This window comes from Nicotiana tabacum, chromosome 8, assembly GCF_000715075.1.
Source record: "Nicotiana tabacum cultivar K326 chromosome 8, ASM71507v2, whole genome shotgun sequence".
Classification (NCBI taxonomy): Eukaryota; Viridiplantae; Streptophyta; class Magnoliopsida; order Solanales; family Solanaceae; genus Nicotiana; species Nicotiana tabacum.
In genome coordinates this window covers 45011994-45084082 of record NC_134087.1, presented here as the reverse complement: position 1 = coordinate 45084082, position 72089 = coordinate 45011994, and the positions used below count along the sequence as shown (strand labels likewise).

Sequence of the window (72089 nt, the reverse complement as noted above, 5' to 3'; positions counted from 1 at the left end):
CCAGCTAGGGGTGGAGGTCAGTCAGCTAGGGGTCTCCCCAGAGGGGGATGTCAATTAGGTGGCGGTCAGACCCATTTTTATGCTCTTCCAAGCAGACCCGATGTTATTGCTTCAGATGTTGTATTGCAGGTATTGTTTTAGTCTGCCACAGAGATGCCTCTGTATTATTTGATCTCGGTTCCACCTTTTCTTATGTGTCATCATACTTTGCTCGTTATTTGGGTATGCCCCATGAATTTCTTGCTTTACTTGTTCATGTATCTACCCCGGTGGGCGATACTGTTGTTGTAGACCGTGTGTACCGGTCGTGTGTGGTAATTATTAGGGGTCTAGAGAACCGAGTGGATCTTTTATTGTTTAGTATGGTGGATTTCGATGTCATTTTGGGAATGGATTGGCTATCTTCGTGTCGTGCTATTCTGGACTGTCATGCTAAGATAGTCACATTGGCTATACCGGGTGTGCTACGGATCGAGTGGTGAGGTATGACTGATTATGTTTCTAGTAGAGCGATCTCTTTCTTGAAGGCCCAACATATGGTTGGGAAGGGTTGTCTTTCGTATCTAGCGTTTGTGAGGGATGTCGCTGCTTAGACTCCCAATATTGATTCTGTTCCAGTTGTGAGGTATTTTCCTAATATGTTTCCTATAGACCTGTCGGGCATGCCACTGGACAGGGATATTAATTTTAGTATTGACCTAGTACTGGGCACTCAGCCTATTTCTATTCCGTCGTATCGTATGGCACCAGCGGAGTTGAAGGAGTTAAAAGAGCAGCTTCAGGAACTCCTAGATAAGGGTTTCATTTGTCCTAGTGTGTCACCTTGGGGTGCGTCGGTTCTGTTTGTGAAGAAAAAGGATGGCACAATGAGGATGTGCATTGATTATAGGCAATTTAACAAGGTAACAATTAAGAATAAGTATCCTTTGCCTCACATTGATGATTTATTCGACCAGCTTCAGAGAGCGAGAGTGTTCTCCAAGATTGATCTCCGTTCAGGTTATCACCAGTTGAAGATCAGGGATTCAGATATTCTTAAGACAACTTTCAGGACCCGACATGGTCATTATGAGTTCTTGGTGATGTCTTTTGGGCTGACCAATGCCCCAGCAGCGTTCATGCATTTGATGAACAGCGTGTTCCGGCCTTATCTCGACTTATTTATCATAGTCTTCATTGATGATATTCTGGTGTATTCGTATAGTTAGGAGGAGCACGCGGAGCATCTGAGAGTTGTGTTGCAGAGATTGAGGGAGGAGAAGCTTTATGCAAAATTCTCCAAGTGTGAGTTTTGGCTCAGTTCAGTGGCTTTCTTGGGGCACGTGGTGTCCAGCGAGGGTATTCATGTTGATCCGAAAAAGATAGAGGCGGTTCAGAGTTGGCCCAGACCGTCCTCAGCCACGGAGATTTGCAGCTTTCTTGGTTTGGTAGGCTATTATCGTCGGTTTGTTTAGGGATTCTCATATATCGCATCGCCCTTGACCAAGTTGACTCAGAAGGGTGCTTCATTTGTATGGTCGGACGAGTATGAGGAGATCTTTCAGAAACTCAAGACAGCTTTGACCACATCTTCAGTGTTGGTTTTTCCATCAGCTTCAGGTTCATATACCGTGTATTGTGATGCTTCGAGAGTTGGGATTGGTTGTGTGTTGATGTAGGAGGGTGGAGTTATTGCTTAAGCTTCTCTTCAGTTGAAGACCCATGAAAAGAACTACCCCGTTCATGATTTAGAGTTGGCTGCCATAGTTCACACATTGAAGATTTGGAGGCATTACTTGTATCGCATATCTTGTGAGGTGTTCACTGATCATCGCAGTCTTCAGCATTTGTTCAAGCAAAAGGATCTTAATTTGAGGCAGCGGAGATGGTTGGAGTTGCTTAAGGATTATGATATCACTATATTGTACCATCCGGGAAAGGCCAATGTGGTGGCCGATGTTTTGAGCCAAAATGCAGTGAGTATTGGGAATTTGGCATATATTTCAGTGGGGGAGAGATGCCTTGCGGTTGATGTTCAGGCCTTGGCCAATCAGTTTGTGAGGTTAGATATTTCGGAGCCCAGTCGGGTGTTGGCTTGTGTGGTTTCTCGGTCTTCCTTATATGATCGCATCAGAGATTGCCAGTATGATGATCCGCATTTGCTTTTTCTTAAGAATAGAGTTCAGTATGATGATGCTAGAGATGTGACCATTGGCGATGATGGGGTGTTGAGGATGCAGGACCGGATTTGTGTGCCCAATATGGATGGGCTTCGGGAGTTGATTCTGGAGGAGGCCCATAGCTCGCGGTATTCTATTCATCTAGGTGCCGCGAAGATGTATTAGGATTTAAGGCAGCACTATTGGTAGAGAAGAATGAAGAAAGACATTGTGAGATTTGTACCTCGGTATCTCAATAGTCAGCAGGTGAAATACGAGCATCAGAGACTGGGTGGCTTGCTTCAGCAGGTGAATATTCTCGAGTGGAAGTGGGAGAGGATCACTATGGACTTTGTTGTTGGACTTCCACGGACTTTGAAAAATTTTGATGCTATTTGGGTGATTGTGGATCGGCTGACCAAGTCTGCACACTTCATTCATGTGTGTACTACCTATTCTTCAGAGCGGTTGGCAGGGATCTATATCCGGGAGATTATTCGTTTGCATGGTGTCCCAGTTTCCATCATTTCAGATAGGGGCACTTAGTTTACATTGTAGTTTTGGAGGTCTGTGCAGCGAGAGTTGGGTACTCAGGTTGAGTTGAGCACAACTTTTCATCTTTAGATGGACGGGCAGTCTGAGCGCATGATTTAGATATTGGAGGACATGTTGCGTGCTTGTGCCATTGATTTCGGAGGGTCATGGGATTAGTTTCTACCGCTCACAGAGTTTTCTTATAACAACAGCTACCAGTCGAGTATTCAGATGGCTCCATATGAGGCTTTGTATGGGAGGCGGTGTAGATCCCCAATTGGTTTGTTCGAGACCGGTGAGGATAGTCTATTGGGGATAGATTTGGTACAGGATGCTTTAGAGAAGGAGAAGGTGAAGGTGATTGAGGAGAGGCTTCGTACAACGCAGTCGAGGCAAAAGAGTTATGCTGATAGGAAGGTTCGAGATGCGTCCTACATGAATGGTGAGAAGGTTCTGTTGAAGGTTTCGCCCATGAAGGGTGTTATGAGATTTGGGAAGAAAGGGAATTGAGTCCGCGGTTCATTGGACCTTTTGAGGTGCTTTAAAGGATTGGGGAGCTGGCTTATGAGCTTGCTTTGCCACCCAGCTTGTCGAGTGTGCATCCGGTATTTCATGTTTCTATGCTCTGGAAGTATATTGGGGACCCGTCTCATGTTCTGGATTTCAGCACAGTTCAATTGGATGATGATTTGACCTATAATGTGGAGCCAGTAGCTATTTTGGGTCGTCAGGTTCAGAAGTTGAGGTCAAAGGATATAACTTCAGTGAAAGTGTAGTGGAGAGGTCGGCCCGTGGAGGAGGTTACCTGGAAGACCGAGCGGGAGAGGCGGAGCAGATATCCTTACCTGTTTGAGGCTTCAGGTATTTTTCTTGACTCGTTCGAGGACTAACGTTTGTTTGAGTTGGGGAGGATGTGACGACCCGGACACTTATCTCATGAGTTACCGCTCCATTTTCCCCATTGCTTCTTCTTTATGCTTTGTTATTCATGTTTTGTGGTATCGGGTTGGTCGAATCGAATCCGGAATGATTTTATAAGGTTTGAGACAGTTATTCTCTTTTAAGGAAGCTTAAGTTGGAAAAGTCAACTGGTTGTTGACTTATGTGTTAGAGGGCTTGGATATGAGTTCCGATGGTTTGGTTAGCTTCGAGAGGTGATTTATGACTTAAGAGTGTGATTGGAATGAGTTTTGGAGGTTCGGAGTAGATTTAGGCTTGAATTGGCGAAGTTGGTGTTTTGGCGATTTCTGGTTGGTAGGCGAGATTTTTATATAGGGGTCAGAATGGAATTTCGAGAGTTGCATTAGTTCCTTTGGGTCAATTGGGATGTGTGTACAAAATTTCAGGTCATTCGGACGTGGTTTGGTTGGGTTTTTTATCAAAAGTGGAATTTCGAAGATTTTAGAAAGTTTGGATTGAATCCGATGTGTTTTGGTTGATTTGATGTTGTTTGAGGTGTTTTGAAGGTTGGTACAAGTTTGAATAAGGTATTAGGGTATGTTTGTGCTTTTGGTTGAGGTCCTGGAGGCCTCGGGGTGATTTCGGATGGTTGACGGAGAAGTTTGGACTTTGTTGCAGTTGCTGAATTTGCTGCTTCTGGTATTTCCACATCTGTGGATTGGGGACCGCAGGTGCGGCACCGCAAAAGCGGAGGATTTGATCGCAAAAACGAAAAGTGCTTGAGGAGAAGGAGCCGCAGAAGCGGCTAAGAGGACCGCATCTGCGATATTGCAGATGCGGGTAAGGGACCGCAGATGCGGACTAAGGGGAATAAGTGATTTCCGCAGAAGCGGAGGAAGAACCGCAAATGCGGTACTGCAGAAGTAGGTATTGGGCTGCAAATGCGAAAATGTCTGGGCAGAAAGTATAAATTGTGGCTTACGCGAATTTTAACTAATTTCACCATTTTTGACTTCGACTTTGGAGCTTTTTGGACGATTTGAAATAGGGATTTCAAGAGAACTTCATTAAGGTAAGGAATTTGGACTTAAAACCCATCCCTATGCTATTATTTCACGGATTGGAGCTATAATTAATGGAATTAAGAGTTAAAATTGGGGAAAACTAGGGCTTGGAAACTTAGACTTTTGATTGAGGATTTGATGGACCATTTGAGGTTGGATTTCTGAACTTTTAATATGTATAAACTCGTGGGGAGATAAGGAATCTATTGATGTAAAAATTATCGAATTTCGAGACATGGGCCCGGGGGTCGGGTTTTGGGAATTTCGGGCTTTGTGCTATATTTTGATTATATTCACTTGGGCTTCGTTCCCTTAGCATATTTTGACGTCCTGATTGTGATTTTGGATAGATTCGACGTGAGTGGAGGCCGATTCGAGGGGAAAAGGCATCGCGAGCTAGAGCTTTGACCGGTTCGAGGTGAGTAATGATTGTAAATGATGTTCTGAGGGTTTGAAACCCCGGATTGAACATCGTAGTGCTATATTGAGGTGAGGCACACACTTGACGGCGAGCGTGGGGTCGTGCACTATTGGGGATTGTGACTTGGACCGTCCCAATTGATGATTTTACCGCGTATTTGACTGAAATCTATTTGATATCATCATTATTTGGGCTAAATGCCATATTTGGGCTTCGTGCCAACTAATTGGACCCTTCGAGGGTTTTTATTGATATTTCCTCACTGTTTTGACTTTATACTTGAACTCAGTCATGTTATTTTCCCACTGTTTTCATACTCAGCCATGGTTACTCAGTTTTTAATACTTAAATGATATTTTAAATGATATTTGGGCTGAGAAACATTGTTTTACTATTGCCCAAGTGGTTTGTGAGGATTTTTGGCTGAGTAAGACCGAGGGCCTATGTTGTGAGGAGACACTGATATTGATTTGAGGCCGAGGGCCTGAGATATGTACGCCATGAGGTGGCTTGATTGATATGAGGCCGAGAGCCTAGTGATGATGCCATGAGATGGCTTGCTATTACGTTTGGGCCGTAAAGGGCCCCTCTAGGAGTCTGCATACCCCCAGTGAGCGTGGGTACCCATTGTGATGTGAGATTGAGCCCGAGGGGCTGGTACTATTCTGAGATGTTGCCTGGGGGCGGATTTGTTGACACTGTGCCCGAGGGGAGAACTTCTATGTGTTTATTTTTCCTTAATTGCCTGTTAATTACATACTTACATATTGAAAAAGGATTTTTCTTATCTTTTAACTGGTTTACTATTTTTAAATGGTTTTACTGCTTCATTATAGAATGTCTTGTGCCTTACGTGTTTTCTTGCTTTCATTCTTTATTTACATTTGTTACTAACTGAGTTGGAGTACTCACTTTACTCCCCGCACCCTGTGTGCAGATTCAAGCGTAGTTGGTCCTGCTCCCGAGTGCTGATCTTTTCCAGCTTCACGCGAATCCGAGGAGTCTTTAGGTAGTTGTTGGCGTTCGAAGCTCGGATCTCCTCCCTATCTCTTTTCCTTTATGTTCTTAGTTCTGTACTAAACTCTGTAGTTACTTTGGAGTATTCAGTGTTGTTAGATGCTCGTGACTTGTGACACCCCGGTATCGGGCTGTGTTTGGGCTGTATTCCGCACATTATACTATCTTTTGCTTAGACTTTGTTTTATTTACTCATGCTTAGACTGTTTATTACTGTTGAACTATTTAAAAAGTGAATTGGGTTTAATTGGCTGGCCTTGTCTTCACAAGAGGCGTCATCACGACCGGGTTCGGGTTTAGGGTCGTAATAGTTTTGTTTCATGTTTAAATATAATGGTAGTTTAATCATTTCTTGTTTAGACATTACGTGTTTTATTTTGATAGATGACTATACTATTAACTTTGAAGTTAGCATTTGTCATTTTTAATTCGTAACAATTTGTATGTTGTTTCATTTCAATTTAATGGAATGATGGAACAATGAATTGTTAAATGACGAAAATGAAGAAGAGGAACCTCAAGAAAATAAGGAATAGATGGCACTATGTCGAATAGCATGTAAGAGTATATTTGTAACGACCCGATCGGTCATTTTGAGCTCTAGTACGTCGTTCAGCAGTTTGAGGCCATGGAAGCTTCACTTCAGGTATTATGACTTGTACGCACCGTCGGAATTGAATTCCAGGAAGTTCGAATTGATTTGGAAAGAGAATTCTCATTTCGAAAGCTTTAAGTTAAAAGAATTGACTAAGGTTGGATTTCTGAGTAAACGACCTCGGAATAGGGATTCGAAGGTTCCAGCAGGTTCGCATGATGATTTTGGACTTGGGCGTATATCCGGATTGGGTTTTTGGAAGACCTGGGAACGTTTCGGCACCTATTGTGGAAGTTAGCATTTTTGAAGGAATTTTATAAGTTTGGGTTAAAGTGCATTTCAGTGTTATTGATGTCCGTTTGGGATTCCGAGTCTAGGAATAGCTCCATATGGTGATTCTGGTGTTGGGAGCGCGATCGGAAGTGAATTCGGAGGTCCGTGGGTCATTTTGGAGTCATTTGGCTAAAGATAGAATTTTAAGGTTTTTGAGAAGTTTGACCGAGAGTTGACTTTTTGATATCAGGGTCGGATTCCGATTCTGAAAGTTGGAATAGGTCCGTAATGTTGAATACGACTTGCGTGCAAAATTTGGGGTCAATCGGACATGATTTGATAGGTTTAAACATCTAAAGTAGAAGTTTGAAATTCTAAAGTTCATAAGGCTTGGATTGGAGGTCAATTCGTTGTTTTAGCGATGTTTGATGTGATTTGAGACCTTTATCAAGCCTGTAATGTGTTATGGGACTGGTTGGTATGATTGGACGGGGTCCCAGGGGCCTCGGGTGGATTCCGGGTGGTTAATGGAGCGAAAATGGAATTTTGGAAAGGGTTGAAGTTGCTGGTTGCTGGTGTAACCGCACCTGCGAGACTAGGGCCGCAGGTGCGGAGCCGCAGAAGTGGCCTTCATGCCGCAGAAGCGGAAATGGACGACTAGGCTGGGACCGCAGATGCGGTCGTTTTTCCGCAGATACGGGACCGCACCTGCGGAGGAGAGGGCGCAGAAGCGAAATGGGCTGGGAGCCCTGGACCGTAGAAGCGGCGTTTGGTTCGCACTTGCGAGACTGCAGATGCGGAAATGCTGGAGGCAGTGAGGCTCTTTTAAATCGGGGTTTGGGTTCATTTCAACCCTATTTCTTTCATTGGAGCCGATTTTGGAGCAACTTTGAGGTGCCATTTTCACCACCAAGCATGAGGTAAGTAATTTATGCTAGTTTTTAGTTAGATACATGATTATATACGGATTTGGACATGGAAATTGGTAGAAACTTGGGGTTTGAGGGAAGATCTAGAAAATTCGTGTTCTTGGATTTTGACCCCGATTTTGGGTATGGAATTAAGAGAAAATCATATATTTGAGTTCGTGAGTTCATGGGTAAACTTTATCTTCAAGAAATTTTGGAATCCGGGCACGTGAGCCCGAGGGTGTTTTTGTCAACTTTTCGATCGGGGTTAGGAATTGTTATAAATTAGATTATAATGAGTACCTTAGCATATATTAATGGGTTTACATAATTATTTGCTAGTTTTGGAGCATCGGTTTGAGTCGTCGGAAGGCCTTGGAAGTCGGTTTTGGAGCTTCAGAGTGAGGTGAGTCTCCTTTCTAACCTTGTAAGAGGGAATTGTCCCCATAGGTGAAATAATTGGTTATGTGCTCCTATTTGTGGGGGCTACGTACGCACGAGGTGACGAGAGTCTGTGCGTAGCTACTATTATGCTATTGTCCGGGTAGTCTAGGACCCAAAAACATGTTATACTTGGAATATCTGTAACCTTATTGACAGTTGATTGCTTAAATCCTATCGAATTGGTAAATGGATTTCTAAAAAGAATTAAACTTCATTTTTTCTAAATTGTTAAAAGAGAATTGGTTTTCTTTGGGTAATTGTTTCCTGATGACTTCTTGATTGATTGTCTGTGCGTGTTTAAATTCTGGAACGGTCCGAACGCCTCGGTAGATTAAATAGATGCATCTATGGTTCACGTCATTCGACCCTCTGGTAGTGCACAGTTTAAATATTGTTGGATCGGGCAGTACGACCTCGGCATGATTTGTGCATGCTTGTATTGCTTGCCTTGAAACTTATTGAAGTTGTTATTGCCTCTTCCCGGTTTGAGAATATTTGTATAAACGATGAAAAGGAATTTGGAAGTTTTCTATAAAAGAAGGAATTTCTTACTTGCTTCATTCCATTGAATTACAATTATGTTTATAAAAATAACCGATTTACTATATTATTGAGATAATATTATTAGGCCACTAGTAAGTGTCGAAGTCGACCTATCGTCTCTACTTCTTCGAGATTATATGGGATACTCATTGGGTACACGTTATTTTCGTACTCATACTACACTTCTGTGCATTTTTGTTACACATGTGTATGCATCTCTAGTGGCCTAGTGGGTGTAGAAGCATGGTTGATGCGGAGACTTAGGTAAGATGCACTTCTCGAGACGACCCGCAACCAGCAGAGTCTCTTTCATATCAATGTATTTATTTTCTGTCCAATATTGTATTCCGGACAGTTGTTGTATTGTATTGCTTCCTAGAAATTGCTCATGCACTTGTGACACCGGGTACTGGGATGTCTATGGATTTATCCAGAAATTTTAAAAGTTGTTAAATGTTTCATTATTTATTCAGAAGAATTTACGGTGTATTGTTTAAACGTAAAAAAAGTGATTTCGGAAATATTTTAAAATGAGAATTTAATTAAGTATTTTGGTTGACTTGCCTGACAGTGGTGTCTGGCGCCATCACGACCCTTAATGGATTTTGGGTCTGTGACGACCCGACCCGTCGTCACGTGAGTTACCACCCCGTTTCCCCTATTTTATGCTTCTTCATGTTTCGTTATCGGTATTCGGTGTGTTATAGTTAAATCGGATTGGTTTTGATAGGAAATGAGACACTTAGTCTTTTTTAAGAAGGTTTAAGTTGGAAATGTCAACTGGACGTTGACTTATATGTTATAGGGCTCGGATTTGAATTCCGATGATTCGGTTAGCTTCAGGGGATGATTTGTGACTTAGGAGTCTAATCGGAAGCAATTTTGGAGGTCCGGCGTAGAATTAGGCTTGAATTGGCGAAGTTAGTATTTTGGCGAATTCCGGTTGATAGGTGAGATTTTGATCCGAGAGTCGGAATGGAATTCCGAGAGTTGCTGTAGCTTCTTTAGGTGATTTGGGATATGTGTGCAAAATTTCAGGTCATTCGGACGTGGTTTGGTCGGGTTTTTGATCGAAAGTGTATTTCGGAAGTTTTTAGAAAATTAGGCTTGAATTCGATGAGTTTTGGGTAATTTGATATTGTTTGAGGTGTTTTGATGATTGGAAGAGGTTTGAATAATGTTATGAATTATGTTGGCATATTTAGTCGGGGTCCCATGAGGCTCGGATAAGTTTTGGAAGAGTTTTTAAAAGATTTTTACCATTTGAGCATAAGCATGTAATGATCCAAAGATCTATTTTTAGTTCTAGAGATCGAAATTTTATTTCGAGATTTCCAGAATTTAAATAATGAATTATAGGAGTGATCTGGAAAGTTTGGTCTAATTTCATCAAGTCGCGATTGGGTTTTTGACGCGAAACATGAGTTAATCGGATAACGAGCGAAATGGATATCGCACTGAGCAAACGAGCTCCGAATTGAGTTTCGATTGAAGGACTATGTTCATATCATTATTTGTGACTCATAGGAACAAGAATCATCGAATTCCGAGTTCGTATGATGGAGTTAGAGCCATTTTAGTGAAACAAAAAAGCTGCAATTTTTTTGGTTGCTGCTGTAATTTTTAGCAGCGTGAACAGTAACCGCGTGTGAATAGTAACAGTTCGTGAACAGTGACCACGCGGGTGAACAGTGACCATGCGCATGAAACGTAACCGCGCGGTGAATAGTACTTCCGAAAAATTAACATTTCATCCGCGAACCCAACCCATTTTTCCACCATTTTTGAGCAACCTCGAGAGCTTTTCGACGGGAATTGAAGGGGTTTTGATGGGAAGTGATTGGAGGTAAGTCCTATGAACTAAATACATGATTATATTGTGAAATCATCCTTGAAATTCATGAAAATATAGCCAAATTGTAAGAAAATAGGGCTTGAAATTGAAATTCTAAATTTGGGATTTGAGGGGCCATTTGTGGTCCGATTTGAGAGATTTTTGTATGTATAGACTCGTGGCGAGATAAGGAACCCGATGACGTAAAAATTTCTGAGTTTCGAGACGTGGACCCGGGGCTCGGGTTTTGTCAAATTCGTGAATTTTGATATTTTTCGAGTGTTTTTGATTGGGTATTATCTCTTTAGCATATTGCGACATATTCGTTGTGATTTTGCGCAGATTCGTCGCACGAGGAGGCTAATTTGAGAAGCAAAGGCATAGCGAGCTAGAGCTTTGCCCGGTTTGAGGTGAGTAATTGATGTAAATGATGTCCTGAGTGTTTGAAACCCCGAAATTTCACTTCATAATGCTATATTAAGGTGACTTGCACGCCGGATAACGGGCGTGGGGTAGAGCACCATTGGGGATTGTGACATGGTCCGTCCCGAGAGATGTTTTTACCGTATTTTCTACTTGAACTAAATTGAGAATCATCCTTATGTGGATTTAATTGTTACATTTGGGCTTCTTGCCAATTATTTGAATCCTTCAGGGATTGACATCACTGTTTTCGCATACATGCATATCATTTGATCTCAGTCCAAGGTTTTAAATACTATTTTGCAAACTCAGCCATCTTTCTAAGATTTGAAAATTTAAATGATATTTCTAAATGATATTTCGGGCTGAGAACTACTGTTTTACAAATGCCCAAGGGGCTTATGATTATTTCTGGACTAAGCATGGATCGGGTTGCGCGCCGCAGCAATGTTATATTGATATTGAGGCCGAGAGCCTGGTTGATTACATTGATATTGAGGCCGAGGGCCTGGTTGATTACATTGATATTGAGGCCGAGGGCCTGGTTGATTACATTGATATTGAGGCCGAGAGCCTGGGTGATTATAATAATATTGATATGAGGCCGAGGGCCTAGATTTGATGCCACGAGATGGCTTGATATTGCGCTTGGGCTGTAGGAGCCCCTTCGGAGTCTGTACACACCCCCAATGAGCGCCGTCGACGATAAATAAAATGGATGGCTCGGGCTACATGTCGCAGTGGGTACTAGAGAGTACCATCATATGCATTGCATTGCACTCATGCATAGAGTGTACCATCATATGTTATGCATTGCACTTATGCATTTGTTTTTATCTGTTATACATGTCTCAGTAATTGGTACTCTGATTTAATTGACTTGTTGCTTCACTAATTGTTGTTCTAAATTGCCAGTCATAGTTTACTTTGTATTTTTCCACGATTTTTTATTCTCAGCCTTTATTTATGTTTATTACTCACTGGGTCAGAGTACTCACATTACTCCTTGCACCTTGCGTGCAGATCCAGGTACACCACAGGCTAAGTGAGGAATTGTTTTGCTTAGCAGGCAGTATCCGGGAGTATTGAGGTAGTTGCATGGCATTCACAGCCTTGATCTCTCTCATCTATCCCTATCCTTTTATTCCGCATTTTCCTAGACAGACTTGTAATAGGTGAAATTTCTGTATTAGAGGCTCATGTTCGTGACACCAGATTCTATTGGGCTATGTTGTGGTATTCTAATTGAACTTCCGCAGATTTTGTTATTATTTATAAACTTGAAAGTAATGACTTAGTAATCCCCTGTGTTATTTATCTATAATCTGATTAAAAATTTGGGATAATGTTGTTGAATGGTCGGGCTTGCCTAGCAGTATGTTGGGCGCCATCACGACCGGTATTGGGGGTCGTGACAAGTTGGTATCAGAGCCTAGGTTAATTGGTCTCGCGAGTCATGAGCCGGTTTAGTAGAGTCTCGCGGATCGGCATGGAGACGTCTGTATTTATCCTCGAGAGGCTGCAGAACCTTTAGGAAAACTTCACATTCTTGAATTCTTATCGTGCGTCCTTGATTCATCTTGAAAATAAACTTTTGAAATTCTTTCCACGCGTTCGTATGCGTGTATGAGCGCTTAGTATCAGATGTGCCTCGATGGCTTGTGATTCCCCGATCGAGGGTCGAGGTGTTATCTTTGTGAGTTTATGGTGGGCCAGTCTGGAGGACTTGAGGTTGGATCTTTTCCTATGGCTGGAGTGTCGAGGTGCTGATTATGTGAACAAGTGTTTTTGAACTTACATGTTCGGTAGTGTCCCTGTTAGTGGAAATGATGGTTGTGGCTATGTGAAGAGTATGTTAGTACTGCGAGACATATCTATATGATTTTAAAGTGACGAGAAGGGTCTGCTGAATGATGGAAGAACTAATAGATGCTTGAAGTACATCGTGATTCAAGATATAGCCCGAGTTATGGGCGTGTGAAGAATCTTTTCATGTCTCCTAGTTGGGAGTGAAGTAAATTTCATGTTGCGGTTTGAGTACAGACTCAGGAAGATCAAGTGACTATGTAATGCTTATGGCGGTGGAAGGTATGCAGAAATGTTAGTTGGAGGCAAAGCAGGTGGGTCATCTCCTACGGGGTGTTCTAAAGTTGTGTTATCCTTATGTTATCTATTAGAAGACCTCAATTGCAAGTGAATAAAATGTGTTGAAATCTAAATTGGATCGCCTAGAGAGTGGGCTTAACTGTTGTGTGAGTGAATGCAAGATTTGCAGAAGAGTTAAAAATTCTAAATGATTTGTGTTTCCACAAGCTTATGAAGGATCGAGTTTAATCTCACTATGGTATTGAGGCAACAATGGAGTATATGCGTTATGAGTATAGTATGTTGTGATCTATGGCTTCGAGCCAAGTTGGGGAGCTTGCTATTGGTTAGCGGATTGTGCGGTTATGTACTATGTTAGTTCCGATTTGATGCATGCTGGTGAATCAGTTCTGGTTGTGGAAATTGGGCCGAGAATGGCACGAGTGAAGGAAAATTTTTGACAAGATGTCATGAGCTCGGATGAGCAGGAGATAAGTTTCAATGTTTACGGTAAGTTGGTATTGTCTTCAGCGTCACCTAAGATCGGTGTTTTGTAAAAAAAAGGGTTTTGCGTCCTGGTTAATGATTCTTGATCGCTCTTCAACGTTAGTGCGACCGGTGGTTTGGAGGTACGCTTCAGATATTGTTGTGGTAGGTTGTGGGAGTGTGTCCCACGGGAAGATTATATAAGTGTGACATGTGATCACTTGATTGATTAGATGTAAACCAAGTATAAAGTTTGCGATGGTGTCGTTAAATTGAAGATTCATGCCTTGAGGGCACTTGGAATATTAGGTTGTGAACTGGGGAGGATTACTCCGATTGTGATGGTTGTTCTTGTGTGTTATGAGAAAAATGGGAGTTATTATGGACCTTTGAAAGGTTATCAGACTAGTTCAGTGTGATCAGAATCAGCTTGAAGTCGGTGAATAGATTTAATGTGAATAATGGCTCTATATCAGGCCAGATGTGTGCATTTTAGTAACGCGGTCCTCATGGAGGAGTAGTTAGGTTGATGTTTCATTGTCAGATATTTCGCGTAGTGATGCATTGCACCGTGTGAGTTGTGAGACGGTTTGAGAAATTGCTATGTGTTGAGAATCCGCGTAGGAATGACGTTATATGAGCATCTTGGCTCTTGAAATTCAGATTGTACATCGCACCTCAGTTGTGCTTGAGTTTTGTAGCTTATAACGCTATATGTCCCTCAGAGATATTATTATGCACTTAGCATGCTTACGACCGATACTCGGTATTTTGTTGTAATGAGCAAATTTGGCTCGATGTGCATCTCCTTATGTGAGATCTATGTGTGGATCGGGTGGCACGCCGCCATGGGTATGTTATCTGGATCGGGTTGCACACCGCAACAGTGTGATGTTGAGTATAGTTTTCTATATGCTATTTTGTATGCCTTGCTTCCTATTTTCTAAGGAAAGTCCGTATTAGTGCGTGGGATTGGTAATTCCTTCCAGAGTTCATTTTCTTTTTTGTATCGCGTTTGAATTGGTAGCCTATTGGCATATTAGGGCATCATATGCGGCTTTTGATTATGTCTCGGGTGGCTTATTGCCTGAGCAGTTCATAATGGGTGAGACGAGATCATTGAATTCGAGATCAGTGCAATCTGAGTATATGAAGTAAATTAAGGGGCTAAGACCATTGTTTGGTTCATAATGAGGTGATAGTTCTTGCCAGAAGTATAGACCCAATGAATTGTTGATTCGGCGGTGTTATGAATTTATACAGATCTCATATCGTGTCGGTATTGTAAGAATTTGAACAAGACCTATGTATGTCATGCAGAGCATGGGATGTATAATGATTTTTCTTCTAGATGGGATCAATGGAAGTTCTTGACTAGTTGAGTACGTAAACGTTCATGGTTCGGAAGGGAGGTGAAGTCCTCATGTTACCTTAGGATGATATGGTATATGCGATATGTTGTGAAGGATTGACATATGCGTGTGTAAGGTTATGGTTCAGTTCTGAATGGAAACTCATAACATTCTTAGGCAGTACGGGCAGCTTTAGGTGATTAGAGAAATGAGCTTCAAATGATTAGGGTGAATGATCTTCAGATGATTAAGGAAATTGTATTTCTAATCATAGTGATTTGTAGAGGGTATATGTTTCAGAAAAAGGCCAATGTGATTAAGTTGATGGCACTTCAATAGTATTGCGGCACTTTAAGGCTGGATCGACTGCTGATATTCGAGTTACTTGTATGACACATGGAAATTTTAGAGTATTTATCGTGGGATGATTGGGTATTAAAGGTGTGCATGTATTCGCACGGTGGAAACTGGAATCAGGTATGATGATTTGTGTGCCATATGGAGTTGGAGATTGGGAGTTCTCATGTACAGGCTAGGTTGTGGTGGTGGATCGTGTGTATTCAGCACCGTTTAGCGGCAATTGGGATTTGGAGGCTCGAGTGGATCTTTGTTTGCTAGTATGTTAGATTTTGGATGTGATGTCGTAATTCAGACTGGTTGTCTTAGTGTTGAGTGATTCTGAACTATTGTGCTACGGGCAATACCGAAAATGCCACGGGTTGAGTGATGAAGTGCATTGGATTATGTTCTAGTAGAGTGGTTTATATTTCAAAGGACCAGCGGACGATTGGGAAGGATTGCTTTCTTAATTGGGCATTCGTGATGGATGTCAGTGCAAAGGTTGCTATCATTAATTCAATTCCGGTATTGGGGGACTTTTCAGATGAATTTCATATGGCTAGGCATGTCGCCGGGCGAGGTTGTTGATTTCGGTATTAATTTGGTGCCGGGCACCGGATCGTCTGGCTCCGATAGGAGTTGTAGTAGTGGAAGTCGAGCGGGATGAGTAATTGGGTGTTGCTTGGTGAATAACATACTGGTTATGTTCTATCAGGTTTGCGTGGTGTGTGTTATTTGTTTCACTATGGGTGTAATGATTTGCTTTGGCTCCAGACATCAATTGAGCATGGTTGTTGATTTCAAGCATAGTGACTTGAGGTGTTTCCTGTGGAGTAGTATTTGGATAGGAACGCGCGTTGCAGCAAAGCTGTGTGGAAACATGACATTGCGGGTCAAATTTGTGTGTCCTGTTTCTATGATGTGAGACAGGGTCTCAGCCTTGTGTTGTGGAAGTACTGGTGAGTTTGAGGTACAACTCTCTCAGTTGAGTCATTTTCATGAATTGAGTATGTTCGGACCATTTCTTATTGGTGCATGTATTATGCAAGTTGTGGCTTAGGCATGTATTGATGTGTCATGTCACCTGAGTAGTGTGTTAGGTTAGAAGAGATCATTGAAATCATTAATGAATGCGAACGGATTCGATTTCAATATGTGTGATGGGTAAATATTGAGGTTCGGTTCAAAATTTGTTATGGTAATTGCTAGAGGAGAAATGGCCTCATGAATGGTTGATCTGGGCAATAATTATGGTTTATTGCGTGTTTCAATTACCGTTGGTAGTATATGAAAGTGTTGGAATGAGACCTTGGCTAATAAGAGATTTCTATCGGTATTTGGTTGTTGTGGGCAGCTGCTATGAATGGAAGTTATCGCCGCATTTGTTCGAGTTATTGGTATATCATATAATTGCACCTAAGGTTGCAGGCATGGTCTATTACAGCTGGTTCAGACTTATTCTGAATGTAGGTGTGAGGTTCTGATCTTGTGTATGATTCCGAAAAGGTGAAATGTGGCTCTATGATTTATGGGCTAGACTAGATTGTGTGATTTTAGTTAAAACGCGTTATCGGACCCATGTGAGATAGGGTGACATGGGATCATCCCGGGGTTTATTCTTGATAAAGTCATTCAACTTTCGGTTGGCTTCTAGGACAACTCTGGGTATGCTCGAGGACGAGCGTTTGTTTAAGTTGGGGAGAATGTGACGACCCGACCCGTCGTCACGTGAGTTACTGCCCCGTTTCCCCCATTTTATGCTTCTTCATGTTTCGTTATCGGTATTCGGTGTGTTAGAGTTAAATTGGATTGGTTTTGATAGGAAATGAGACACTTAGTCTCTTTTAAGAAGGTTTAAGTTGGAAAAGTCAATCGGACGTTGACTTATGTGTTAGAGGGCTCGGATTTGAATTCTGATGATTCGGTTAGCTTCGGGGGATGATTTGTGACTTAGGAGTGTGATCGGAAGTAATTTTGGAGGTCGGGTGTAGAATTAGGCTTGAATTGGCGAAGTTAGTATTTTGGCAAATTCCGGTTGATAGATGAGATTTTGATCCGAGAGTCGGAATGGAATTCTGAGAGTTTTTGTAGCTTCGTTAGGTGATTTGGGATATGTGTGCAAAATTTCAGGTCATTTGGACATGGTTTGGTCGGGTTTTTGATCGAAAGTGTATTTCGGAAGTTTTTAGAAAATTAGGCTTGAATTCGATGAGTTTTGGGTAATTTGATGTTGTTTGAGGTGTTTTGATGATTGGAAGAGGTTTGAATAATGTTATGAATTATGTTGGCATATTTGGTCGGGGTCCCATGAGGCTCGGATAAGTTTTGGAAGAGTTTTTGGAAGATTTTTACCGTTTGAGCATAAGCATGTAATGATCCAAAGGTCTATTTTTAGTTCTAGAGATTGAAATTTTATTTCGAGATTTCCAGAATTTAAATAATGAATTATAGGAGTGATCTGGAAAGTTTGGTCTAATTTCATCAAGTCACGATTGGGTTTTTGACGCGAAACATGAGTTAATCGGATAACGAGCGAAATGGATATCGCACTAAGCAAACGAGCTCCTAATTGAGTTTTGATTGAAGGACTATGTTCTTATCATTATTTGTGACTTATAGGAACAAGAATCATCGAATTCCGAGTTCGTATGATGGAGTTAGAGCCATTTTAGTGAAACGAAAAAAAACTGCAATTTTTTTGGTTGCTGCTGTAATTTTTTAGCAGCGTGAACAGTAACCGCGTGTGAATAGTAACTGTGCGTGAACAGTGACCACGCGGGTGAACAGTGACCACGCGCGTGAACCGTAACCGCGCGGTGAACAGTACTTCCGAAAAATTAACATTTCATCCGCGAACCCAACCCATTTTTCCACCATTTTTGAGCAACCTCGAGAGCTTTTGGATGGGAATTGAAGGGGTTTTGACGGGAAGTGATTGGAGGTAAGTTCTATGAACTAAATACATGATTATATTGTGAAATCATCCTTGAAATTCATGAAAATATAGCCAAATTGTAAGAAAATAGGGCTTGAAATTGAAATTCTAAATTTGGGATTTGAGGGGCCATTTGTGGTCCGATTTGAGAGATTTTTGTATGTATAGACTCGTGGCAAGATTAGGAACCCGATGACGTAAAAAATTTTGAGTTTCGAGACGTGGGCCCGGGGCTCTGGTTTTGTAAAATTCGTGAATTTTGATATTTTTTGAGTGTTTTCGATTGGGTATTATCCCTTTAGCATAATGCAACATATTCGTTGTGATTTTGGGCAGATTCGTCACGCGAGGAGGCTAATTTGAGAAGCAAGGGCATAGCAAGCTAGAGCTTTGGCCGGTTTGAGGTGAGTAATTGATGTAAATGATGTCCTGAGGGTTTGAAACCCCGAAATTTCACTTCGTAACGCTATATTGAGGTGACTTGTACGCCGGATAACGGGCGTGGGGTAGAGCACCATTGGGGATTGTGACATGGTCCGTCCCGAGAGATGTTTTTACCGTATTTTCTACTTGAACTAAATTGAGAATCATCCTTACATGGATTTAATTATTACATTTGGGCTTCTTGCCAATTATTTGAATCCTTCAGGGATTGACATCACTGTTTTCGCATACATGCATATCATTTGATCTCAGTCCAAGGTTTTAAATACTGTTTTGCAAACTCAGCCATCTTTCTAAGATTTGAAAATTGAAATGATATTTCGGGCTGAGAACTATTGTTTTACAAATGCCCAAGGGGCTTATGATGATTTCTGGACTGAGCATGGATCGGGTTGCGCGCCGCAGCAGTGTTATATTGATATTGAGGCCGAGAGCCTGGTTGATTACATTGATATTGAGGCCGAGGGCCTGGTTGATTACATTGATATTGAGGCCGAGAGCCTGGGTGATTATACTGATATTGATATGAGGTCGAGGGCCTAGATTTGATGCCACGAGATGGCTTGATATTGCGCTTGGGCTGCAGGAGCCCCTCCGGAGTCTGTACACACCCCCAGTGAGCGCCGTCGATGATAAATAAAATGGATGGCTCGGGCTGCACGCCGCAATGGGTACTAGAGAGTACCATCATATGCATTGCATTGCACTCATGCATTTGTTTTTATCTGTTATACCTGTCTCAGTAATTGGTACTCTGATTTAATTGACTTGTTGCTTCACTAATTGTTGTTCTAAACTGCCAGTCATAGTTTACTTTGTATTTTTCCACGATTTCTTATTCTCAGCCTTTATTTATGTTTATTACTCACTGGGTCGGAGTACTCACATTACTCCCTGCACCTTGCGTGCAGATCCAGGTACACCACAGGCTAAGTGAGGAATTGTTTAGCTGAGCAGGCAGTATCCGGGAGTATTAAGGTAGTTGCATGGCGTTTGCAGCCTTGATCTCTCACATCTATCCCTATCTTTTTATTCCGCATTTTTCCTAGACAGACTTGTAATAGGTGGATTTTCTATATTAGAAGTTCATGTTCGTGACACCGGATTCTATTGGGTTATGTTGTGGTATTCTAATTGAACTTCCGCAGATTTTATTATTATTTATAAACTTGAAAGTTATGACTTAGTAATCCCCTGTGTTATTTATCTATAATCTGATTTAAAATTTGGGATAATGTTGTTGAATGGTCGGCCTTGCTTAGCAGTGTGTTGGGCGCCATCACGACCGGGTTTGGGGGTCGTGACAGGGTCGTGACAATATTGATGTATTATGAGAAATCCATTTGCAAGGAACCATGTAGTACATCTAAACGCACCGGGAATATATTTATCCAAGAGATATTACATGGAAATGAGACTTGGTGTTATGAAAATTTTCAATTGAGGAAGTCAATGTTTCTTGATTTAAGCAAAGATCTAACTGATAAATATGGTCTTAAACCCACATGTGGGATGTCTGTCTATGAGGAGTTAGGAATGTTCTTGATGATTTTTGCACATGGTGCCGAAAATTAATTGGTACACAAGATTTTCAACATTCAGGAGAAACAATTCATAGGCATTTTCATAGTGTTCTAAAGGCCATTGGTAAGCTTGCAAGAGACATAACTCAATCACATCCACGTTATAATGATGGTGCAGGATATCACAAGCCATGTAATCAACGATATCTCCCTTTCTTAAAGTAAGTGACATTACTTAATAATTACATTATTATATTTTTACATTTTAACTCAAAAAATTATCTAGTGTAAACTTATATTTAGTTTATGCATGTATATATTTTTAGGATTGTATTGGAGCACTTGATGGCACACATGTGAAAGAAAAATTGCCTAAAGGTCAAGAGATACCATATATTGGGCGTAAAGGTTATCCTACTCAAAATATTCTTGTTGTTGTCGACTTTAATATGTGTTTTACATTTGCATGGCTGGGTGGGAAGGAGCAGCTCATGATAATCGTATATTTGGTGAAACACTTCGTAGACCCGAACTGAATTTTCCACATCCATCTGGGGATAAATATTATCTTGTTGATGCAGGATATTCACACATAAAGGGATATATAGCTCCATATAAAAGGGATAATGTGAGATACCACCTTGCAGAATTTCGTCGAGGTACGACACGACAATTGCGAGCACCAAATGGACATAAAGAAATGTTCAATTATTTGTATTCTTCTTGCAGAAACATTGTAGAGCAAATTTGGGGTATGGAAAGCAAGATGGTATATTTTGCAAGATATGACTTTTTATCATATCAATACTCAAAGAGATATCGTACTGGCTACAATGGTGATTCACAATTACATTAGAAAGAAATGTAAGGTGGACAATGCATTTTAAGAAGCTGAGAATGAGAGATATATGTCACGTGTCGATCCTGATGTTGGAAGATCCACAACAGTCAATGTTGCAAATGAAGAAAATGTAAAAAATCAAGGAGATGATAATATTTGGATGGCAATTCGTGATATGATTGCTCAAGATATTTATGATAGTTGAATGTTTTAATCTTATTTATTACAAATAATACATATTAAGTGCTTGTTTCTTCTTTACAAATATTGTGTGCATTATTTAAGATTTTTTTCTTAACTTTTATTAATTTATACTCCACCCCTTCTAATTTATGATTGTATACTTATCATAACATAAATTATATTTATAAAAAAAGATATTACATAATTATTTTTATAATTAAAATAAGGGAAATTTATACAAAAATACAGTTAGAGGAAGCACTTTCACCCGCCTAACCTAGGAATACAGTTTTCATCTGATAGCCCACAAACATTTCTGAAAATAAGTCAAACTCTGCCCACCGTTTACTCATTGTGATTCCTTTTTATTTTTACCATCCGTTTCACGCCTAAATCAGATTCCACATTTTTATCTTTTCCTTTTCTCCTTTTTCTTTCTTATTTGTTTTCTTTTACTTTCCTCTTTACATATTTTTAAAAAATTAAAACTTGATAAATGAATTGTAAAATTCCTCCAACGCGTACAAGATCTTTTTCATACAGCACATACACAAAAAAGGAAGAAGAGAAGAAAGTATCAAACTTTCATAGAGGCCTTTTATACGGTGACAATATATATACATCCTTATAAACTGAAAAAATATATAGTTATACAATATTATACACAAATAAACATATTTATACACAATTATACATATTATACGATACTATATAAGTGGATATAAATACCACTTATACAATATTTTCAAGAGAAAACATATTATGTCCAACACTACACTAACTGTAAATAATGTATCAACTTGCATAAACATGTATAATAGTGTATAAGAGGTGTTTGTACATCCATGTACACAATTATACACTATTATACAGTGTTGATACAAACTGATACATAGTATAATTTTTTATCCAAATTTCGAGTTGTAGTAGAAGGTATTGGATGATTCAACTCGTCAATAGGTTAACAACTTTGCGCCAACGATTTCGAATTCAACACCCATACAAGATACACCCAGTTTCAGATCTGAGACTTCAAGGGCATAACAGTAATGATCTGAATTTCAAACTTCAAAATCTTCCAAAATTAGTGATTAAATTTTGGTGCAAATCAAGTTTGAGAGCTATTTATTTTCAGATCTGTGTGTATTTTTATTTTTCTTTCAAAATCTTCAATTTTTTTTCGCTTTCCACCATCAGACTTGACGGGCTTGGATGACGGAGGAGGAGCCTGAGCCTTCTTCGAGCCATTGATGGCAGAACTGCGTAGGGGGAGGGAGAATAGCAGGGGCTAGGTTAAGAGAGGGGATCTATGTGGGTTAGACAGAAAGAAGGGAGAGGCAATGGGGAGAGAATTTAGTGTGGTGCGAATGAAGAAAGAAGAAAATAATAAAAACCCTAGATGTATGTCTTTAATAATGGGCTAAAGGGTGAGAAGTTTCTTTCGAGTTATGTATATCATGGGCTAGACCGGGTAATAACTTCAAAGCTAGGCTATTTTTTGTTGGGATGTTAGGCCAAGTGACAAGGACCGTAATTCTTCCTTAAAATAAAATGATAAATAGGTAGAATCTGTAGAATCTAAAATTTTGAAGAAAATAATGTTTTTAGTAGTGTAAATTGTAATAAGGTCATTTAAGTCATTTTAACATAAAGAGAGCTTATCAGCACTTTTTAATCAAACAGTTTCAGCTGCTTATTATTAATTTCAGCACTTTTATCTAAACACATAACTACTTATTTTTTTTAAATCAGCTTCAGCACTTAAAATTATTTTTCAGCACCTAATGCTTATCAGCTACTCTAAATCAGCTAAGCCAAACAGGCTCTATATGAAGAGTTTTGTTTTAAAAAGAAGCATTTTAGGGATAGAATAGTAAATATTTTGGTCAAACCGAAAGTGCTTATAAGCTGAAATTTGATAAGTTGGGGGAGACCAACTTATGACTTTTGGTTTATTTTTGGCTTATAAGCACTTTTAATTTTACCAAACGCGTAGATAAGCCAAAAAGTGCTTATAAGCCAGTTTGACTAGCTTATAAGCTTAGCCAAACACCCTCTAAATTATATTTTTATTAAGCCGTTTCATAACTATAACCATTTCATACATTAATTTTTCTAATATTTACTCATTTAGGATACTAAAATTTTGTTTATTGAATATGTATTTATTTGAACCATGTCAAAAGTTTTAATATTTATAACTTTAAATTCAAATCAAATTAAATGTTAAATGTCTTATTTAAATCATTTCCTTAAGCAAATGTTGAATTTATTTTGATAGAAATTATTATTTTCTAATAATATATTCCTCTTGTATATAAGTATATTTATAAGAATCTAAATTTTATTGGATTTAAATCCACAAAATTATTTGGACTATATTTTTAAATTCAAGATATATTAGTTCAAATAAATTTATTGGGGTAATTGGATTAGTTATATAAGTTCAATATATATGGATTAAATAAATAAGTCCAAATCCATTGGGTTAGCCCATTTAATTGGGCTATAAGTGATGAGCTCACTTCATTAGGCCCAAGATATCATCTTCCTAGTGGCCCAGTGCCACGTGTCAATTGACGTGGCATGCCAAATCAAATAGAAGAGATAATAGGATCATGCCATGTGTCAAAATGACAAGGCATGCCAAGTCAAATTAAAAAGATAATTAAATCGCGTCACATGTGCAAGTGACATGTTCTGGCCAATCAAATGCGGCTCTGTCACGCTTCAATCTGATTGGCCAGAAAGGGTTTGTTCTCATCACAACTCTTCTCTCCCGCAACTATAAATAGGGGTCTTCATAACTCAGAAATGGGACCAGAAGTTATAACAAGACACAAGGGAGCTCGTGGATCAAAGGCCACAATTCTCTGCAAACTGCAAGTGTTCAAGCATTCAAGCACTTCAACACAAATTTCAAGTATTCAAGATCAAGAACGAAATCAAATCAAATATAAAGTGTTCAAGATCAATGCTACTTGTTCGTGATAAAATTCGTGACAACAATCAAATTGTTCATGACGAATAAATTAAATTCAAATTCAAGATCAAGCTCAAAGGCCCCTTTATTTATATTGAAAAAGTAGAATCAGAGGAACCATAAAGATTGTAACACTCGAATATTTGCAATAAAATACTACGATTGTTGCAATATTTTTCGGTTTTGATTTTATTTTCTTGAAGCAATTTTTTGTCTACAATATTCATTAGTTGATGTAGTACACACATGCACAAACATACAATAAAACTAGTTATATATTAATGATATATATTACAGTCAGACTTCTGTATAACATTATCCCATATATAACAATTATTCACTATAAAAGTTAAGTTTTTTCGGAATTGATTTTAACATTATGTTATAATATATGTTCTCTATAATAGCATTGCACTATAGCAGCCAAAAAATATCGAAACAAGTGAGATTGTTATAGAGTGATTTGACTGTATAATCTGTCGGCTATTCTTTTGGGCGGACGATTTAGGGTTATTTTGGAACTTCCAAAAATTTCTGTGATGCCGTTGCACTAGGCTAAATGGACTACCAACTACAAAACATTTGGGCTTTTTCAAAGTCAAAGCCCACTGTAACTCATTCCATACACAGGCCCACAATCGATAACGGCCTAACTCGTAGACGAACTGAGCGCGCCACCTCTGAGTTACAACAAACAAAAACTCCACAAAAATTACAGTTGAGAAGTACACAGCTTAGCTAATTTTCCGCTAATCTTTGAAGTTTGTTCAACTCAGTATCCTCTGTGAGTTTCTTTAGAGAACTAGAAAGGTCCAAATATTCTAGCTAAATTCTTCTCTTCTGTTCTTGATATTCGTTCTTTATTCAATTCATTGCATTTTATTCTATTAGAAAATGTATACGCTGTAGTATAGACTGTTATGGAAAAACCCTTCAAATTTGGTAGCTATATAGTTGGGATAACTTTTCCTCTGTATGATTATTTGGGTAGTCAAGCTTTAGTTTTTGATTCATGGGTTTTGGGTTATTACCAAAAAAATCTTCTTTCAACCTGATATTTAAGGCTTTAATGAATTGGGTTTTTTTGAAAGGCAGATTTTTTATATAAAAGAAAGAAACTTATGCAGAAAGTATATTGGTGCTTCTTCAGTAGTATTGGTGGAAGATTCTGATTCTTGTTCAAATGGTGAAAATGAAAGCAGTATGGAAAATGAAGCAGTAGTTGTTCCACTAAGAAGAATGTATAGTTGTAGAGGGCGAAAGTTGTCTTCAGTCGTTACAAGAATATGCAAGTCTTTGAGTTGGGAAGTTGCAAAAGAGATTCCTTTTAGAAAAACTATGAGGAAATATGGCTTTTCTCGTTCGGTAAATGCCTTTAATATGATTATACATATTTCGCGTTCGCAAGGTTGCATATGGAAGTCCACGCCTTGCTTAAAGACATTGTTTTCTCCTTTCAGAAGGCTGGTTTTGGCTTGTATAAGATATTCCATCTTTCTACTCTGCACACACCATATAGTGCAACAACTTCGGTTTTCGTGGCTGATGTACTTATCAAGGTGTTTGCTGCGAATAAAATGCTTGATTGTGCAATTGATGTTGTTAAACAGGCAAGGAAATTTGGGCATCAACCAAGTATTTATTCATGTAACTTTCTACTGAAATGCTTGGCAGAAGCAAGTATGAAGGAGCATCTTCTAAATCTGTTTGAAAAAATGAAAAGCTTTGGGCCATTGCCTAATGTAAGGACCTACACAATCCCGATTAACTTTTACTGCAAAATCTATCAAGGGATAGAAGAAGCCGAAAAGATTCTTGAAGAAATGCAGAAAAGACAGATTAGTCCTTCTGCTGTTACATATGGTACATACATTGATGGACTTTGTAGAGTTGGAGAGGCTGATTTTGCTCTGGACTTCATTCGGGATCTGAGAGATAACAACAAGCCACTGAATTTTACTGCTACAATGCTATTATTTGCAGATTTTGTGCTACAGCTGAAGTAAATAAAGCTTTAAGCATTTTTGACGAAATGAAGAGTTTTGGAATTATACCAGATAGCCATAGCTATAGCTTTCTGATTGATGGATTCTGCAAAAGCCAGAACGTCGAGAAAGCTAATAACATAAAGCCTACCGTAGTCACTTATAGCTCACTTCTTAATGGATTCTGCAAAATTGGAGCGATGGAAATAGCTATTAAAACGTTTTATGAGCTTGAGAATTCTGGATATAAATATGATCAGACTGCTTACAGTATCTTAATAAATGGATTTTGTGCTCAAGGAAATCTCACTTCAGCTTATAAGCTACTGGTGGAGATGATCAACAATAATTTGGCTCCGGGTGATTCACATTATAAGCGATTAATTCGTGGTTTCTGCCAGATGGACTGCTCTAATAAAATGGAGTATTTAAGTATGATGGTACAAGAAGGTAACTTGCCTGATACCATTACCTGCAATTTCATTGTCAATTGGTACTGTACTGAAGGGAGTGTGATAGAAGCTTTGCAACTGATTGATAGAATGGTGAACCAAGGCATCACATCAAATAAGTATTGCTATAATGCAGTCATTAACATCAAATAAGTATTGCTATAATGCAGTCATTAACAGGCTGTGCAAAGATGGAAAACCAGAGAAGGCTTTGGAAGTAATTCCAATAATGCTTAAGAGGAACGCATTGCATGTTGCAAGTTGTAATACTCTTATTGATGGTTTTGCTAAACAGTCCAATTTAAAAAAGTCTTATATATTGCATGAGAAAATGCAAAAACTTGGGATTAATCCTAACTTCATCACGTGGACAATTCTTGTGAACATATTATGCATGACAAGGACAAGTGGGAAAAGACAATGCATTAACTTCTTAGGGATATGATTATGATGGGATTGAATCCTGATACCATCTCTTACACCTCCATGATAGCTGGCTTTTGTAAAAATGGATATGTGAATGAGGCCTTCAAATTGTTCAAGAAAATGCCACATATGCCTTCTGTTGTTCCTTATAATTGCCTCACTGATGGATGTTGCAAGGTAAATAGAGTGGATAAGGCTTTAATGTTGTATCGGAGAATGCAAAAACTTGGGGTTACTCCAGACATCGTCACGTGCACAATTCTTATTAAAGGATTATGCAAGAGGAGCAAAGTGGAAAAAGCCTATAAACTTTTCAGGGAAATGAGACTGGATCCTGATAAGGTCGCTTACACCTCCATGATAGATGGCTTATGTAAAATGAGATATGTGAGTGAGGCTTTTGAATTGTTCGTGGAAATGCCAGCGAAGATGCCTTCTGTTATTACATATACTTGCCTGATTGATGGATTTTGTTGTTAGACCATGCGCAGCGGAAGCAAGCATAAAAACCATGCATCAAATACATGTAAACTAGACAACGCAATAATAACGAGATTAGAAGCACTAACCTCTTGAAGTAGTTGCACAAACCTTCCAAACAGCAAGAATCCAGGGCTGCAGTTTTCTGCTATTTGCCTAGTAAAACCTTGGACGATTTTGCTATTGAGTGGGCAAGAACAATACAACTGAAAGGTAAGTTATTAGGTGAAACTAGTCTTCCTATAATAGACCCGAAATTAAGCCACAATAGGGGCTCAAAAACATGTAGGATTCTGCAAGTAGAATCCTACTCTAACTCAAAAGAATAACTTTTCTCTCAAGCTACTTTTTACCCAAGTTTGTCCAGGTTTTTACTAGGTATAGCAGGGACCACAGAAATAATAAGTGGCTACTAATTATAGTATTAATTCAAAATTAGCATGAATTAATTCTTACTATAATTAATTGCAATTTATTCCACTAAAAACTGCAATTGAACTCCTCAATATGAATTTCGAAAATTCATTAACACTTATTTTAACTCCCCATGTTAAGATTTCAAATACCAGTTAGTTAAATTAAATCACTGAAAATTTAATTCAATTAACTAATTAAATCCTTTATAATTCCACTTAAACTATTCATGTGACGGATACAAAATCCACTGGCTGGGTTTTCACATGAAAACTTATAAGCTTACATAAAGGGGTATCATCAAACCCAAAACCAAGTCATGGATTCTATCAACTAATTATTATTTACAAATGTTATTCGTTATTGTCCAATCTATTAGGCATATACTAACTCTAAATAGAGTCATACCTTTTGATAAATCAAAACAATAAACAAATTACATTGATCATAATAATTATATCAAGATTAGGAGTATAAGCTCATTTAATGAATTAGAGAAAATGTTTTATATATTCAGTACAAAAACATCTTTTCTCTACTTGGTCCGTTCAATATACACTGAGTATACTAGCACAAGAAGTTGGAGTATAATCTTGTGCTACAATCATCAAGATATTTTGTCCAACAATATTTTTGATTGTGAACATAGTTTATTAACTATGAGAACCAACAATTTAATCTTATGTGCATGAGCTAAGACTCCATACACTAAATTGTCTATTACATAACTAAAATGACACACATGTAACAAATGATCTATTTAAAATAGTACTTTATTGAATTGAATAAATTAAATAAACAATTGTTCCATAAAGAATAAAATATAATACTATGTCTAAACCGCATGGTTAATAGTATATCCCAACATTTGCAAGGAAGGTCGAATGGACAAGGCCAAAATGTTGCTCGATGAAATGCGAAGACAGAATGTCTCTCCTGATGTCAAAACTTATAACATAATGATTTATGGATACAAAAGACGTGGACAATTAGAACTAGCTTATGATATGTTTTGGGAGATGATAGACGAAGGTATCTTGCCCGATGATGTTATCTTCAAAACCCTTAGGGCTGAAACAGATACCATGATGCCAAAATAAGACGGAATTTGCTAAGCTCACTCCATAACATGAGGTGGCTTTTGCATGATATCGGTGAAAGTTTTACCTGGTTCACGCATCTCATCAGTTTTTCTTTGGAAGTGCTAACTGGTAGGCACTCCTCACCAACTCACTATTATGTTTTGCATTTTGCATTTCTGTATATTTATCTCCTAATTGTTAAATATAGATTTGCTTTGCTGACCGAGGAAAGGATTTTGCTCCTCTCATTTTTGTTCTGCAGTTTATTCTTTCCCTTTTGGTTTGGGTTTGGGGGGGGGGGGGGGCTGGGTTATGTTTTGGTAAGTATAAAAAAATTAACTAATAGGCTACGTTTACTTTTTGGGACGATAACATAAAGGGATCTCGTAGTGTTTCAGATATTCGGATAAGGAAATGTACAAAAATTGATGGTGCAACATGTGTAGTTTGTTAAAACGAAGTGCTTTTGGTTATCGTGAATGTTTGCTAGATTATTCTCATGTAGAAAACATAAGATATCTCCCATTTTCTTTATCAGTTCAAACTACACCTTGAAAGTTTCAGTCAGCTATCAAGAACTGTAGGCTGCTAGGATATATCTTAAATAACCTTGTTAAATTTCTTCTGTTGTTTCATGGATTTCTTAATACTATAGGGAGAGTTGATGATCTGCTTTCTCATTGAATTCCAACTCCAAGTTGGTTGCAGACATAAAACCTGGTGCGAGAGCTTTAATGCTGTAAGTTGCTGAAAAAGTTAGAAGGTCATTAGGAATCCCAGATGGGGAAGAGCTGGGTCCAAGCTTTGCTAAGCTGAGTTTGGCTTTGGAAGCCCAATCAGCTGTCCGATTGGATATGGTAAATTCTTGAATGAGTAATTTGCTGTATAAAATTAGTCTGCTATATATAGGTATTGCCCTGAAATATTTGGTCATTGGCTCTCGAAAGTTATAAATGTGTAAGCAAAGAGAGGTTATTTTTCATTCCAAAAAACACCGGTTAAGGATATTAACTAACTTGATTTCAATTTACATTTCCGAATAAAAAGTAAAGAGAAGATAATTTACTGTGAGTATATTGGTTTATCTTGCTGAGATGCATAATTCGGAGCTACGTGTGTTACTTCGATGAACTCATTAGCACATTTATTTTTTGGGGTTTAGATAGCCATATATTCCTGGGTATGGCTATAAGTTGGAAGTTCTGAGCATTATTAATATTATTTTTTTCGATAAGGGAGATTTCTGGATTATTAGATCTTTCTATTTTGAAAAAATAACGCGTCTCTGTGTTATATTTTATAACTTTAAAAACATAAGAAAGAGAAAACTAAAGAAAACCAGCATGTTCTAGTTATAAAATTTGGAAAACCTTTACAAAACAAGACCTATTTGAAACTTAAACCTCTATAGCTTATGTCTTATAAATGAGCAGAAAAACTCTTTCTGATTGCTTCATCGCCCCACTTGTAGCTTTAAATTGAATGCCTGTACGCCATAGTAGTTGTTGCTTTTAGTCCAGCTAGTCTTTTTCATAAATTGAATTAATGTGTTAGGAAACAAGAACTTGTATTTTTTAATTTATTCAGTCATTTACGAAGTCTTTCTATTAGCATCAAGGGAGTGGTGAACTTAGATAAAGCTATAGAATTATACTCTATATTTGAGCCATCTTTATGATCCTCATCAGTAGTTAACATTTGTGCAGACAGCAGGTATGGCGGAGTGTTATCCAACATATAGACTCAGTTTGTAAGCAATTCTTTTTCCCAGACAGTGGCAATATTAGACTCAGTTTGTAAGCAATTCTTTTTCCCAGACAGTGGCAATATTAGACTCAGTTTTCAGTTCCTTGGTCATGATGTAATAGTTGCTGCATTCGCAAGCAATTCTTTTTCCTGTACACTTTCCACAATTTTTGACTTTGTTTAAGCCTGTTTAGTGTTTAATTCTAAGTATGCACTTGGCATATTTGTAGCGAAAGTTCAAATTAGCTTGGATCATCTCTGCAACCCGAAGCTTGATATTGAAACTTGAAAGTTGAGACCTATCTATTTCTCAAGATCTGTAAGTTAATGAAAGTGGTGAGGAATGTTTGAAGTTGTCAAATATCCCACATCGGTGGTCGACACTTTTGTTTGGGATTTTTTCCCTATAAAAGGAGGCCTAATGTTTAGGATTTAAACACATCTTTCATTTGTCTTCTTATCTTCTTAAGACATTTGTATCTTCTCTCTTTAGTATTATTTCACTTGTATTTTTGGAGTGGAATAAAATATTGGTTGTGTCCGAGGAAGTAGGCAAAATTGGCCGAACCTCGTAAATTCTGGTGTTCTTTTATTGTTGTCTTATTGTCTTATTTATTATTTGGTGGCTGTCATAATTTTTGGTATAGTAGTTGTGACTCATTCACACTATATACATTTGGCTTCCGCAACAATTGGTATCAGAGCCAAGGTACTGTTTAAGTATCCTCTGTGGTTGCAGCATAGTCTGATCTTCCACATCAGAAAAGATTTATCTTTGTACTGTGTCAAGGTTCTGTCTTAGTATGCTCTGTGGTTGCAGCTTAGTCTGATCTTCCATACCAGAAAGAAAATAAACTTGATTTGTGTCGTCAGCTATTAAATAATATTCGTGTCAAAATGGGAGACAATAAACAAGAAGAATGTACATCAAGTGTCAATAATACGTCATCGTTGGCATCCTCGCTTATGACAAGAATTGTGTCAAATGCGAAATTTGCGGTAGAAATTTTTGACGGATCAGGACATTTTGGGATGTGGCAAGGTGAGGTTCTAGATGTCCTTTTTCAACAAAGGCTGGATCTTGCCATTGAAGAAAAGAAACCAGATGTTATTGGAGAAGAAGATTGAAAAATTATCAATCGTGTTGCTTGCGGTACCATTCGATCCTACCTTGCTAGAGAGCAGAAATATTCATACACAAAGGAAACTTCTGCAAGTAAATTATGGAAAGCACTGGAGGATAAATTTTTGAAGAAAAACAGTCAAAATAAATTGTACATGAAGAAGAGACTGTTTCGCTTCACCTATGTTCCTGGTACAACAATGAATGAACATATCACCAGTTTCAATAAGTTGGTCACAGATTTGCAAAATATGGATGCAACTTTTGATGATGGTGACTTGGCCTTGATGTTGTTAGGGTCACTTCCTGATGAGTACGAGCACCTTGAAACTACTCTACTCCATGGGAATGACGAAATTTCTCTCAGAGAAGTTTGTTCGGCTTTGTACAACTATGAACAAGAAAGGGAGAAAAACAAAAGGGCGGAGAAGGAGAAGCACTGATTGTGAGGGGTCGTCCTCAAAATCAAATGAGGACAAAGAAGGGAAGATCCAAGTCAAGATCTAGACCCAGCAAAGATGAATGTGCCTTTTGTCGAGAAAAGGGACACTGGAAGAAAGACTGTTCGAAGTTGAAGAATAAGGCCAAACATAACAATGGAAAGGCCATTATGGATTCAAATGTAGCTGATTGTGATGATTCAGACTTCTCATTAGTTACAACAGAGTCATCAACATCATCAGACATATGGTTGATGGACTCGGCTTGTAGCTATCATATGTGTCCCAACAGGGACTGGTTCGTGGAATTTCAAGAAGGAGAATATGGAGTCATCCACACAGCGGATAACAACCCTCTTACCTCATATGGCATTGGTTCAATACGATTAAGGAACCATGATGGAATGATCAGAACATTAACAGATGTTCGATATGTACCGGATTTGAAGAAGAATCTCATCTCTGTGGGAGCCCTAGAATCAAAAGGGTTCAAAATCATTGCAGAAAATGGAGTGATGAGAGTATGCTCCGGTGCACTAGTGGTAATGAAGGCCAATCGGAAGAACAATAACATGTACCGTTATCGTGGTAGCACAGTTATTGGGACATCGACAGTAACATCTAGTGACGAAAAAGAGGCAGACGCAACCAGGCTATGGCACATGCGCTTGGGACATGCTGGAGGAAAATCCTTGAAAACTCTATCAGATCAAGGATTGTTAAAAGGAGTAAAGGCTTGCAACTTGGAGTTTTGCGAGCATTGTGTCAAAGGAAAACAGACAAGGGTTAAATTTGGTATAGCGATCCATAATACTAAAGGCATTTTGGATTATGTACACTCTGATGTTTGGGGTCCTTCCAAAACACCTTCATTGGGTGGGAAGCACTATTTTGTAACCTTTGTTGATGATTTTTCCCGAAGAGTGTGGGTGTATACAATGAAGAGCAAAGATGAAGTATTGGGAATTTTTCTCAATGGAAGACGATGGTGGAGAATCAAACAGGCAGGAGGATCAAGTGTATTCGCACGGACAATGGAGGTGAATACAAAAATGTTCATTTCAATATGGTCTGTGAAAAAGATGGCATCGTCCGACACTTCACTGTTATACATACACCACAACAGAATGGAGTGGCAGAACGTATGAACCGGACCTTGCTGGAGAAGGTATGGTGTATGTTGTCCAATGCTGGCTTGCGCAAAGAATTTTGGGCTGAGGTAGTTACATATGCATGCCACCTCATTAATCGTCTACCATCTGCTGCTATTGATGGAAAGACACCATTTGAAAAATGGTATGGAAAGCCTGCTGTAGATTGTGACTCTTTGCACGTGTTTGGCTCAACTGCATATTATCATGTGACAGAGTCAAAATCGGATCCAAGGGCAAAGAAGGCTATTTTTATGGGGTTTACTTCTGGAGTTAAAGGATAGCGCTTATGGTGTCCTATGACAAAGAAACTAATATTCAGCAAGGATGTTACCTTTGATGAATCTGCTATGATAAATAAGGTAACAGAAGATACCAAACAAAATGATGGTGCTTCTAAGCAGGTGGAGTTTGAGGGAAAATTTATTTTTCCTACACAAGAAGCAGAGGAGGAAACAAATGAAGATTATCCTCTGGAAGAAGAGCCAGTAGAGAGGGAGATTCCAACTCAGGAACCTCAACAACAACTTGAATCAATTGCAAATAGCAGGCCAAAAAGGACAATAACAAAACCCGTTCGTCTTATAGAGACGGTTGCTTGTGCCGCCTCAATTGTAGCTGATGATGTTCCTACCACTTATAAAGACTCAGTCCAAAGTTCAGAAGAAGATAAGTGGAGGATTGCCATGAATGATGAAATACAGTCTCTTCATCAGAATCATACATGGAGATTAGCCAATCTCCCGAAGGGAAAGAAAGCAATTGGGTGCAAATGGGTACTTGCAAAGAAAGAAGGATTTCCTAACCAAGAAGATGTTCGCTACAAAGCAAGATTGGTGGCCAAAGGATATGCTCAAAAGGAGGGAATTGATTACAATGAAGTATTTTCTCCAGTTGTAAAACATTCCTCCATTAGAATTATGTTGGCTTTGGTAGCACAGTTGGATTTGGAACTAGTTCAGATGAATGTAAAAACTGCGTTTTTACATAGAAACTTGGAGGAGGAAATCCACATGACTCAGCCAAAAGGATTCAAAGTTGCTGGAAAAGAAAATATGGTGTGTAAACTTGAAAAATTATTGTACGGATTGAAACAATCTTCTAGACAATGGTACAAGCAATTTGACGAGTTTATGTTGCGGCAAGGTTACAAGAGAAGCAAATACGATCATTGTGTGTATTTGCGCAAGCTTAAAGATGGTTCCTTTGTATATCTTTCTCCTATATGTTGATGATATGTTGATAGCTTCCAAGAATTCGGAAGAAATTGATAAGTTGAAGATTCAACTGAAGAAGGAATTCGAGATGAAGGATCTGGGTGAGGCAAAGAAAATTCTTGGCATGGAGATAATAAGAGATAGACGTTCAAAGAAACTCTGTTTATCTCAAAAGAAATATTTGAAGAGAGTACTACAATGTTTTGGCATAGATGAGAAGACTAAGCCAGTTAGTACTCCACTTGCTCCCCATTTTAAGCTAAGTATTACTATGTCGCCAAAAGATGAAGCTGAACAGGAGTATATGTCAAGGGTACCATACGCAAATGGTGTTGGTAGCTTGATGTATGCAATGATCTGTACGAGACCTGACATTTCACAAGCTGTTAGAGTTATTAGCAGATATATACATAATCCAGGAAAGGAGCATTGGCAAGTTGTGAAGTGGATTCTATGGTATATTCATAATACTGTAGATGTTGGGTTAGTTTTTGAGCAGGAAGACAATCAGTGTAGTTGGATATTGTGACTCGGATTTTGCGGGTGATCTGGACAAACGAAGATCAACTACTGGTTATGTATTTACTTTTGCAAATGCACCAGTTAGTTGGAAGTCTACTTTGCAGTCTACAGTTACTTTGTCTACAATAGAGGCAGAGTACATGGCTATTACAGAGGCTGTGAAAGAGGCAATTTGGCTTCAGGGGTTGCTAAAAGAGCTTGGTGTTGAACAAAAAAGTATCACAATTTTTTGTGATAGTCAAAGTGCTATTCAATTAGCGAAGAACCAAGTTTATCATGCAAGGACGAAGCACATTGATGTTCGGTATCATTTCGTCCGAGAAATCATAGAAGAAGGTGGAGTCACGGTGAAAAATATTCATACTACAGAGAATCCTGCTGATATGCTGACAAAAGTGGTGACTGCGGTCAAGTTTCAATATTGTTTGGATTTGATCAACATTATTGAACACTGAATATTGAAGATGAAGACACAACCAAAATTTGTTATTGAGAGAAAATTGAAGATGTGGAATTTTGCCAAGGTGGAGATTTGTTGAAGTTGTCAAATATCCCACATCGGTGGTTGACACTTTTGTTTGGGATTTTTTCCCTATAAAAGGAGGCCTAATGTTTAGGATTTAAACACACCTCTCATTTGCCTTCTTATCTTTTTAAGGCATTTGTATCTTCTCTCTTTAGTATTATTTCACTTGTATTTTTGGAGTGGAATAAAATATTGGTTGTGTCCGAGGAAGTAGGCAAAATTGGTCGAACCTCGTAAATTCTGGTGTTCTTTTATTGTTGTCTTATTGTCTTATTTATTATTTGGTGGCTGTCATAATTTTTGGTATAGTAGTTGTGACTCATTCACACTATATACATTTGGCTTCCGCAACAAGGAAATCTAGTGAATTATGAATGGACTTTGGTTCATTATTTGTTTTGCATAGTGCAGTTGCTGCCTCAATTTTACTTAACCAATGCTTTCGTGACGGTAGGCTTGATGATTTAGAAGGTCATAGCTTATACCGACTTGGAAAAGAGCCGTGGGTCCTGTTGACCTGACTTGTTACTGCTGAGGATTGATATGAAGGGTTGTAAATGGAGATCATCTCAATCAACAGAGTTTCAGCCGGAGTTATCTTCCACTGGTGAGTATATATGGTTGAGCTACTGTAATGTATTTGTTAAGCTGGACTGAAAATGATGTAATGGAACTTTGATTTAAAGAATTGTTTCTGGACTTGGTGCTGACATTATACTCAATATTAGCTACATTTCTAGTGCAGAACTCCAAGATGAATTCTTCGGACTCATACTTCAATCATAACTTATGAACACCTAAAAACACTTTTTAATTGGAGAATCAATTAAATCTCTGATTGGTTCTACAGTGTGTTGTTGCTGCAGGGGAAGAAAAACTTTGGTTTTGTCATGTTTATGTGGCATTACGCAGCTAATGTCATCCGTTCAGTCTCAATCAGTTGACACTCTAAAGCAAAGAGGGAATTACTTAGATTAGCAGTTTTTCAGTTCAGCTGCATCTACATGGGGGAAACAATCAAGAAAGCTTTCAGGTTAACGGAGATGACATCTTCCGTCTACTGATCGATTTGACAGCCACTTCTGCTGCGGTAATAATCACTTAGTTTTGGAATACATAACAGAGGGTGGCTCAAGCCCGAATATTCGGAAGCTTGGAGGCAGGTGGTTAAAACTGTTTTTGTTCGAATGAGTATATCAACGAGGCTGTCATGCAGATTGCAGTAGTGAAGCAAATGGGGGCTTGAAGATTTGAGATTTGAGAAACACCTAATATTATCTTGGATGTAACTATGATTTAAGGTTACACCCTGAAGTTCCCTTTAGTGATGAAGTTACTTTGGTTCATCACTATTTTCTTGAAGAAATTTTAGGAGGTGAGAGAGAACAGAGTTGTCTCCTGCATGCCTTTTAACTTGAGAATTACGTTGATGCATCAATTTTTCCAGTGCAAATATTAATAGAACAAAACAGGATACGAGTTGTATAACATGTGTTCACAATCGTACTTTCATGTTGACTTTACGGTTTCAGATATATTTTCTATTCAATCGGACTCTCGGTTATGATAAAAACAGTTGTTAGTTTCTGCCCAGAAATGATACACATATTGGCTGATTAGTTTTTGAAATGTAGTTGCCTAGATTTTGGCGGGAAAAGTAGTTAGTGTTGTGTCACACAATTAGAGTGTTTGCATTTCCCTTTCCTTTTATTTTCAGCATTTTAGCCTCATTACAAATACTATAAATAGGAGGTACATCAAAAATGTAAAAGTCAGATTGATATGAATTGAGTTTCCTTGTTCTCCTCTAAATTCTGCTTCTATTCTATTCTATTCTCTTCTCTTTTTCTGTTTTCCTTCATTTCTGCTACTTCTTCCGTTGTTTCATTGGAGTGATACCTCAATTTGGTATCAGGAAATGACTATTCTTCATCCAAAGATAATTAAAAAGTCAGTAACTTTCCACAAATTTATTTCGAGTTCATTCTTAGTCCCCTTGAACACCATTCTTTCAACGGACAAGTGCTTGCTATTATCCCACCACAATAAAACTATTACACCGAGTATTAGTTGACAGAATTATTCATGCAATGATTAATAATGAAATGAATGTTATGCAAATTAATATACACGTATTACTTAGTTAGGGGGATTTTTGACTTTAAAGTTAATCCTAGTATTTCTAATATAAATATTTTTAGTTCATTTTTTATCTCGCATAAAATAACATATAAATTCTATCTAACTTGTTAAGGGTATTATTCAGTAATTTCAACCAAACAACGCATTATACATGCCGATTATTTATTTATTTTCTTATGCAACGCTGCTTGGTGTTACGGAGATAAGTTTTTGTTGTGGGATCAATTTGAGTCATCGGGCAATTCATATTAATCACCGGATCACATATATATTATAAATAATGAGAACTGTAAAACATCATGGGATCCGTGGCGCAATGGTAGCGCGTCTGACTCCAGATCAGAAGGTTGCGTGTTCGATTCACGTCGGGTTCAATCCCCCTGATTCTCAAGGTTCCCCAATATTTTGCTTTTTTTGGCTATTTTTTTTTATCGAAAGGGGCAAAGTGAAAAATATTGCTACAGTCGAAAGATTACTACTTAAACCACCTTTATGCACTTATTTTTGACTTTGCAAGTGAGATTTAAAAGGGCACCCATATAAAATATTGCTGTAGAGGAAAATTTTATACTATTTATAATGCCTTTATTCACTATATTGCACTGAAGTCACTAAAATATTTTTTTTAAACGAAAAAAATACTTAATTTTACCCGAGTATCATGAAAGTCAATTAGACATAGTAGTTTATTGAGAATAATTAATATGCTTTAGTGACACCAAGAACTCTTGTTGTGAAGTGGCATCAATAGAAGGTGGAACTGGAAGTTTATGCAAAATGGGAGGAGATGTTTGTTCAAAGAGGAATGCCATGTCTATTTTGATGGCTTGCATCCTACTGAAGCTATGAACGTTGTGCTTGATAACAAATTTTTTGGACAATGCGATGCGTGACGTCTAGGCAAACATATTTTATGTCTAATGATTTGGGGCGTAACTTGCGGTCAAAGGCTTGATAGTTTACGGGATTCTACAATTCACGCCAAATATCACATTTTGCTATATACGTTCTTCATCGACGTGTGAGTCGAGATATGATAATAGGGCTTTGCTTCCAATTTCAAAGTTGAAATCTACCCTACAATTGTTAAACTACTCTCTCAAGTTTAAGACATTGCCCTTTGTCCTGTCAAATTTTATTTTCTTCGGTAGAATTACTTGTATAGATAAGATATTATGCTTGTACTATCTCAGTTGCTTTTATTTTTACTTATGCACAATCGATATTTATCTCAATTGAGAAAGCCTATTCACGTTTTAATTGATTACGCCAGAAGAATCAAGATGCATGTTAGACAATAGGTAATTGATTAAAACAAAATTGTTTTTCCGGGAAAAATTCAAAAATAGCCAGATTTACAAGTGGTCGTTCAAAAATACCCCAGTTTCAAAAGTAATCATAATTTAGCCACTTTTCATGTAAAGATAAATCTGAACGAAAACATTGTTCAAAATCCGAAAAAATACTCCAGCATAATATACTGGAGTTCCGGTATAATATACCGGTCTAGCATAATATACTGGAGTTTGGAGCACCGGTGCTCCAGTCTCCAGTATATTATACTGGAGCCAGCAAAGTATACCGGTCCAGCATAATATGCTGGAAGTTCATACACAGGTGCACCGAGCTCCAGTATATTATGCTGGACCGGTCTCTGTTGCAGCAAAATAGTGGCTTTTTATCATTGACTTGGTAAACGCTGGCTATTTTTCAATGACCAATCTGAAAACTGGCTCGACCGTGCTATTTTTATAGTTTTTCCTTTTGGTTATAGGTGTTTAACGGGTGGTCCGGGCCGGTTCGGGTTGAGAAAAAAGGTGATCGGCCGATTTCCAATCTGGGCCGGTCCGGGTCCATCCGGGTAAAAATTAACCGGAAGGGTTACGGGTCCAAGGGGCTGGGTCGGGCCGGGCCGGGTTAGTATTTTTATTTTTGTATTTTTGTATAACTATCGTAATTTATATTAATATAATATAAAACAAAAAACAATCTTATAAAAAGAGTGTTTGAATAAAAGAATGCAAAGACTTTAAAATCCTTATATTTGAAATTTTGATATTTCAAAAAATAAGAATTTAACATAATAGAATACAATAAAGATGGAAAAAAATTGCACTGATAATTTTCATGTTCTTTTTTTATTTCAAACTTACAAATTAAAGTTTGCATTTAACTACAACTAAATTAACGAAAAAAGAGTAAAATAAAAATTTTATTGCATAATAATACTTCAAATTAATCTAACAAACTAAAACATTAAGCATAAATACGTCTAATAATTTTAAAATAACACAAATTGTCTCAAATCAACTTAAATATGAATTTCTGGAGGACGCTCAAGACAACTCTTCATATGCCTCCTTAAACAGCATATGCCCACCCACTTTAGACGAAGATTTAAGATTAGACCACAGTTCTTGCACTTCTTTTTCTTCTACCACCTCAAAGTATTCTCAAACATATGAGCACACTCTAGAAGTACAGGGCATGATGTAACTTGAATTGAGAATTTGAATTTGAGAAATGAGAGATGAGTGAAGAAATGAAGAGGGGGGGGTGTATTTATAGTTTTTCAAAGGGCCAACGGTCATATCACTTTTTTAAAAAAATCAGATTTATAGCCGTTGAACCGGTCCGAATCGGGCCGATTAACCGATTCAACAGTATTTTTCGTTGCCCGTGTTTGACCGATCCGGTTAACCGAATTCTTTTTAAACGGACCAACCCCCTAACCCAGCCCACCCGACCCTCTAACTACCGGCCTGGGCCGGTCTGGGTTACAACCGGTCTTGGCCGGTACGAAAACGAATCAACCCGGGCCCGTTAAACAGGCTTACTTTTGGTAGATTACTAAAAATTTGCTATTTGAAAGAAATACCTAAAATAAAAAATTAAGATATATTAGCAAAAATTATGATGATAGTATTTATTGCAAAAATTAATCAAGAGGATGATTATAGTATTTCATGAAAAATTGGGCGTAGTACTTTTGTGCTACACATTTGAGTGAAAATCTACTATGAAAGACATTCTTCACTATGAAATTTTTATCATCGAAACAATGTATGACAGTTTAATTCTAGAATGTATAAACATAGGAATTGACATAATATTCAGAATAATCCTATTAACAAAAGTAATTTGTTATATCTGTTTTATTTTTTGCTCATTCGTCTTCCTTAAATTAGAAATAATTAAATTCGTTAAATGACCTTAGTCTCATTTGAAATAAAATATTTGTATTTTTATTGCTTACACAACAAAATTTAAGGTGCATGTCTTGTGGCAAAGCGAGTATTACTTACAAGTTATAGTGTAAAATCGAGAAGAAGATTAAACAAATAATAATAGAAATTAACAGTTCACCCAAAATTTCATAAAATAGGCCTTATTATACTAATGTGTTAACATATATGACTTCTAATTACGTGTTAACATGACTTTTCTTCTTGGTGATTTGTAAGTAAATAACATTATATACGTTTACATTAAAAATCAAAAGGACGGTTTTGGAATTTTATAAAAATAGAGTTAGTAGTTCTCTTTTTGAATTGTTGCTGGAGAGGAATGGAATTTAAATACGTGGATGAATAGGGTCATATTTTGAGAAAAAGAATAGGGCCGTAACAGAAATAGGGAAAGTAAAAATAGGAAACAAAAGTTAGAATCCTACTTAATAAAGGATTGGGACAACTTCACCTTATAATATAAGAGTACGAAGCAGCAGCAGCAGACGTTCACGAATTACATCCTGATATTTCACAAATTACTTTCAGAAATGGCTTCCATCTTGTGGAAGAGAGTGAGAACACTGGGTGAAGGTGGATTTGGAGTTGTTTCTTTAGCTTCGACTTCCGATAATCAACCTCCCACGTTAGAGCGTCTTCCACCTCTCATCGCCATAAAATCTTGCTTACTCCATCGCTCTCAATCGTTGCAAGAAGAAGAGGCATTCCTCAGCATGTTTGCAGACTCGCCTTACGTAATTCACTGTTTCAGACCTAATATTGAACTACAAGATGGCGTCGCCGTTTACAACTTACTTCTCGAATATGCCTCCGGAGGAAGCTTAGCTGATCGTCTTCACAACTACAACTCAGGGAAAGGACTGTCAGAGTTTGAAGTTAGAAAACACACTAGGAATGTTGTTTTAGGTCTCGTTCACATACACAACAGAGGAGTTATTCATTGCGACATCAAGCCCCATAACATTCTTCTTGCGGGCTCTGATGAAATAGCCAAGATCGCAGATTTCGGGCTCTCTATGACTTTGGAACAGAGCAGGGCAGAAAAGCATGGACTGAGGGGAACTGAAAGGTATTTGGCACCAGAATCCGTGGTTGACGAAAAGTACGGACCAAAAGTTGATATATGGGCTCTTGGTTGCACTGTCTACGAGTTGATGACGGGGACACCGCTATGGGAATCAGAAGAAGATAGCCAAGATTCGAATGTTTTATACAGAATCGGGTTTGAGGAACCAATGTTTCAGAATGCAAAGTTGTCGAACGAAGCACAAGATTTTTTGAAGAGGTGTCTGGTCAAGAATCCCAGTTCACGTTGGACAGCGGAGATGCTATTGAACCATCCGTTCCTGAATTCATCCGAAGTAGCAGACAATAATGTCCAGCCTGCAACAAAGACGACTAAGAAGTTAAAGATCATTATACGCAAACCGCAGCAGAAGATAGCATTCAAGAATCCCAGTTCACGTTGTACAGCCGACATGCTATTGAACCGTCCGTTCCTGAATTCATCCAAAGTAGAAGACAATGTCCAGCAAGCAACAAAGACAGCTAAGAAGCTAAAGATCATTTTACGCAGACCGCAGCAGAAGATAGCATTCAAGATACAACCACATAACCGTGATCTGATCATAGGACATTGATGCAATAATCAGAGAAGAGAATATGAAGAAATTAGACAAGGGAACTCGCGGAAGGCTGTTGGCGATACTGAAAGTAGATACTAAGATTGATAATTGATTTGTAATATATGTAAAAGAACTACGTGTGGGCTTGATCCCTCTTTAGGATTTGTTAGGGGTACGTAGGCAGCCTGCAACCAAGATGATCAGGTGCAGCCCCTTCTTAGTTAAAAAACAATACAATTGAATACTGTGTATGTAAAAGAACTACGTGTGGGCTTGATCCCTCTTTAGGATTTGTTGGGGGTACATAGGCAGCCTGTGATCAAGATGATCTCAGGTGCAGCCCCTTTTTAGTTGAATGAAATGAAGTTTTTTAATATATGGTCATAGTTGATCAATGCACCTTACAAATAAAGGCGACTTGTTGTAAGTTTTTTTTGGTCAATGATGAGTGGCATCAGTTTGCAATAAATACCTTAGTAAAATTGGCAGAGTTCTATTCTGTTTCATTAATTAATGTTAAGTGCTAGTCGATTTTCAAACTGAAAAATCTGTTGCAGATTCATAGATGCTAGTAATCAGCAATTGAGTTTCTTAGTATGCATGATTGATCTGCTAGGTTTCAGAAATCTTTGGTTTCATTAATGTGACTGATCTGCTGCACTTCTAGTTTCCATGTCAAGCAAATTAGAAACAACCGGTTTCCTAATAGATTCATCTTTTGTGATAAAGAAGAAACTGAAAACATCAAGGGAAACCATAGAATTAGAAAAATAATAAGTTTAGGAACAAACTTCCGGAAATATTTTAGACAATAATGAACGCAAGTAGATTCTTAAGCAAATAGTTGGAAGAAACAATGCCTCGATCGTGCTGTAACTCTGGCCTTTATTGTTGGGAATAAACCCCTTACCAAAATAATATTCACGGTAATAAAGCGGAATAATAATGTAGCACCGAGATACGGTAATTAACAAGAATAAAAGAGTAACAATGACACCAAAATTTTTACGTGGAAAACCCTTCTGAATAAGGGAAAAAACCACGACCCCGAGAGGAGCAACTGATATCACTATAGTAAGGAATTTTACAACTTTGTAGGTCGGAGGTAAATACTCCAAAGACCACTACAACACTCAAAAGAAATAACCCTCTTTTGATATTCCCACCTCACTACAATATCGCTCTCTCTCTATTTTCCTCACAGACTATTTTCTTATACCTTGTCTGTGAAACCTTACTCTTTCTTTCTCTCTTTGTTGGTGTGTAGAAATGAGAGTTGAAGCTCTCCTTTTATAGCCAAAGCTTCACCCTCTAAAGCCTACAATATTTGACAATTTACACACACTTTTCACAATTCAACAAAGTTGGCTACCAAACCAAAGAAATTCAACAAGGTTGGCTACCAAACCAAACTAATTCAACAAGGTTGGCTACCAACCAAACCAAGTCAACAAGGTTGGCTACCAAACCAAAGAAAACTCTTATTAGGCACATGCCTAATACTTCTTCAATGAGATGGACATCATCAATCTCCCCCTCCAGTCTCATTCATCTAGAGGAGGTAGCACTGTCTTCTAGTTTGAGTGCATGCCGACAAGTTCTTTGCATAGCTCGAACTTGTTCCTTGGTACCACCTTGGTCAGCATATCTGCGGGATTCTCACTTGTAGAAATCTTCAAGACTTTTAGAGATTCATCATCTACCATTTCTCGAATCCAATGATATCTCACATCAATGTGTTTGGTCCTTGCATGGTACATAGAGTTCTTGCTAAGGTCTATTGCACTTTGACTGTCACAATAGACGACATACTCCTTCTGATGCAATCCAAGCTCTTGAAGGAATCGCTTGAGCCATATCATCTCCTTGCCAGTTTCTGTAGCGGCAATGTACTCTGCTTCAGTTGTTGAAAGTGCAACGCACTTCTGCAACTTAGACTGCCATGATATAGCTCCCCCTGAAAATGTAAATAAATATCCAGTAGTAGATTTTCTGTTGTCAATATCACCTGCCATATCAGCATCTGTATAGCCCTTCAAGATTGGATCAGATCCTCCAAAGCACAAACAATCTCCCGTGGTACCTCTCAGGTACCTGAGTATCCACTTGACTGCTTCCCAATGTTCCTTTCCAGGATTTTCAAGAAACCTGCTGACAACACCAACTGCGTGAGCAATATCTGGTCTAGTACATACCATTGCATACATCAAGCTTCCGACTGCTGAAGCATAAGGAACTTTAGCCATGTTCCCTTTCTCCTCCACTGTTGTAGGACACATCTTCTTACTCAACTTTAGATGACCAGCAAGAGGTGTGCTGACTGGCTTAGCATTCTTCATGTTGAAGCGTTCTAGTACACGTTCAATGTACTTCTCCTGAGATAGCCACAACTTTCTACTTGTTCTCTCTCGAACTATCTTCATCCCTAGAATTTGTTGTGTTGGGCCCAAGTCCTTCATATCAAATGACTTGGACAGATCTCCTTTCAACTTTGCTATCAACCCCTTATCTTTTCCTACAATTAACATGTCATCCACATACAACAACAATATAATAAAGTTATTCTCAGAAAATCTTTTGAAGTATACACATGGATCAGAATAGGTCTTTAGGTATGTTTGACTTTTCATGAATGAATCAAACTTCATGTACCACTGCCTTGGTGCCTGCTTCAATCCATAAAGACTCTTATTCAATTTGCACACCATGTGTTTCTTTCCAGCTACTTCAAATCCTTCTGGTTGCTCCATATAAATCTCCTCTTCCAAATCTCCATGAAGAAATGCAGTTTTCACATCCAACTGCTCCACTTCAAGATCTAGGCTAGCTGCTAAGCTCAAAATTGTTCGAATAGAAGTCATTTTAACAACGGGGGAGAAAATTTCGTCAAAATCAATACCTTTCTTCTGTTCGAAGCCTTTAACCACCAATCGAGCTTTGTATCTGACCAGCTTGCCATCTCCATCTTTCTTGAGTTTAAAGACCCATTTGCATTTGAGTGGTCTTTTACCCTTTGGAAGTTCAACCAGCTTGTATGTGCCATTTTTCTGGAGAGATTCCATCTCTTCTTGCATAGCTTTCATCCACTGGTTCTTTTCTGGATGGGACAACACCTCCTTAAGACTTTCTGGCTCCCCCTGCTCGGCAACCTCGTCGGTTGTACTTTCTGCACTTGTGGGATTGTTAGAAGTAGAAGGAATAGTAACAAAGTTAGGAATTATACCATTTTTCGCCTTTTCTAACATATCAGCAGCAGTTCCAACTTCACTTTCTCGGAAGACTACATCTCTGCTTCTGATGACCTTCTTCTTTACAGGATCCCACAGTCTGTACCCGAACTCTTCATCTCCATATCCGATAAATATGCAGGGAACAGATTTATCATCCAGCTTTGTTCTCTGCTCTTTTGGTACATGTGCAAAAGCTCTACAACCGAACACCTTCAGATGCGAGTAGGACACCTCCTTGTTGGTCCAAACTCTCTCTGGGATTTCAAACGCCAACGGAACTGATGGACTCCTATTGATCAGGTAACAGGCTGTCTGAACTGCTTCACCCCAGAATGACTTAGGCAGTTTAGCCATTCTGAGCATGCTTCTCACCTTCTCCACAATGGTGCGGTTCATCCTCTCGGCTACGCCATTGTGCTGTGGGGTTCCAGGAACTGTCTTTTCATGTCTGATCCCATGACTTGAACAATACTCTTCAAATTCCCTTGAAGTGTACTCACCTCCATTGTCACTTCGGAGACGCTTTAGCTTTCGACCCGTCTCCCTTTCTACTAGAGCATGAAACTTCTGGAAAACTTGAAACACCTGATCTTTGGTTTTCAAAATATAAACCCATAATTTTCGTGAAGCATCATCAATAAAAGTAACAAAATATTTGTTACCTCCCATTGATTCAATTTCCATTGGGCCGCAAACATCAGAATATACTAAATCAAGTATATTCAATTTTCTTTCAGACGATGTCTGAAATGAGACTCTATGCTGCTTACCAAATAAACAGTAGTCACAAGGTTTTACCGTTGTACCTTTGGCATAAGAAATGAGTGATTTCTTGGCAAGAATCTGCAATCCCTTCTCGCTCATATGACCCATTCTTTTGTGCCACAAATCTACAGAAATCTCATCTTGTGCCGCGTTCAATTCACCTTGGCATATTTCTGCATTTGTCCTGTACAACGTGCCACGAGCAACTCCCTTTGCAATCACCAATGATCCCTTAGTGAGTCTCCACTTTTGATTTGCAAAATAGCTCTCGTATCCATCTCGGTCTAAAGCAATTCCCGAGATCAAGTTCATCCGTAAATCAGGTACATGCCGCACATCCTTTAGAACCAATGTGCATCCGACATTTGTCTTGATACAAATGTCACCAATCCCCGCAATCTTTGAGTAACTTGTGTTACCCATTTTCACTGTGCCGAAATCACCTGCTACATATCTGCAAAAAAGATCTCTTACCGGTGTGGCATGGTGAGATGCCGCTGTGTCAACCACCCATTCCGACTCTGAACCTGACAGGTGCATGCATTCCTCTTCCTCATTTATAAAGAGGACAACATTATCATTATTTTGCACCATGGCGGCTGTGTTGTCGTCATTCTTCTGGCCACTGGTTTCACCTTTGCCCTTCCTTGGATTTGGGCAATCTCTTTTGAAGTGACCTGGTTGATTACAGTTGTAGCAATTTCTGACTCTTGATTTGGATCGGTTCTTTGACTTCCCACGAGCTCCGGATCTACCATAGTTGTTCGAACTCCTTTGATAACTCCTGCCTCTACCTTCTGTGATGAGAGCTTGTCCTTGATTTTCAGGCTTCTTTCTCATCTTCTCATTAAGTAGAAGAGCCGATGTGACATCTTTCAACTCAATAGTAGTCTTACCATGCAGGATAGTTGTTGCCAAATTATCGTACGAAGATGGCAACGAGTTCAATAGCAAGATGGCTTTATCTTCTTCCTCGATTTTCACTCCGAGGTTGGCAAGCTGTGTGATTAGTCCGTTAAACACATTTAAATGTGACAAAAAATTCGTACCTTCACTCATGTGTAGGGCGTATAACTGCTTCTTCAGGTACAATTTATTTGTCAGCGTTTTGGACATGTATAGGTTTTCCAACCTTGTCCAAATTCCTCGTGCAGTGTCTTCATCAATGATGTTATTTACCACATCATCTGATAAGTGCAACCTAATTGCACTAGCAGCTCTTTCATCCAAGTCAGCCCAATCCTCAGCTTTCATGGTATCAGGCTTTTTGGAATCAACATCTAGAACCTTGTGTAATCCTTGTTGGATGAGCAGATCTCTCATCCTTCTTTGCCATGTTGAGAAACCGTTATCTCCGTTGAATTTTGCTACCTCGTACTTTACTCCGGACATTTTTATTTTTCACCAAGTATAGTACTACCGACAGTGAATAGTATTTCAGTGAACGAGCAGAACCTGTGCTCTGATACCAGTTGTTGGGAATAAACCCCTTACCAAAATAATATTCACGGTAATAAAGCGGAATAATAATGTAGCACCGAGATACGGTAATTAACAAGAATAAAAGAGTAACAATGACACCAAAATTTTTACGTGGAAAACCCTTCTGAATAAGGGAAAAAACCACGACCCCGAGAGGAGCAACTGATATCACTATAGTAAGGAATTTTACAACTTTGTAGGTCGGAGGTAAATACTCCAAAGACCACTACAACACTCAAAAGAAATAACCCTCTTTTGATATTCCCACCTCACTACAATATCGCTCTCTCTCTATTTTCCTCACAGACTATTTTCTTATACCTTGTCTGTGAAACCTTACTCTTTCTTTCTCTCTTTGTTGGTGTGTAGAAATGAGAGTTGAAGCTCTCCTTTTATAGCCAAAGCTTCACCCTCTAAAGCCTACAATATTTGACAATTTACACACACTTTTCACAATTCAACAAAGTTGGCTACCAAACCAAAGAAATTCAACAAGGTTGGCTACCAAACCAAACTAATTCAACAAGGTTGGCTACCAACCAAACCAAGTCAACAAGGTTGGCTACCAAACCAAAGAAAACTCTTATTAGGCACATGCCTAATACTTCTTCAATGAGATGGACATCATCATTTATTACTGCTATCGAAGTTGATAAATAGGATGTACACTAAACATTCTGGTAGATGGGATAGAGGAAACTTCGGCATGCATTAATTCAAGTGGGAGTTAAAGTTCTGTTTTCCATAAGCTCATTTCCAGTAATCACAAACGGTCTCTGCAGGTCTATAACTAGTCAGCAAGACATAATAAAATATTATACCTGATAAAGATGTTATCTTGACACATGGGAATTTTGTAGCCCTTAATAAAACTGCTTGTGAGGTTTGAGTAACATTATTTGAGTACAAAAAAGTTTACCTGACTATTATACCAACATTTCAAGTTTATGGGCTCTCTTTCTTGGTTATGGGATTATTGTTGCTGGTGACACTCTGGTTGTTACAAGAAAATTTAGAGTTGACAAGATGGTAATATCTATCAGGAATATATTGTTCCTGCCACTTCTCAGCAGTCCAATAAATGGCCTGAAACTGGTTTCATGTCACAAAATGCATTGATGAGTTCTCTAGGACTCTCGCCATGTAGGTTTTGCGCAGGTACTGACCCTGAAACATCAACTGTAAATTAAATGTCCTCTAAACAATGTACAATAGCGAAACTCCTGTTTTGAATAGCACAGTCTTGTAGAATGGCTCATTTCTTATACCCTTGATCGGCTAACTTGTTTTTCAATTTTCCCCTAAATGGATGAAATTACAATGTGTTAAATGCCACACAGGGTAGCAGAGAATTTATATCTTTCTTTATTGTGATAAGTCAGATGATTTATCATCAATATAATTAAGTGTTCCCCGAGGTTATATTTGTATATTTTGCCTTTACATTCCAGAATTGTTCGTCATTATTGTTCAATCCAGGGTTATGGCACGACTTGAGATCACTGCTGCAGGAACAGTAAAGCATGGTTGCAATACTGAGAAAGTTCAGTAGCCTTCCAGCTGCAAATATCTAAACTAGTGAATGAGTGAACTTTGGAATGCCATTTCACGCGGCTAATTCATCACAGAAGTTTCTTGGCGTGTAACGTGTTCAATAGATTGTTCCTTGGACTGGTACTTCCAATTGCTGCTTAGCTTTTAGTTTCAACTTCAGTTTTGCCTTGCTTATTGTTGCTGCTATCCTGCAGTGAATAGTGATGCTTATCTCCAAAGTATTAATACGGCCTTAAGATTTCCAAATATGCAGTATTGTTTAACTGATAATAACCATTACGTATTGCTGGCCATATCTGATCTGTTTCTTGGATGTATAATGAAATAGAACATGGCAAGACATCTGCTAGGACATGTAAAGATGAAATACCTTCATAGATTGCTATACAATATGTACAACTAGAATGATATGAATCCTTAATCAGTTCTAAAAATGTATTACTGATAATTTGATGATGAGAATGAAATGAATGAGATCTGATAGAAATTTACATGTTAAATCCTTAATCAGTTTTAAAATCTATATTTATCGATAAGGGAATTGATTTGATCTTTTGAACTAAATCTGGGATATCAATGTGGACCAAAAACAATGACATAGAGAAAAGAGACACAAAAGGTGATCATATTATTACATACTACACGAATGGCAGAATAGCTTCTTTGATCTGACCTTTTGAACCAAAAATGTAAAACCAATTGTGGAGCTTATTCATTGCTCATTTTCAGGGTAAACGTCAAATACAAAAAGGAGACACAAATAAACATCAAACTAAAGCACGACATCCAAACATTCATCGTTTTTGGCAATAAAGTAGAGATCCTTCTCTTTCGCTGCACTCATTCCAGGTTTCTCGCTCATATCCAAATCTTTCAGACTAGTTCCATATGGAAGCTCCCTGTTTAAGTGGTTGAGGAGCCGAGCCAAGGATATCTAAAATTACCTAAAGCATTCCAGGGCAAATTCATTTGCCCGACCCAAATGGAATAAACTCAAAGTGATTTCCCATATAGTCAATAGAAGAATTTTCAAATCTCTCTAGTATAAAACTCTCCGGGTCATGCCAAACTTCTGGATCTCTTCCAATTGCCCATGTATTAACTAGTACTGTGGCCTTAGAAGGTATTGTATATCCATCAATACATGTTTGTTCCCTACATTCCCTATGCAATATACTTGGAGCGTGTAGCCTTAATGTTTCTTTAACCACTAACAATTTATCAAAATCTTCTTCATCAAAACTCGATTTCCCTTTGAAGGCTCGTCTCACTTCACTCTGCGCCTTGGCCATGACGTTTGGGTTCTTCATCAGTTCTGACAACGCCCAAATAATAGCTGTAGATGAAGTTTCAGTTCCAGCAGTAAGCATGTCCTACATCAACAAATAATAAATAACAACATCAGAACAATGCAATGAGAAGAGTTGCACCTAAACATCTCTATTTAGCTACATACATTTGAATGATGATTATATATGCATTTTGTACCCCTTTTAAGAGTCCTCCCGAGCTTCTATAATTTTTGTTTTGTCAAATTAGAACCACTTAACTAATCACCGAGATGGGATTGACATAGATTTGACCCTTTATATTATATAGAGAAGAAGAAGTTAGTGACAAAAACAATTAAAATACTTTTTTAACGAAAAATTATTTAATTTTACCTAAGTAATATGAAAGTCACTTAGACATAGTAATTTATTGAAAATAGGAGTAACTAATATGGTCACAAAATCTCCCACTCGTTCTCAGCACCAGTTGAGTATCACTAGCAAAAAGCTATTCTTTAAAAGCTACAGACTTGCATCAATAGAAGAAGGTGAAACTGCAAGTTTATGCAAAATGGGAGGAAATGGTTGTTCAAAGACGAATGCCCATGTCTATTTTGATGGCTTGCATCCAACTAAAGCTGTTAACGTTGTGCTTGGTAACAGTTTTTTTCAACAATGTGGTATGTGACGTCCAGACAGACATGTTCTATGTCTAATGATTTCGGGTATAACTTGCATTCAAAGACTCGATGGTTTACGGATTCTCAATGCGAGAGTCGATATATGGTAATAGGGCTTTTGATTCTAATTTTAAAGTTGAACTTTACCCGACAATTGGAAACCGCTCTCTCAAATTTAAGACATTGCCCTTTGTCATGTCTAATTTTATTTTCTTAGATGGAATTACGAGTGTTGATAAGGTATTATGCTTGTATTATCTCGGTTGCTTTTATTCTACTTATGCATAATTGGTGTTTATCTCAATTGAGAAAGCCTATTCACATTTCAATTGAATACGCAAGAAGAATTGGAGATGCATATTAGATAATAGGTAATTGATTACTACAAAATTGTTTTTTGTTTTGGTAGATTACTAAAAAATTGTTATTTTAAAGGAAATATCTAAAATAAATGAAATTAAGATATAATTGCCAAATCTCCTAAACTATGCTTCACACTTGTGCTTTAAAATAAATTGTTGTTATTGAGGATTTATGCATTAATATTATGTATATTTCAACTTTCAAGCAAAAATAAAGAGGACTGTTAATGAGCTTTTAGATATAAAAATAAAATTTCTTCATTTTTATTGGCGTATATCCGGTAGTAAAATTGAGGAGAACTTAATTAATTTATGTAGATGGACAATTTTACAAAGAAAAATATTTACGAGTTATAATAGAGGATAAATTTCATTTTTATAGAAAATTTCTTCAAGATTTTCATCTTCAAAATAATTTATTAGTTTCTAGAATAATTTATGCGACAATAATATAAAATTGAAGTAACATATTAAAATTTTGTACTACTCCATTTAGGAATAGGAGATGAGACCGAATATAATAGGGTAAGCGTAGACTAAATAGCCAAATGGGAAACAAAACTTTTAAGCAACCAAAATACTTACTAGTACAAAAACTACACTACTTAGCAGAGGTGAGAGGGACAGAGAATATTCACATAACATTCTTTGTAGTAACCTAGTTATTTCTAATGGCGAAAGGAGAAGAAGAAGTAGAAGTTATGTGGAAGAGAGGGAGAACATTGGGGAAAGGAGGCTTTGGCTTCGTTTCGTTAGCTTCCTCTGATGATACCAATTTCACTGCTACTGTTCATCATTGTCTAATTCTATCACTGATTGTGGTAAAGTCTAGTATGTTCAGCCATTCTGAATCGCTTCAAGTAGAGAGGGAATTTCTCCACTTGTTCGAAGATTCTCCTCACGTTATTCGCTCTTTCGATGTTAAAGTTACGCTAGAAGACGGTGTTCTCCTTTACAACTTATTGTTAGAATATACATCTGATGGAAGCTTGGCGGATCGCTTGAATTGTTCAGGGAAAGGAATGCCAGAGGTTGAAGTTAAAAAACACACCAAAAGCGTCGTTTTAGGGCTTATTCGCATTCATGGCGTGGGAATCATTCACTGCGATATAAATCCTCACAACGTTCTACTTATTACTCCTACTGATGATGATACAACAGAGATTGCCAAGACCGCTGATTTCGGTCTTGCTATGACTTTGGAACAGAGCTGGACACAAAAGCAAGGACTCAGGGGAACCAAAAGGTACATGGCACCTGAATTCATGCTTAAGCGGGAGTACGGTCCAAAGGCGGACATCTGGGCTCTTGGTTGCACTGTCTACGAGTTGATCACTAGGACACCCCAATGGGAATCATCCAATTCTTATGCAAAGGTTGATGATGTGTTATACCGAATCGGGTATGAGGAACCAAGTTTTGAGAATGCGAAACTGTCAGCAAAGGCAAAGGATTTTGTGAGAAGTTGTCTGGTCAAGAATCCGAGCTCGCGTTGGACTACCGACATGCTCTTAAATCATTCTTTTCTGAAATCAGCCAACAATGTGCAGCCTGCAACAAAGACAAGGAAGAAGCAATGTGGTTACATGTCCCTTTTTGCGTAGACCCCATCGAAAGACAACATTCAAGACACGACCACACAGTCGCAATTTGGTTATAGAACATTGATGCATGATCAGAATGCACCTGCTGAATCTGAAGAAAGTAGAGAACGGAATTCGTGAAAGGCTGCTAGCTACTGACAGTAGATAGATGATTCTGTTGAAAAATTAGTGATATATCAAAAGGTAATGTCCATCTTGGTTTGGGAAAACTTTTCTCTTTGAAATATTATTTACATCTACTTATTATTTAGTAAGTTATTTTACAATTGATAGAGTCAAACTAGCCGTTATCTAGCTGTTGAAGCAACACCTATATAAACATGGTCTTTGAAGAGCTAAAGACACACTTTCTAATACAACTTTCTGAATCATCTTCTTCCTTCTATGTGCTGGGTTTCTTTCTTGAGTTTTCTGCTAGTTCTGTTCCCAGTTTAATAACTGGAAGAGCTTGTTGAATCCTGGGGGATACGCCTAATTTTATTTATCACTATGTGGGTGAAATATCCTTAAGGACAGTGTCCTTGACACGCCTCAAGCTAAATCTTATTCTCCATAATCATCAATATCTTTCCAACAATCTTAAGGATAATTCTACTTTATTCTTATAGAGAATGCTACTTATGAAATTCTGATGGACTTTACAGACATATGGTAATGTCTTCTGCTTGATATTGCGTAATATATATCTAAGTAACAGGTATGGATAATTGAACTAATACCTCCTCAACATTTATTCTTTCATGCTTATTCTCGTGAGAATATAATTGGCATATATCTTTGGCCTTAAGATGATACATATAATCTCCTTCTAATTTTATTAGTATTTCGGGGTGTGCGTTATTTGCTGTAGTAAATTTGTAGCGTGTTATTATGTATGTGCATTTTGTATTGTGAAAAAAAATGCATATTTTTTTTTAGTCTTATAAGAGAAGCTTTTGTAGTTCTCTTTATCTTGAATGTTTTGAATTTACTCTCTTAAAATTTTAAAGAGGCAATATATTATTTGTTTTGAGCAGTGGTAAAACTTGATTTTCTAATGCATCGATATTTTACAGTTTACTTATGTTTCTAGAGATCTTAGGTGAACTATTAAATGATTTTAAATCTGGCTTTAGCAAAAATGGTTATTATAAATATATCTAAGAGAACTCATATATGTATATTATTGTCGATTGCTTTTTCCGCCCTTGCCTCGCGGAAATAATTTTTTTAAATGTCAATATGGAAGAGCCTTACAAAATTTGTGATTCTTGTGGCGACAATATATATTGGAGTGCCAAAGTATATTGCATTTTGGTGGAAGTACTTTGTGATCTTAAAATAAACTTTGCTTATCTCTTGGTCATTTAGGTGAATGTTGAGTAATCATTGATTTTTCTTCGTATAACTATGAGTTATTTATTTGAGATCAAGCTTTATTGGAAATGATAATTGTTTATTGGGGCTACACTAAGCCATTATATATTTCTCAATGTAGAAGAGGATTCGAGAGAAATAATAATCCTGCAAAGTCAAATATAATTTTGACTAAGCGGATCATATAATTATTGTGGTCATTTCTCAAGCGAATCTTATGGCTAATGATGTTAGACTTTTGTGCTACTAAGCAGATTTGTGCTAATAAAGTTAATTTTGTGTCCTACATCGAAGTTGAAGAGCAAGAAGAATAATTTATTTATTTTGGTGATTCAAGAACTGCTCAAGTTCTCGGAATGGAAAATTTCTTTTTAATCTCACTTCTGAAAAATATTGGCATTAGTTGGGCGATCCATAACTCTAATATTCGGGCAAATTTGGTTCCTGTAGAATTATTAAGAAAAGTTAGAGTGAAAATTTTCTTTGAGAATGATGGGTTGCATCAAATAAAAATATTTTTTTATGGGTAGTGAGTATTGTAATCATGATTTGTTAATATTTCTTACTAATTTTAAAATAATGTCGAATATGCTAGTACTTGTACTTACTTAAAATAAGTGTTTATGATGACATAATATCGGTAGTTATACATAATTGTTTGAGTGAAACTATATGTTGTTATTTATAAGATGAAATGTCTTATATATGAGAAATTGGTAATACTTCTTATAAGTTATGAAAAATATTACTCTCTACCTTAAATTTTTTGAAAATGTGTGGGTCACAGTATTTTACTTTGGGTTTATTAAATATTTGGGTGAAGAAATTATTGAATTATACCTCATTTCTTATTTAAGATATTTCTGTAGAAGTTAAAGTTGCTTCTATGTTTAGAAAATTTTCTTTGGTACTTGACTATGGAAGATACAAGAAGAAAATAAATTCTTATGTGTTGAAAGATGTTTCAAAAGGCACTTGTATAGAAGTCAAGTTTATTTCATTTAGAGATGATTTGATGCCTACTTGAGAAGTACTATGAGTTAGTATTTAGTATGTGAATTTTTCACTGTATTAGAAGGATATAGTGACAATATTGAATCTCTGATTCAGATGAGAAAAACTCAATAGTGATTATGTGATCACCTTTTTGGTGGGTGTTATGGTATTAAAATTGCCTTGAAGTGAGGTTGATTAAGAAACCTCTTGGTGAGTTAAACCGACAATAATTTTTCGATGAATTGTGATTGTCAAGGTGCAATAACCATTGTAAGAAAATAAATCTCTCAATGGGAAGATTAGATACATTCTCTAGAGACATTATGTGATAAAGCAATTGCTTAGATATGAGAATTTTTTATACATATTATGTGTAGTCAAAAGAGGATTTGGCCGATCCTTTGACTTATAAGTGAAACATCGAGGGGTTGAGACTTTTGCCAATTTGAGATGGATCAACAATGATGGTAACCCAACCTATATGATTGGAGATCCAATGAAGTAGGTTCATATGAGTAATAACAAGTCATTAGTTGATCAAATATGCACTATTAATATATGTCTCTTCCTATGGTGTCTGTGTGTATACATAGTGCAAGACTTCAAGGAATGTGAGGTTGAGTTATTATACTCTTAATCCAATAATCCATAACCTATTGGAGGTGGTGTATTATGATGCAGAATACACTTGATGGATGGACCTATATGAGTGTGGAATGGAGTGGGGCCGCTCCTATGAAATTTGTGGCAAAATTTCTAGAGCACTGATAAAAATCAGGCGCGTGCATGGCCTATTAGCGCAAATCCGCGATAACAACAGAAATTGTGGGGGTGTAATATGTTGAATAAGATCCATAGCTTACAACAAGAATTTTTGGTTCATAGAAGTTATAAACTTTACGAATTATTCTGTAAGTTAAATCTTGTTTTATCTATATCTGGTTCATAGTCTATAAAATATCAGATGAATTTTATTATACCCGAAACCCAGCAAATTATCTCTCTTTCTTTCTTTCTTTATTTACTATTTTTTATATCCCTTTTGCGATATGTGGGGGATTGTTGAAAAATTAGTGATATATCAAAAGGTAATGTCCATCTTGGTTTGGGAAAACTTTTTTCTTTGAAATATTATTTACATCTACTTATTATTTAGTAAGTTATTTTACAATTAATAGAGTCAAACTAGCCGTTACTAGCCGTTGGAGAAACACCTATATAAACATGGTCTTTGAAGAGCTAAAGACACACTTTCTAATACAACTTTCTGAATCATTTTCTTCTTTCTGCGTGCTGGGTTTCTTTCTTGAGTTTTCCGCTAGTTATGTTCCCAGTTTAATAACTGGAAGAGCTTGTTGAATCTTGGGGGATACGCCTAATTTTATTTATCACTGTGTGGAAGAAATATCTTTAAGGACAGTGTCCTTGATACGCCTCAAGCTAAATCTTATTCTCCATAATCATCAATATCTTTCCAACAGATTCATGATAGAAAATTCATTTATTGTATATGTAAAAGAACTGTGTGTGGCTTGATCCCCTTTAGGATTTGTTTGGGTCACGTAGGCAGCCTGCAACCAAGATGATCAGGTGCAGCCCCTTCTTAGTTAAAAAAAATAATATAATTGAATACTGTATATGTAAAGAACTACGTGTGGGCTTGATCCCCTCTTTACGATTTGTTTTGGGGGTACGTAGGCAGCTTATGATCAAAATGATCTCAGGTGCAGCCCCTTTTTATTCAAAAAAACAAATTGTGTCTATGCTTATAGTTGATGAACACTCCTTACAAAGAAAAGGTTTCTTCTTGTATGTGATAAATAAAAAAAACAAATTGTGTCTATGCTTATAGTTGATGAACACTGTTGCGGAAGTCAAATCTATATAGTGTGAATAAGTCACAACTACTATACCAAAAATTATGACAGCCACCAAATAATAAATAAGACAATAAAGCAACAATAAAGGGAACACCAGAATTTACGAGGTTCGGCTAATTTTGCCTACTCCTCGGACACAACCAATATTTTATTTCACTCCAAAAATACAAGTGAAATAATACTAAAGAGAGAATATACAAATGCCTTAAACAGATGAGAAGGAAAAATGAGAGGTGTGTTTAAATCCTAAACATTAAGCCTTCTTTTATAGGGGGAAAATCCCCCCAACTATTCATTTCCCACCGATGTGGGACAAACATTTCTGCCAACTACTTTAACAAATCTCCACCTTGGCAAAAATTCCACATCTTCAATTTTCTCTCAATAACAAATTTTGATTGTGTCTTCATCTTCAATCTTCAGTTTTCAACAATGTTGATCAAATCCAAACAATGTTGAAACTTGACCGCAGTCACCACCTTTGTCAGCATATCAGCAGGATTCTCCGTAGTATGAATTTTCTTCACCGTGACTCCACCTTCTTCTATGATTTCTCATACGAAATGATACCGAACATCAATGTGCTTCGTCCTTGCATGATAAACTTGGTTCTTCGCTAATTGAATAGCACTTTGACTATCACAAAAAATTGTGATACCTTTTTGTTCAACACCAAGCTCCTTTAGCAATCCTTGAAGCCAAATTGCCTCTTTCACAGCCTCTGTAATAGCCATGTATTCTGCCTCTGTTGTAGACAAAGCAACTGTTGACTGTAAAGTAGACTTCCAACTAACTGGTGCCTTTGCAAAAGTAAACACATAACCAGTAGTTGATCTTCGTTTGTCCAGATCACCCGCAAAATCTGAGTTACAATATCCAACTACAGACTGATTGTCTTCCTGCTCAAAAACTAACCCGACATCTACAGTATTATGAATATACCGTAGAATCCACTTCACAGCTTGTCAATGCTCCTTCCCTGGATTGTGCATATATCTGCTAATAACTCCAACAGCTTGTGAAATGTTAGGCCTTGTGCAAACCATTGCATACATCAAGCTACCAACAGCATTTGCGTATGGTACCTTTGACATATACTCTCGTTCAGCTTCATCCATTGGCGACATAATAGTACTTAGCTTAAAATGGGATGCAAGTGGAGTACTAACTGGCTTAGGCTTGTCATCTATGCCAAAACGTTGAAGTACTCTCTTCAAATATTCCTTTTAAGATAAACAGAGTTTCTTTGAACGTCTATCTCTAATTATCTCCATGCCAAGAATTTTCTTTGCCTCACCCAAATCCTTCATCTCGAACTCCTTCTTCAGTTGAATCTTCAACTTATCAATTTCTTCCGAATTCTTGGAAGCTATCAACATATCATCAACATATAGGAGAAGATATACAAAGGAAGCATCTTTAAGCTTGCGCAAATACACACAATGATCGTATTTTCTTCTCTTGTATCCTTGCCGCAACATAAACTCGTCAAATCGCTTGTACCATTGTCTAGAAGATTGTTTCAATCCGTACAATGATTTTTCAAGTTTGCACACCATATTTTCTTTTCCAGCAACTTTGAATCCTTCTGGATGAGTCATGTAGATTTCCTCCTCCAAGTTTCCATGTAAAAATGCAGTTTTTACATCCATCTGAACTAGTTCCAAATCCAATTGTGCTACCAAAGCCAACATAATTCTAATGGAGGAATGTTTTACAACTGGAGAAAATACTTCATTGTAATCAATTCCCTCCTTTTGAGCATATCCTTTGGCCACCAATCTTGCTTTGTAGCGAACATCTACTTGGTTAGGAAATCCTTCTTTCTTTGCAAATACCCATTTGCACCCAATTGCTTTCTTTCCCTTCGGGAGATTGGCCAATCTCCATGTATGATTCTGATGAAGGGACTGTATTTCATCATTCATGGCAATCCTCCACTTATCTTCTTCTAAACTTTGGACTGCGTCTTTATAAGTGGTAGGAACATCATCAGCTACAATTGAGGTTGCACAAGCAACCGTCTCTATGAGACGAACAGGTTTCGTTATTGTTCTTTTTGGCCTGCTGGTTGCTATTGATTCAAGTTGTTATTGAGGTTCCTGAGTTGGAATCCCTCTACTGGCTCTCCTTCCAGAGGGTAATCTTCATTTGTTTCCTCCTCTGCTTCTTGTGTAGGAAAAATAAATTTTCCCTCAAACTCCACCTGCTTAGAAGCACCTTTATTTTGTTTGGTATCTTCTGTTACCTTATTTACCATAGCAGATTCATCAAAGGTAACATCCCTGCTGAATATTACTTTATTTGTCATAGGACACCATAAGCGATATCCTTTGACTCCAGAAGTAATTCCCATAAAAATAGCCTTCTTTGCCCTTGGATCCAATTTTGACTCCATCACATGATAATATGCAGTTGAGCCAAACACGTGCAAAGAGTCATAATCTACAGCAGGCTTTCCATACCATTTTTCAAATGGTGTCTTGCCATCAATAGCAGCAGATGGTAAGCGATTAATGAGGTGGCATGCATATGTAACTGCCTCAGCCCAAAATTCTTTGCCCAAGCCAGCATTGGACAACATACACCGTACCTTCTCCAGCAAGGTCCGATTTATACGTTCAGCCACTCCATTCTATTGTGGTGTATGTCTGACAGTGAAGTGTCGGACGATGCCATCATTTTGACAGACCTTATTGAAATGATCATTTTTGTATTCACCTCCATTGTCTGTGCGAATACACTTGATCCTCTTGCCTGTTTGATTCTCCACCATCGTCTTCCATTTGAGAAAAATTCTCAGCACTTCATCTTTGTTTTTCATTGTATACACCCACACTCTTCGAGAAAAATCATCAACAAAGGTTACAAAATAGTGCTTCCCACCCAATGAAGGTATTTTGGAAGGACCCCAAACATCAGAGTGTACATAATCCAAAATGCCTTTAGTATTATGGATCGTTGTACCAAATTTAACCCTTGTATGTTTTCCTTTGACACAATGCTCACAAAACTCCAAGTTGCAAGCCTTTACTCCTTTTAACAATCCTTGATTTGATAGAGTTTTCAAGGATTTTCCTTCAGCATGTCCCAAGCGCATGTGCCATAGCTTGGTTGCTTCTGCCTCTTTGTCGTCACTGGATCTCACTGTCGTTGTCCCAATAACTGTACTGCCATGATAACGGTACATATTATTATTCTTCCGATTAGCCTTCATTACCACTAGTGCACCGGAGCATACTCTCATCACTCCATTTTCTGCAATGATTTTGAACCCTTTTGATTCTAGGGCTCCCACAGAGATGAGATTCTTCTTCAAATCCGGTACATATCGAACATCTGTCAATGTTCTGATCATTCCATCATGGTTCCTTAATCGTATTGAACCAATTCCATATGAGGTAAGAGGGCTGTTATCCGCTGTGTGGATGACTCCATATTCTTCTTCTTGAAATTCCACAAACCAGTCCCTGTTGGGACACATATGATGGCTACAAGCTGAGTCCATCAACCATATGTCTGATGATGTTAATGACTCTGTTGTAACTAATGAGAAGTCTGAATCATCACAATCAGCTACATTTGAATCCATAATGGCCTTTCCATTATTATATTTGGCCTTATTCTTCAACTTCGGACAGTCTTTCTTCCAGTGCCCTTTTTCTCGACAAAAGGCACATTCATCTTTGCTGGGTCTGGATCTTGACTTGGATCTTCCCTTCTTTGTCCTCGTTTGATTTTGAGGACGACCCTCACAAATAGTGTTTCTCCTTCTCCGCCCTTCTGTTTTTCTCGTTTTCTTTGTTCATAGCTGTACAAAGCCGAACAAACTTCTCTGAGAGAAACTTCGTCATTTCCATGGAGTAGAGTAGTTTCAAGGTGCTCGTACTCATCAGGAAGTGACGCCAACAACATTAAGGCCAAGTCACCATCATCATAAGTTGTATCCATATTTTGCAAATTTGTGACCAACTTATTGAAACTGGTATATGTTCATTCATCGTGGTACCAGGAACATAGGTGAAGTGAAACAGTCTCTTCTTCATGTACAATTTATTTTGACTATTTTTCTTCAAAAATTTATGCTCAAGTGCTTTCCATAATTTACTTGCAGAAGTTTCCTTTGTGTATGGATATTTCTGCTCTCTAGCAAGGTAGGATCGAATGGTACCGCAAGCAACACGGTTGATAATTCTCCAATCTTCTTCTCCAATAACATCTGGTTTCTTTTCTTCAATGGCCAGATCTAGCCCTTGTTGAAAAAGGACATCTAGAACCTCGCCTTGCCACATCCCAAAATGTCCGGACCCGTCAAATATTTCTACCGCAAATTTCGCATTTGACACAATTCTTGTCATAAGCGAAGATGCCAATGATGACGTGTTGTTGACACTTGATGTAGATTCTTCTTGTTTATTGTCTCCCATATTTGACACAAATATTATTTAATAGCTGACGACACAAATCAAGATTATTTCCTTTCTGATGTAGAAGATCAGACTAAGCTGCAACCACAGAGCATACTCAGACAGAACCTTGACTCAGTTACCAAGATAAATCTTTTCTGATGTGGAAGATCAGACTATGCTGCAACCACAGAGCATACTTAGACAGTACCTTGGCTCTGATACCAATTGTTGCGGAAGTCAAATGTATATAGTGTGAATAAGTCACAACTACTATACCAAAAATTACGACAGCCACCAAATAATAAATAAGACAATAAAGCAACAATAAAGGGAACACCAGAATTTACGAGGTTCGGCTAATTTTGCCTACTCCTCGGACACAACCAATATTTTATTTCACTCCAAAAATACAAGTGAAATAATACTAAAGAGAGAAGATACAAATGCCTTAAACAGATAAGAAGGTAAAATGAGAGGTGTGTTTAAATCCTAAACATTAAGCCTTCTTTTATAGGGAGAAAATCCTCCCAACTATTCATTTCCACCGATGTGGGACAAACATTTCTGCCAACTACTTTAACAAACACTCCTTACAAAGAAAAGGTTTCTTCTTGTATGTGATTTTTGGATATCGCTTATTGGCACCAGTTTTGTAGTACATGTCTCAGTATTGGTGTATTTGTATTACTGATTGTTTTTTAAGCCAAAAATGACTAATTCCTTTGTGAAGTTGTGATCATCTAGTCTTATTGCTTTGGGTTTAATTATACCCCTACCCTCTTTAAATTGAATCATTTCTTGTAAAGATTTGCTGTTTTGTTAATCAGCAGATAGACCTGCTTCTTTGTATTTTTTGCTTTGGCATTATTATAAGTAGTTGACTTGTTCAGCTATTATGAATTGATAGAGTTGTATTTGCTGTTACTTTTATGTATGCTATTGTATCAGTACGTGTTATCATTGTTGCATCTATTTGGTATTCTGGTAACACAGCTTGTGATGAGTGATGACTTGAAAAAGTCGTAAGTAGCTTTAAGAAAAGCTACAGGTGTCCCTCTTGTGAATTGACCATATTCGTGAGATGTTAGGTGACCTACAGCAGTTACTGCTACTGGTTCCTTCACTTCTTGAAATTTTTGCTTTTTTCCTTCTCAATAATTTTTTGCTTTAAACAACTCTATTTAAGTATTGCCGCATTTGTTTTCTGTTGAATAATTTGTACACCAGAACTCTCGTTTCGGTTTTTATTTCTTGTATGAAATCTGACTATTCGTTGCCTCTGCCATGAAAATTTGTAACGTCCGGTGTACATTTCCAGTTTGTGCATGACATACAGTCAAACCTTTCTATAATAATCTCATTTGTTCCAGAAATTTTTGGTTGTTATAGAGAACGTATATTATAACATAGCATGGAAATTGGTTCCAAGAAAAAACTTAGCTTTTATAATGAATGGTTGTTATATAACGATATTATTATAGAGATGTCTGATCGTATAACAATTGATTCTAGGAAGACTTGTCTAAAGATGGGATCTAGATCTAACTGAACCTGTAGAATCTATTTCCATTTATATGTTGCCCTTTTATTTGAATTCTGGGAGAGGAGGTGACAACTTGGAGATTCCATGCAAAGGAACGTAACCTCATGTACCCAAGAGGATTAGTTATTGAAATATGTTAGTAAATAGTAACAAGTAATTACCCAGATATACTAAATTCGAATTCCAGCTATAACATTTTGGTGTTACAATAAAGAGTAAGGCAGATTGATTATAACGTTTGCAGATACATATTTCAAAAACTTTCTAGGCTAAGACATGGCTCTGGCTGGAACATTTTCTTGTTTAGTTTGATCAATTACTTTAGATTCAACAGACCAACAATCTCAAGATCAGCGGATTTGAGGAGCATAGTATACCCAAGTTGTACATCCTAGTACTACCTTAGAATTTTAATTAGTTACTCCCTTTAACTGGTACGCATATATCCAAGCAATTACGATATTTTCCAGTACAAATACCTTTGGGAAGTGATAACTGAAAAACAACTCCCAAGTAAAAAGTTTTGGCTTAGGCTGCAACTTTTTGAAAACTACCTCGGAACAGAACTAGAAGTACAAACCTACCACACAAGATTTATAGCATGTTTGGCCAAGCTTTTTCCGATCCTTTCTATGACCCATGGTCCGGAAATGAACTTATTGTCTCTTCGTCTCTTGCCTTCGAATTGGATATTCCGATGAAAGCAGATTCTCTTTCCGTCCCTTGTCATCGAGAGGAAGAGTCGCTATCTATCTATCCATATACGTATCAACAAATGTGGTTCCAGGGATCGGTCGATTGCCCCTCACCAGCAGATAGAGGAGGAGAAAGGAATGATGTCCCGGCCTGGGCTGGACACCTATCAGCCAACTATTCCATTTTGGAATGGAAAGAAGAAAGGATGGGTACGACATTACTGGAATTCCTTTTTGGCGATCTAAATCATCGTATGTAAGATAGCGCGTAGTATTTCGCTAAGAACCAAGACTCACGATCTACTAAGCTTTATATTGATTCAAATCCAATCGTGACAGACAGAATTTTACTACACGAGTAGTACACGCATGTGTTAAACATATAGATGAAGTCACTTCAAAACGAACCGCCTATGAGCTAAAACTTGACACTTAGATAGAGGAGGAAGTAGAAAGAAAATCATCTTTATATGCTATTATTTGGGCCAAAAGTGCCTTTTTTGGGCCAAAAGCACTTTTGGCAAAAAAATTAAGGTGTTTGGCCAAGCTTTTAGAAGAAAAATAAGTGCTTTTGAGGAGAAACAGAAAAAAGTAACTTCTTTCCAAAAGCACTTTTCTGAGAAGCACTTTTGAGAAAAATACATTTAGAAGCAGTTTTCAAAAGCTTGGCCAAACACTAATTACTGCACAAAAGTACTTTTCAAATTAATTAGTCAAACACAAACTACTTCTCACAAAAAGCACTTTTTAAAAAAAATACTTTTGAAAAAAGCACTTCTCAAAATAAGCTGAAGCTTGGCCAAACGGGCTATTAGACAGGCAAAAAACAAACAAGACAAATTATTTATTCACCATAATAGCATCATAAAGAATAAAACGTCATATGCTTTTGTCAAATAATAGAATGCAAGTAGAAAAGCAGACCCTCCAAAGAATCAATTTTTATTGACACACCTGCCAGGCCATAGTGCCATTACAAGGCAGCAACACACCAAGCACCAAATTTACAATATTGAACACAAACCCCGCCTCCCCCTCCCCCAGAGCAAACAACACTTCGTTTGACAGTAAACTTTCTCGTATGACCAAAAGATTTGAGGCAGCACAATTGAACGCAGGTATGCCTGCAAACAACTTGAGTCACAAAGATCACTCCACTGCTGAACAGAGTTTAGTATCCCTCTCTATATCTCAAAATCTTCAAATCAGGCTGCAAGTACTATGATAACAATAAGGAGCACAATTCCAAATATCACCAGGAGTAAGCAGGTCTGCAGAAAGTACAATATGTCAGGAAATCATAAAGACAATAACTTGTTTAGTTTGAGGAAAATAAGGTGGAAAAATAATACTTATGCGCACAAAGTGAGAGGGAAGCAGAATCACCAAATTTGAATTCAAAGATATCAAGTAAGGATGATGTAAAAGTGGAGTGACTGTGCGATTAAATAATAAAAGCTTCACAAAAGAAGTTGAAATTTTATCAAATTCCTGCACTTCACAGGCTTGTAATGTTGCGTTCACTTCCAATTCGGTTAATGACAAAAACGATTTAGCTCTGCAACTTTCTTGGTTTAACCAGGGGCGAAGCTATTTTGGTTGAAGGGTGGTCACTGACCACCCTTCGCAGAAAAATTATACTACGTATAAGGTAAAATATTACTTGTTATTGATTAAAACTAGATTTTGAACACATTTGAATAGCCCACTAGCAAATTTGAACACCCTTATTAAATTTTCTGGCTTCGCGCACTGCCCCCCTCCCCCCCCCCTCATGCAACCCCGAGAAGCTAAATACATGATCTGACTTGTTACATAACAAAATAATGATAAAATTTCAAAGTCGACCACTGTCTGAGTGGTCTTGTTCAATATATACCTTTTTTACATTTAAACCACCAGAGTGTTTATAATAAAATTCCTCAAAAATCACAAAAACCTTTATCAAGTAAAGCACTGAAAGAAATACTACTCCTTCTATCCCAAAAAGAATATCAATGTACAAGATATGAGGGTCAATACACTAATTTTTGGAAAGACATATATTTCAAACTTTTTTATAAATAAAACTACATACTTAGAGAGTACAAAAATGGTACTATAGATTACATTTTCTTGGTCAACGAGACTTCTAAATTAGTTGAAAAAATCTTAGTAAAAGAAAAAATTATTATGCTCCAAACAAATAGTAGTGCCATTTTTTGGGGAAGGAAAGAGTAACAGACAGGCCTCACACTAAAGTACAGCATATTCAAGCATGTCAAACCCAGACTTTTATCTTCTGGATAAAAAAGTGTGAGATGTATTAGATTTACCAGAGACGAATTTGATCTTTGGGTCTTAGCAGCTTTAGCAAGTTGTGATCTCCCTTGTGCAGTTGCAGCATGAGAATTCTCAATGTTGGAACCAATATCATCTGCAAAAGAATTGCAAACATCAAATGTGTTCGCCTTGGTACCTGAATGTTAAGATGAAGGAGAGCAATTTACCGATCATGGCTCCTTGTTCGTGAACAAGCACGGCAAGATCCTTAAAAATCTCATTCACTTCACCTATCTGTTGTTGTACTTCTTGTATTCCCTGCTCTCGTTCCTCTATAATAGCTTCATTAAAGGAAATTTCATTGTCCAAAAGCAAAACCTCCTGTCTGCAGCACATGTACATGGAGGATAAAACAGAAACTAAGAATCACCAAGCCCAAATATATATACAAATATATACATACACATATGTGTATATATGTATGTATGTATCTGTATGTATGTATGTATGTATATGTATATATGTGTGTATATATATATGTGTGTGTATATATATATATATATATTGCGCATGTATGTATGTATTAACGAGGTAAAATCATTGATCTTATATGACATTTGCATCACAAGCATACTTTCATTTGAGGTGTCTGAGATCAAGAAATTGTAACTTCAGCAGATGAAAAAATTGGAAGTTTAACTCTGTTGTCATGTAAGCACATAACTCTGCATGTCAGTGCCCATTTTAAGGGTGAATTACAGTTATCTCCTCTGACTTCTATTCATTAATGAATATGACAAATTTAATCCTTTGAATCCTGCAGATGTCAAAATAATCATAGCCTGTCTTCTCACAAAAAGTATAGGAGTCACATTCACATTCCGGCTAACAAATGATAACAAGCCCACAATTGGAAAAACGTCATAATTACATTAACATCAGCGTGTCTTTAGTGCATTTACAAAAGAGTTAGTTTTGTTTCAGAAGAACCTGAGTTCGACTTAATCGTGTGCAGCAGCTCTTTTGGACAATTTGTCTTGGCAGAAAACCAACACTAAGAAAATTTACACCACTTTACACCGTGTTGCACAATGTAAATTACCAAAAATCACAACCCCTAATCCCAAACATTGAAATGATTTCTACACACACCAAAAAATCCTCCATCTAATTTACACTAGACCATATGTCAACTTGAGTCCAATTTCACTTCCTTGTGCATCAAAAACTTGACAGCAAACTGGCTGGTGAACTTTTAGCAATTAATTGGACCATCACCACAACAACAATAATAATGATTAAGAGCAAGCATGAAGGAGTAAGAAAATCAGACTTTACCTTCTAGATTCCACAAGGAGAGATCGCTGTTCTGGACCTTTATCTGAAGTAACATCTATCTCACCGTCCGTGTAACTGTTTACCAAAAGATGATGAACTAGAAATGAGAGGTGAAAAAAAAATGAAGGTACAAAGTTTTATTTCACAATATCAAAGAGCAAGATCAGTTATCGAGATATAAGTTTCTTTTAATGTACTTTTTCATATTCCTAGCTTGGTTACTACATGAAAATTCCAGTAAATATAACCATCACTTACATAGAAGGTTGAACTGCTTGGGGAACAAAAGGTGTATATGCTGTCTCCCTTTCAGCTGCAAGGCGTTGAGCTTTCTGAAACTCCTTTAATACAGCTTGAAAATCTTTAGCAAGTTTAGCATCTGTAATTTTCTTGCTAGCCTGAGTGCAACAATAAAACGAATTCACTTATAAGCAAAAGAGAGAAGTCTGACAGAAGAAGAGCGACAAATACACATAAGGCTAGCAAATGTTTAAAATATGGATATTTGTGAAGAGAGGAGATGAATAAATGTTTTGCACTTACATATCAAAGTGCAGACCCACCAAGACAAACACAGAGAAATAAGGAGAGCACTTCTTGAAACTTACACTGACTTCAACTCGATGATCTGTTTCGCTGGCTTGTTTAAGTTTTGCAGATGTATCTTTCACTAATTGCCCAATATGCAGCCTTGTTTTGTGCCTGCACTTGAGAAATCAGCACAAGTACCAAATAATTTTGATTTGTTTTTTGTATTCCAATGATAAACATTATGGAACTACAACCTAAAAGGTAACCACCTTTCATCTCATCAATACACTATAATTGTTACAGCAGCACTAAGTTCGGATCACAAACATTGGACTGCAAAGCTAGTATGTATTATCCGCTTAATAATGATTGAACGCATAATAGTAGACTCCAAACATCAATTAATTGCATTAATCCCACCTCTCAGTGCTTCTTTTTCCTTGTTACCAACCCATAACTTAGTCCTCTACTCACCCTGGAAAACTTGCGAGGTATATTCACCCTGTTTAATCTAAAGGAATTTGTTTGCAAACCTCGCTGGGGTATCCCGCCTATTCACCCAATTACAGAAATGATTTCTGAAAGGAGACTGCTAGGACAAAAAGCACATATGCAAAATATGAAACAATTATTCAGATCAGCTAATAGCAGCAAATAATAGCATTTTTATTGCTGTTAGAGATATTCAATCTTAACACGGTTAATGGATTTTGTAGAGACACAGTTTAACTATTATTGTTATTTTTTTATTTTTTTTGATGAAGTAAGATGATTCGTTGATGGCATCCAGAAGATGCAGAAATACAAAAGAGGCCAGTGTTAGCTCCATTAACTATTATTGTTATTATCCTTCTAAGAAAAATTATTTTGTTATTGTAGCTACGGGCAAATCATTTGTTGCTGCTTAAATTAATTACCCAACTTGCATGCTTTACTGGAGTGAAGCACATCTGCCACTTTCGGAGCAACATGGCCCCTTAATGATTTGTATGTTTTCATGCTTTTTCAACTCAAAACTTCTTTTTGTACTATCTCTCAGAACAGAAAGCATTTTGTTCATCTTTCTTTTTAGAGGTTGACATTGTCATTTATCATTAGAAGTGTATCCAACACCTGCAAATTGTTCTACGCAATTTTTCTTGATGAAAACCGAAGATAGAGGCCCATCACTTCTATGTATAGTAAGTTCATCATTCTCGTATATACTCTTAAACTCCATAGCTTCAGCCCATCTTCTCCAGATACTACTGGGACTGGGATTGAGCTTTTCTGTTAATGGAGGTTACGAACTAGAGAGGATGAAGAAGAGAGCGTATGCTGTAAGCTGAAATGTAATTGGGAAAAATGAATAACTACTTCTCATTAATCATCCAAGTAGTACATATGTACACTGCCAGCTGAACTCATTAACCGACTAACTAATTCTGTTAATAATTAACTGATCCTACCCTGACTACAGTTAACTTCTAACTATGGTTATCCTAGTCATCATGTAATGCCACTCTCAACATATACCAGGTTTGTTCTTTGCTCTTCTCCTACTCAAAGCTCCAAAACTCTCCTTCCGGGCTGTATATTTCTCAAGCCAAGATAGCCCTTCATAAATTTTCCCAGATAAGTGTGACACTGCCATTTTTTTTTTTTTGACTATTTTATTGACTGCCATTTGGCATGCACGTAAGATATTTTAGACAAGTTGCTTTGAACTATATAATGTCAAGCATATAGCTGCCTCTCTGCAGAAGCTGATAAATAAATTCATCTTATATCACACTAAATTCCCAAATAAGCCAATGAAGACTAAATCGCCAGCAAAATAGCACTAAAGGAGTATCATTTTGACTAATTTTATCTCAAAAAACAAAAAGGTTGCAATTGAAGAACGTCATAACAAAAGAAGCATCCAGTAAACTCGTAAAAATCCAATTCTATTTTTTGACGTACACACTTGCAAAGAATTCTTAAAAAGGCTAATAAGCCCAAAATTCAACGTTAAGGGTACCTCAATTATCAAAATCTTATCAAAATCATGGAACAAAAAACTTAATTTAATCAAAATGTTAACGAAATATCGAAAGAACTCACAACTTGTCGCGTAATTCGGGGGTATCCTTAGGTGTACCTAGGGTATTAACCAGCCTCTGAAACGTGGAGACGGCGGTGTTTATCTGGAATATTCCTGAGGCCACGGCTTGGGTCGGGTCTTGCTTCTCATTCACATAGCCACGACGGGAACCCAATGATCGACCCGATTCTAGATCTTGAAAGCTCATCTCTTTCTCTTATTTCTTCGAATTGTGATCAAAATTCGCCTCAAAATTCAGAATCCAAACCTAAAGGTAAATGTTTCAAAAGGAAAAAAAACTGGATTACAATAGTAATATGAAAACCCTAGAATTTGGGGTTTGGAGAATTTTGTCCGGGAAAATTATAAGTTAGTTATAGCAATAGTTATTGAATGCTATATTGGATGTCCATAACTTATCTTCTACCTTCATGTTTACTTTTTATGCCTATAAAAGATCATATAATTGTAATGGAAAGATACACCAAAGTGAAAGAAGAAAACACTTCTTCCTTCTTCCTATCTTTTCTTATTTATATTTTACTGCATTGCTTTTATTTTATAACATGTAGTAGTTATTTGGTAGGTAAAAAGGGTGGAAAATTGCGCCAAAATTTGAGAAATTGGGCGAAAATGGAGGAAGGAATTGGAGAATAGAATGATGTTAATATTTTATCATTTGAAGAGAGAGCGATGGGATTGTGCGACACGTTCAAGTGGACTACAACTTTAGAATACCAATAATTAGTAAACTAGTTGTGCTATTTGTATTTTGGTCTTTGGATTATGCAAATATTAATTTATAGTCTTTGAAAATACTAATGATTTTTCACGTTTCGTAAGAGATCATTGATTTTTCAGCAAGTTATATTACCATTACAACGTGGGGATTAAAGTACTAAAATTAAATAATACTAATGAAATTATTTAAAGGAATTGAGTTCATCTTGGGCCGCCGGGATAGAATGGGTCAGTTAGTCTATGCGGCCCAAATCTATATGTATGACCTATCTCTCGAAAAATTGCATGGCATGTCCCTCAACTTTAAAAACGAGATTGGTTTTTATTTAAGCGAAACGTTTCAATTTCTTCAATTTTTGAAGCTTGAAATTGTTAGAGAAGATTTCGTAACTAGGCAATGTAAAAAACAAAATTGCAGATTTTAAGTAATAAAATGAATATTTCAATTGTAGCCATGAAAAAATTAATATCTTAGCAAACC

At 37.5% G+C, this 72089-nt stretch overlaps 3 protein-coding genes and 1 non-coding gene across 4 annotated transcripts; 3 read left to right on the top strand and 1 right to left on the bottom strand.

Moving 5' to 3' along the window:
• The first annotated feature begins 38273 nt into the window (after positions 1-38273).
• Positions 38274-38345, top strand: TRNAW-CCA (transfer RNA tryptophan (anticodon CCA)). Its single transcript has one exon. It is a non-coding gene; the product is annotated as a tRNA-Trp (tRNA).
• A 3404-nt stretch (positions 38346-41749) lies between these two features.
• Positions 41750-42886, top strand: LOC107803910 (mitogen-activated protein kinase kinase kinase 20-like). The gene has a single exon (XM_016627704.2). The coding sequence runs from the start codon at positions 41750-41752 to the stop codon at positions 42857-42859; it is 1110 nt and encodes a 369-aa protein (XP_016483190.1). The 3' UTR covers positions 42860-42886.
• A 9865-nt stretch (positions 42887-52751) lies between these two features.
• LOC107803911 (mitogen-activated protein kinase kinase kinase 20-like) lies at positions 52752-53927 on the top strand. The gene has a single exon (XM_016627705.2). It carries the CDS (start codon positions 52860-52862, stop codon positions 53790-53792), a length of 933 nt encoding a protein of 310 aa, XP_016483191.2. The 5' UTR covers positions 52752-52859; the 3' UTR covers positions 53793-53927.
• Positions 53928-65493: 11566 nt separating this feature from the next.
• On the bottom strand, positions 65494-71640 carry LOC107824262 (syntaxin-22-like). Its single transcript, XM_016651010.2, has 7 exons — positions 70888-71640; positions 68880-68973; positions 68530-68669; positions 68272-68346; positions 67161-67318; positions 66987-67087; positions 65494-65942 (listed from the first exon to the last, which is right to left on the bottom strand). The coding sequence occupies exons 1-7, from the start codon at positions 71073-71075 to the stop codon at positions 65877-65879; spliced, it is 822 nt and encodes a 273-aa protein (XP_016506496.1). The 5' UTR covers positions 71076-71640; the 3' UTR covers positions 65494-65876.
• Between the last annotated feature and the right edge of the window lie 449 nt (positions 71641-72089).

Excerpts from the sequence above, each read along its gene's own strand:
- LOC107803910 (XM_016627704.2), top strand. The coding sequence starts at position 41,750 with ATGGCTTCCATCTTGTGGAAGAGAGTGAGAACACTGGGTGAAGGTGGA.
- LOC107824262 (XM_016651010.2), bottom strand. The coding sequence starts at position 71,075 with ATGAGCTTTCAAGATCTAGAATCGGGTCGATCATTGGGTTCCCGTCGT. Across the intron at positions 68,670-68,879 it reads ATCATCGAGTTGAAGTCAGT|GCTAGCAAGAAAATTACAGA; the intron begins GTAAGTTTCAAG and ends TGTTGCACTCAG. Across the intron at positions 68,347-68,529 it reads CAAGCAGTTCAACCTTCTAT|TTACACGGACGGTGAGATAG; the intron begins GTAAGTGATGGT and ends TTTGGTAAACAG.
- LOC107803911 (XM_016627705.2), top strand. The coding sequence starts at position 52,860 with ATGGCGAAAGGAGAAGAAGAAGTAGAAGTTATGTGGAAGAGAGGGAGA.